General features: G+C 37.8%; 2 protein-coding genes across 2 annotated transcripts; one reads left to right on the top strand and one right to left on the bottom strand.

The window, feature by feature from the left end:
* Positions 1 to 42,278: 42,278 nt before the first annotated feature.
* Positions 42,279 to 60,100, top strand: LOC132300659 (coatomer subunit gamma-2-like). Its single transcript, XM_059797841.1, has 18 exons — positions 42,279 to 42,444; positions 42,882 to 42,979; positions 43,078 to 43,128; positions 43,330 to 43,443; positions 43,531 to 43,731; positions 43,816 to 43,917; positions 46,815 to 46,922; positions 47,021 to 47,254; positions 48,437 to 48,687; positions 48,844 to 49,015; positions 49,144 to 49,299; positions 49,389 to 49,439; positions 50,220 to 50,360; positions 50,440 to 50,643; positions 50,747 to 50,878; positions 50,964 to 51,137; positions 58,518 to 58,757; positions 59,651 to 60,100. Exons 1-18 carry the CDS (start codon positions 42,399 to 42,401, stop codon positions 59,843 to 59,845), a joined length of 2,670 nt encoding a protein of 889 aa, XP_059653824.1. The 5' UTR covers positions 42,279 to 42,398; the 3' UTR covers positions 59,846 to 60,100.
* Positions 60,101 to 60,558: 458 nt separating this feature from the next.
* On the bottom strand, positions 60,559 to 61,519 carry LOC132300660 (transcription termination factor MTEF1, chloroplastic). The gene has a single exon (XM_059797842.1). It carries the CDS (start codon positions 61,426 to 61,428, stop codon positions 60,571 to 60,573), a length of 858 nt encoding a protein of 285 aa, XP_059653825.1. The 5' UTR covers positions 61,429 to 61,519; the 3' UTR covers positions 60,559 to 60,570.
* Positions 61,520 to 72,089: the final 10,570 nt, after the last annotated feature.

The following is a 72,089-nucleotide window of genomic DNA, read 5'->3' as shown; positions in this document are numbered from 1 at the left end:
AAAGTTGGTTGCTTGCATGTGGTTCATGGATGGGTTGGTTGGAGGGTACCGAGAGAAAGGTGGTATGATGGTGGGAGGGTGTGGTGCATATTTTTGGGTTGAGAGGGAGATGGAGTGGGGAGGTTGGTTGGTTGGTTTGGGGAAGGTGATGAGCCGAGAGAGAGAGAGAGCTGGTTTGGAGTGGGGATGGGTTTGTGGGTTTAAAAGAAAGAGAGGGAGGAGATTCGAGTGAGAGAGGGGGTTTTAAAAGAGAGAGGAAGTGGGTGTTTGGTCGAGTGCTCGAAGCTGCACTTCGAGCACTCGAAGTGGAGGCAGTAGGCTCGGGTGGTTTGGGCTGAAGGTGGAATGCAGTTGCGAGCACCCAAAGCTTGGCTTCGAGTGCTCGAAAAATAAACAAAGAGGTGGGTATGAGTGTGGGATGAGAGAGAGAGAAGGAAGGGTTGGGGTTGCATGGGGTGTGCATGGGTTTACATGGTTTGTTTGTGGGTTGAGGAGAGAGATAGGAGTTGAGGTTTGAGTTGATGCATGCATAGTTACATAGTTCTGTGTGTGCGAGGTGGTGAGGATGGAAGGATGGTGTGGGGAAGCCAAGAGGAGGGTTGGATAGGGTTGTGAGAGGTGAAGAGGAGGTGAAGTTGGTGAGATGGAGAGAGGGAAGCTTTGTGAGTGAAGTTGGTTTGGGGAGAAGCCGAGAATGAAGGTGGCTTGGTGGAGTTGGGGTGATAAAAGAGAAAATAGCTGGGTTGCATGCATGGGTTGAGGTTGGGTGTTTTGTGTAGTGGTGTGTTTGGTTGGTTAATGTTGGGTTAAGTTGGTGGGTGATGGTTAAGGCTGCGGGAGAGAGGGATGGGTGCTGTGGGTTGATGATGATGCAGGGGGTTGGCTCGATGGTTGGAAGGAAGTTGGTGGGTTTGGAGGTGAGAGATGAGCTCGGTTGGATTGCATGGTTGGTGGCATAGAAGTGGGTTGATGAGGTTGAAGCCAAGATAGAGAAGGTGAGGCTTGTGGGTGGGATGTAGGCAAGGCTGCATGGTGTGTGGGTGGGTTGTGGGTGCATGTCGAGAGTTTGGTGGTTTGTGAAGTGGGTGTGTGTTGGAGTTAGCTTGCATGGTGGCATGGTTGAGAGTGAGGTTGTGTTGATGTGGTGTATGATGGTGTGTTGAGATCATGGGTGCATGCATGGTGGCTGTATGGGAAGCCGAGAGAGAGATGGTTGGGAGAGATGAGGGTTACGAGGGCTCGGGATGTGTGGTTTGAGGTGTTCGAGCACTCGCTAGGGGGAGCTCGAGTGCTCGAAATGGAGCCAGTAGGTTCGGTATGTTGGGGTTGGCTATTGAGAGAGAAGGAAGGTGGAGTTCGAGCACTCCAAATAGGCTTGGCGAGTGCTCGAACTGAGAGCAGTGAGTTGGGTGGGTTGGTGCATCAAATTCGAGCACTCAAACTAGAATTTAGAGTGCTCGAAAATGGCTCAGTAGGCTAGGGGGTGAGCTCGGCTGTGAGGACTGAAGCAAGGAGTGAGAGAGATAAAGGCATTTGATGGATTGGCATGGCTGGTGCAATGCCTGTGAGTTGCAGCCAATTTGAATGCTAGGAGCTTGCATGAGGATTCAAGCAACATTGACTGAGCTTGTGCACTCCAAAAATGAGGATTTAAGCAACATGGACACCTATGCATGCAATGCAGCAAGTTGTGAAGGCATGCAAGGATGATGCTGGATTGTGCCACGGTTTCAAAATGTTTCTATGCATGCAAATGTAGTGCCATACAATATTGAAGTTGGATCACGTGATGAAAGTTGAATGCATTAACTCATGAAAGAATGCATGAATGCAATGCAGGCATGCATGCATGCAACATTGTAACCTATAGATTGATCATTCTTATGCATACATGATAAAATAAATAATAATAATAATAATAATTAATTAAATAAATTAAATTAAATAAAAATAAAAATAAAAATAATAACAAAATAAAGTAAGATAAAATTAAATTAAATTAAATATTTCAATGAATGAAATTCCCCCTTTTTTTTTTTTTTACTTTTCAAACTTTGCAATTTCTAATGCATGGAAAAATTGCCAAGCTTCAGAACATCACACAAAGCATGGGTGGATGTAAGAAAATTTTCAAACCTTTGCAACATCACACAATGCATGAATGAAATTTCTGGAGAAAATTTTAAACTTGCAAATTCATTCCATTCCAATGCATGGGAAATTTTGAAAGTTTTATTTTGAAACCTTGCAATTTTTCAACTTTTTAAACATCTCAAATACATGAAGAATTTTGAGAAATTTTTTAAACTTTTCATTAAAAATGAGAAAATATGCACATGAGTCGCATTTGAAAAATCTAATGAAATTGCTAGAAAGCGATGGAGACTTCCGGGAATGAAAATTAGAGTTGAAAAGGTCTAAGAAAAATCAAATTTTTGGCTTTTCTAAACCGTTTCCGAGAAAATTTGCAAGGCACGAGCAATTTCAAAGAGAAAGAAGCTTGGAAATTGAAAGAATTGCTTCCCTTGAGTTGCTAAATTTAATGTCGATAGCTAGACAAAGCTAGGATAGGCACTAATCCTCATAAATTGGATCCGTCAAGAGGACTTCCTCAACTTTTCGGGTTAGGATTGTGCCATCAATGCAAGGCTTAAGCCGTTGGCCATTTACCTTGAAGAGTGATCCACTTGCAGGATCATGAAGTTCGATTGCTCCATGAGGAAAGACGGTAGTGACAATGTATGGACCATCCCATCTTGACCAGAGTTTACCGGGAAAGATTTTCAAGCGGGAATTGAAAAGCCAAACCTTTTGTCCGGGGGCAAAAGACTTCTTGATGATGTGTTTATTATGAAAAGCTTTAGTCTTTGCCTTGTAGATTTTTGCACTTTCATACGCGTCATTATCAAATTCCTCAAGTTCATTTAATTGCAACGCACGATTAGAGCCGGCTTGTTTGAGATCAAAATTGAACCTTTTTATGGCCCAATAAGCACGGTGCTCTAATTCTACCGGGAGATGACATGCTTTGCCAAAGACAAGTCGATATGGTGACATGCCAATGGGTGTCTTATAAGCTGTCCGGTAAGCCCAAAGCGCATCGTTTAGCCTTAATGACCAATCTTTGCGGTCTAGTCTAACCGTTTTTTCCAAAATGTGCTTAATCTCCCGGTTAGAAATCTTTACTTGACCACTCGTTTGAGGGTGGTAAGGTGTAGCAACCTTATGAATGACTGAATACTTAGCAAGGACGGATTTGAGATAACGATTTCGGAAATGAGATCCGCCATCACTAATGATTGCTCGGGGCGTACCAAAACGACTAAAGATGTGAGACTGAATGAAATGGATCACGACTTTATGATCATCGGTTTTGGTAGCCTCGGCTTCAACCCATTTAGACACATAATCCACCGCTACAAGGATGTACTCATAGCCATAAGAAGATGGAAATGGTCCCATGAAGTCAATCCCCCACACATCAAAAATTTCAACAACTAAAATGTTGGTGAGGGGTATCATGTCTCTTCGGGACATGGATCCAAGTTTTTGACATCGTTCACACGATTTGCAAAAATTGTATGCATCCCGAAACAAGGTAGGCCAAAAGAATCCGCTTTGAAGAACTTTGTTAGCGGTCTTTTTGGCATTGAAATGGCCTCCACAAGCAAGAGTATGGCAAAAATTTAGAATGCTTGTGGCCTCGGTTTCAGGAATGCATCGCTGGATGATTTGGTCCAGGCAATACTTGAATAGTTCCGGATCTTCCCAAAAGAAATGCTTGACTTGGGAGAAAAACCGGTCCCTCTCTTGTTTGGACCAATGAGCTGGAATTTTGCCAACCGCAAGATAATTGACAATATCCGCAAACCATGGAAGAGTAAAATGTAAAACTTGAAGAAGTTGCTCATCCGAAAAGGAATCACAGATGGCTGCTAATTCTGAAGATTTCTCAATAAGTAAGCGAGAGAGATGATCGGCGACAACATTGTCGATCCCTTTTTTGTCCCGGATTTCAATGTCAAACTCTTGAAGTAAGAGGATCCATCGAATTAAACGGGGTTTTGTCTCTTTTTTCGCTAACAAATGCCTAAGAGCGGCATGATCCGAAAAGACGATGACTTTGGAGCCAAGAAGACAAGAGCGAAATTTATCCAAGGCGTACACCACAGCTAGCAATTCTTTTTCAGTGGTGGTGTAGTTCAATTGGGCATCGCAGAGAGTTTTGCTAGCATAATAAATGACATGTGGAAGTTTCTCCACACGTTGGCCCAAAACCGCCCCTAATGCATAGTCGGATGCATCACACATGATCTCAAAGGGAAGAGACCAATTAGGGGGTTTCATGATTGGGGCGGATGAGAGGAGAGTACGAAGTTTGATGAAAGCTTCCATGCAAGCGTCATCAAAATTGAACAGAACATCCTTGGCTAAGAGATTACACAAAGGCTGTGAGATTTTGCTAAAATCTTTGATGAAGCGACGATAGAATCCAGCATGGCCAAGAAAAGAACGAATTTGACGGACGGAATTCGGAGGAGGAAGATTAGAGATTAACTCAACTTTTGCCTTATCTACCTCGATTCCCCGCTTAGAAATGACATGTCCTAAAACAATGCCTTCTTGGACCATGAAGTGGCTTTTCTCCCAACTTAGAATGAGATTCGTCTCTTTGCATCTTTGGAGCACAAGAGATAAATTTTTGAGACACGAGTCAAAGGAGGAGCCAAATACGGAAAAATCGTCCATGAAAACTTCCAAGAACTTTTCAACCATATCGGAGAATATGGACATCATGCACCTTTGGAACGTTGCCGGCGCATTGCATAGACCAAAAGGCATGCGTCGATAGGCAAAAGTACCAAAGGGACATGTGAATGTTGTTTTCTCTTGATCTTGGGGGGTGATTGCCACTTGGTTATAGTCGGAATAACTATCAAGAAAATAATAGAAGCTTTGGCCGGCTAACCTTTCTAGGATTTGATCTATGAATGGAAGTGGAAAATGATCCTTCCTAGTTGACGAATTGAGTTTCTGGTAATCAATGCACACACGCCACCCGGTGGTAGTCCGTTGTGGCACTAGCTCACCTGCTGAATTTTCAACAATGGTGAGACCGGATTTCTTGGGCACAACTTGTGTGGGGCTCACCCACTTGCTATTAGAGATAGGGTAGATGATTCCCACATCTAGCAATTTGATCACCTCTTTCATGACCACTTCATTCATATTTGGATTTAACCGGCGCTGGACCTCTCTAGTAGGCTTTGCGTCATCCTCCATATGAATGCGGTGCATACAAATGGAGGGGTCAATTCCTTTCAAATCTGCCACTGTCCAACCAATAGCTTCTTTATGCTCTTGGAGCACCGCTAAAAGGTTGGTCTCTTGGTCTTTTTGAAGGTCCGAGGCAATGATGACCGGAAGGGTTTGCTTTGGACCAAGGAACACATACTTAAGATGGGCCGGGAGCGGCTTAAGCTCAAGTTGTAGCGGAGATAACAATGATGGGACCGGAGGAGTGGTGGAAAGTTGGGGAAGTGGTTCTTTTGGAATTTTCCAAGGAGGTACATCCATGATAGCATTAATATCAAGCAAGGAATTGACTTCTTGAATGGCTTGATCAACATCAAAGTTTGAGAAGTCAAAATGGGACATGCAAGTTTCAAGAGAATCTTTGCTTAGAATGAAGGGGAGAGATTCTTCGACCACTTCATCAATGGCATCCACAAGAAAACAATCATCCTCATTGGAGGGATGTTGAGTTGCATGAAAGATATGGAGTTTGACTTGCATGTTTCCAAAAGCAATGTCCATCACCCCGGTTCGGCAATTAATTAATGCATTAGCCATGGCTAAAAATGGCCTACCAAGGATCACGGGAATGTGCTTTTTTGGGTCATGGACCGGTTCCGTATCAAGAACCACAAAGTCTACTGGGAAGTAGAATTTGTCCACTTTGATGATAACATCCTCAAGGATGCCTCGTGGATGCTTGACCGATCTATCGGCAAGTTGCAAAACCACGGAAGTCGGCTTAAGATCTCCCAAACCAAGTTGTAGGTAGACTGAATATGGAATTAAATTCACACTAGCTCCTAAGTCAAGGAGGGCCCTCTCGATTTTGCTGTCACCAATGACGCAAGAGATTGTGGGGGCACCCGGATCCTTATACTTCGGAGGAGTGCTGTGCTGAATGATAGCACTAACATTTTCAGTCAACCTCACTTTTTTTGGCAAATGATTTTTAGAAGTGCGCTTTTGAGTGCACAAATCTTTGAGAAATTTTGCATAGGGAGGGATTTTCTTGATAGCATCCAAGAGGGGCAAGTTAATCTTCACTTGCTTGAAAACTTCCCACGTGTCTTGAATTTTACAATTCTTGTTCCCAAAATGTGTCGACTCTTGAAGACGTTGAGGAAACGGAGCTTTTGGCTCATAAGTAGTTTCCACATTTGGGGTGACATGTGTGGGATTTCCGTGAATGGTATTTGGACAAGAATTTGGATTAGAAGAGCTTGGATTTGGATTTTTCAAAGGAGAAACTTCCTCACTTTTGTCTCCATCGACCTTGTTGTCAACCACTCTACCACTCCGAAGGGTGGTGATAGCTTAAACTTGTTCATGAGTTGGCCCACTCGGAGGAGGGGTTTCGTCAATCACATGCATTCCTCTAGGATTTTCAAAAGGTTGAGAGGGAAGGTTGCCCTTGTCCTTTTAGAGCAATTGATTCACCGAGTTAGCTATTTGGCCCACTTGATTTTCGAGATTAGCTATAGATTGAGTATGAGAGTGAACCATTTGGAGAGTAGGCTACAAGGATGTCAAGAGTTGCTTGTTGGCATCCATTATTTGCTTATTTAATGATTCCATCATTTGCTTGTTTGCAGCTACTGTCTCGTCAGTTGGACACACAGGAGGTTGATTGGAGACATTTGGATTGTAAGGAGGACGGTAGCTTGAAGAGGCTTGGAAAGGTCTACCTTGATATTGAGAAAAGGGCTGATTTTGCCGCCCTTGGTTTTGGAATTAGGAATTTTGTGGGGCTTGTTGCCGCCACGAGAAATTCGGATGATCTCGCCAACCCGGATTGTAGGTGTTGGAATATGGATTGTTCCCGGGCCGCGAGAACATGGCATTAGCTTGCTCTTGGTTGGGATTGGGAAATTACTCCGGTGTGGGGCAATCTTCCGAGAGATGGAATGGACTAGTACATGAAGCACAAACTGAACTTGCCGAATTTTGAGACAATGAAGGAGGAAGATGTGGTGCCATCAATTGGTAGAATTTATGAGCGATGGCATCCACTTGAGATGATTCCTCCCTTATTGATTTTAGTTGACAAGGGTTGGTGTTCTTTGCAATGGTTGAGGTCGGAGCCCTACGAGAATTATGTTGAAGTGAATTTTCGCTTAAATTCTCAAGTAGGGTCCAAGCCTCATCCGCATTCTTGGACATGAACATCCCACCACAAGAAGAATCAACCATGAATCTATGGGTTTCGGTCAAGCCGGCATAGAAAGCTTGCACTAATTGCCATTTTGGGATCAAATGATGAGGACATTTCCGAAGAAGATCTTGTAGCCTTTCCCAAGTCTCATGGAGTTGTTCTCCATCAACTTGAGAAAAGCTTAGAATGGAACGCCTCATTTGGTTGGTTTTACTCACCGGATAATACTTCTTAAGGAATTCTTATTGCAATTGAGCCCAAGAAGTAATGGAATTGGGAGCGAGGGAGTTCAACCAATATTTTGCCCTATCCTTTAGGGAGAATGGGAAAAGATAGAGATGGAGTGCATTGTCCGGAAAACCTCTCAACCGGATGGTCGAACAAATTTCAAGGAACTCATCAAGATGCTTATATGGATCTTCATTATCAAAGCCATAAAATGATGGAAGCATTTGGATGGTGCTTGATTTGATCTCATATTGAGCTGCATCAATGTTTGGCATTACTATGCAAGAAGGAGAAGCATAGGTGGTAGGGATGAAATGATCTCTAAGAGTCATTGGTTCTACATTAGGAATTTCAGCCCTTTCATTCCCCGGATTTCCTACGTTATCTCCCATTGTATTAAATTCAGTTTCAAGATCCCTTGTAAGAGTGGGTTCCCTAAGGTTCCATCTGAGAGTTCTTTCAAGTAAATTTATATCAATAGGCGAGTCAAGTGTGGGTAGAAAGAGTGACCTACGGCCAAACATCAACAACAAAGCATATATTCAACAACAGAATTCATCCTCAATACTCCACATACGATGTTCCCTTTCTCCTCAATTATCAAGACAAAAATAAATGGCCACGACAAGGACCGATGCTCGGAATTGAAAATACACAATTGAAATAGCCTCGATAAGGGCTTGCAATTTAACTACTTCTAAGCTTAACACATGCACAATACCCACAATTCGAAACTAGAAGTCACGAAACTTACCTGGGGTCCTCTAGACTCACAATTTGCTAGCATTCCCACGGCGAGCTTCGAGTCCCTAGGATCTCACTTACAACACAAAAATGGTTAAAACACACAAGAAATATTCACAAAACACAATATTCACAATCAAACTAAAATTAACCCTAGAACCTTGGTCACTAAACCGTATGCAAGTCCCTGACAACGGCGCCAAAAATTGATCGACGGTTGAAATCAATTATAAATCAACCCTCTTCGCAATGGCACGAATCATTGTAAAATAGGGCTATTGGTCGGGTAAGTCGAACCACTGGGACTGCGCTAATCTATGGCAACCTAAGTGTCTAGAGTCATTTTAGAGTGATAAGGGGTGTTCATAGAGGGTTTGTTTTGTTTGTCACTAAACTACAAATTCAGAATGCATAAAACAATAATTTGCAAGGAATTTAGGATGAAAAGATTAAGAAGAGGAGACTAAGGAAGTGAATCCGCCTCCATCCCTATACATATGCTAGATTAGACCTAAATTGGGGAAAAAACAACATATAATGGTCAAGACTTACATAGCAACACATGGTTGCCATGTAAGTAATCAAGAGGTACATTAGGTCTCAAACAAGTATAATCCATCAAAAGACAAACATGCTTAGACTACCTAATTAAGGTGTAGCTTATACACATTTACTTAAATGAAAGACTATCAAGTTCTTGACAAAATGATAAAGCACATGGAGTTAGAGATTAAGCATACACCATCAAAGGATTTCCTAAGCAATAGTCTATCAAAGTCACCTATCAACATGCCATGAAACCATTTCATAACCTTGCTTCCACTCTCACCATGAAAACTCAAGCAATATGATTACTCTAAGACATCATCTAAAACAAGATAATCAACTTAAAGGAATCATCCATACATGTATCAACATTCATTACAACAAATGAGGTGCTCTTGGTTATGAAAAGACCATAAAATATACATGGCAAATCCCCAAAATAGACTATCCTAGGACATGCTTACAAGGGAGGGACTTCATCACCTTCCTAGAGAAAGAGTTAGTTACCCATTGCTAAGCTAGAAGAAGGAAGAAGCTCCATCCAAGACTCCATTTTCATGCTCCTACTGTAGTACTCAAGAACACCCTCTTCCTTGCTCTCTTCTCTCTCCTCTATCTTGCTAGAATATAGGATAATGTAAAATGTGTGGCTGATAAGTGCCGAATATTATATATTCAAGCGCCCTAAATTGCATTAGTTAAGTCCGCTGTTTGTTTAATTAAGTAGATTATCTTCATTTGTGTGTATGTATATATTTTCAGGTCCATTTGCCAAAAAATGAGCAAAATCAAGGCTTTGTGGAGTTTTGGCCATCAAAAGGCACAAGGCTGAATTTCTGGCAGCAGTGGATCCTGAACTTTGCTCGCCATTTTGACCTTCCTAACTCAAGAACTGGACTTCCCTCATAACATCAAAGATTTAGAGCTCTGAATCAGCTTTCCAAATCTTCAAACGGTTTGTCATTCGGAGCTCGGAGCAGAGAGTTATGGCCTTGTTACCAGAGGCGCGCAGAACTGCCTGGCAGCAATGAAAATCTGCCTTGATCTTCATTTTCGACCAACTATCCTTGAGAATTGGATCTCCACCAAAACATAAAATATTTAGAGCTCTGAATCAGCTTTCTAAATCTTCAAACGGTTCATCATTCGGAGTTTGGAGTCCAAAGTTATGGCTGTTTAACCAAAGTAGGTCTGGGCGGAGCAAGTGAAGCATGGGCATTTTTACACTAAATTCGAGTGCTCGAGGCCTTGCTTAGAGTGCTCGAATTTTGGGCAGAATGCCCTTCGGAAATGGCTCATTTCAGCCCACTTGCACCTTGGTTTCTTCACTTTGCTTTCCTCTTTAATGAAGTGGTTGGAGATGTTGGTTGGTGACCTTTTGGTGGTAGATAAGGCAAGGAAGGCCACACATATCATTATCATATATTCTAGCAAGATAGAGGAGAGAAAAGAGAGCAATGAGGAGGGTGTTCTTGAGTGCTACAGTATGAGCACGAAAATGGAGTCTTGGATGGAGCTTCTTCCTTCTTCTAGCTTAGCAATGGGTAACTAACTCTTTCTCTAGGGAGGTGATGAAGTCCCTCCCTTGTAAGCATGTCCTAGGATAGTCTATTTTAGGGATTTGCCATGTATATTTTATGGTCTTTTCATAACCAAGAGCACCTCATTTGTTGTAATGAATGTTGATACATGTATGGATGATTTCTTTAAGTTGATTATCTTGTCTTAGATGATGTCTTAGAGTAATCATATTGCTTGAGTTTTTCATGGTGAGAGTGGAAGCAAGATTATGAAATGGTTTCATGGCATGTTGATAGGTGACTTTGATAGACCATTGCTTAGGAAATCCTTTGATGGTGTATGCTTAATCTCTAACTCCATGTGCTTTATCATTTTGTCAAGAACTTGATAGTCTCTCATTTAAGTAAATGTGTATAAGCTACACCTTAGTTAGGTAGTCTAAGCATGTTTATCTTTTGATGGATTATACTTGTTTGAGACCTAATGTACCTCTTGATTACTTATATGGCAACCATGTGTTGCTATGTAAGTCTTGACCATCATATGTTGTTTTTCCCCCAATTTAGGTCTAATCTAGCATATGTATAGGGATGGAGGCGGATTCACTTCCCTAGTCTCCTCTTCTTAATCTTTTCATCCTAAATTCCTTGCAAATTAGTGTTTTATGCACTTTGAATTCCTAATTTAAGTGACAACAAACAAAACCTCTATGAACACCCCTTCATCATCCTAAGAATGACTCTAAATACTTAGGTTGCCTTAGACTGGCGTAGTCCCAGTGGTTCGACTTACCCGACCAATAGCCCTATTTTACAATGATTCGTGCTATTGCGAAGGTTGATGTTAATTGACCAACCGATCAATTTTTGGCGCCGTTGCCGGGGACTGCAAACGGTTTAGCAACCAAAGTTTAAGGTTAAATTTAGTTTGATTGTGAATACTGTGTTTTGTGAATATTTCTTGTGTGGTTTAACCATTTTTGTGTTGTAAGTGAGATTCTAGGAACTCGAAGCTCGCCGTGGGAATGCTAGCAAATTGTAAGTGTAGAGGACCCCAGGTAAGTCTCGTGACTTCTAGTTTCAAATTGTGAATATCGTGCATGTGTTAAGCTTAGAAGTAGATAAATTGCAAGCCCTTGTCGAGGCTTTTTCAATTGTGTATTTTCAATTCCAAGCATCGGTCCTTGTCGTGGCCATTTATTTTCTGTCTTGATAATTGAGGAGAAAGGGAACATCGTATGTGGAGTTGTGGATAATGAATTGCTTTGTTGATTATATGCTGTGCTGTTGATGTTCGGTCGTAGGTCACTCTCTCTACCCACAATCGATTCGCCCATTGATATCAATTCTCTTGAAAGAACTCTTAGACGGAACCTTAGGGAACCCACTCTTACAAGGGACCTTGAAACTGAATTCAATATAATGGGGGATAACGTAGGAAATCCGGGGAATGAAAGGGCTGAAATTCCTAATGTAGAACCAATGACTCTTAGAGATCATTTCATTCCTACCACCTATGCTTCTCCTTCTTGTATAGTGATGCCAAACATCGATGCAGCTCAATATGAGATCAAATCAAGCACCATCCAAATGCTTCCATCATTTCATGGCTTTGATAATGAAGATCCATATAAGCATCTTGATGAGTTCCTTGAAATCTGTTCGACTATCCGGTTGAGAGGTTTTCCGGACAATGCACTTCATCTCCATCTTTTCCCATTCTCCCTAAAGGATAGGGCAAAATATTGGTTGAACTCCCTTGCTCCCAATTCCATTACTTCTTGGGCTCAATTGCAACAAGAATTCCTTAAGAAGTATTATCCGGTGAGTAAAACCAACCAAATGAGGCGTTCCATTCTAAGCTTTTCTCAAATTGATGGAGAACAACTCTATGAGACTTGGGAAAGGCTACAAGATCTTCTTCGGAAATGTCCTCATCATTTGATCCCAAAATGGCAATTAGTGCAAGCTTTCTATGCCGGTTTGACCGACACCCATAGATTTATGGTTGACTCTTCTTGTGGTGGGATGTTCATGTCCAAGAATGCGGATGAGGCTTGGACCTTACTTGAGAATTTGAGTGAAAATTCACTTCAACACAATTCTCGTAGGGCTCCGACCTCAACCACTCCAAAGAACACCAATCCTTGTCAACAAAAATCAATAAGGGAGGAATCATCTCAAGTGGATGCCATAGCTTATAAATTCTACCAATTGATGGCACCACATCTTCCTCCTTCAGTGTCTCAAAATTCGGCAAGTTCGGTTTGTGCCTCATGTAATAGTCCATTTCATCTCTTGGAAGATTGCCCCACACCGGAGCAATTTCCCAATCCCAACCAAGAGCAAGCTAATGCCATGTTCTCACGGCCCGGGAACAATCCATATTCCAACACCTACAATCCGGGTTGGCGAGACCATCCGAATTTTTCGTGGAGGCAACAAGCCCCACAAAATTCCCAACTTCAAAATCAAGGGCCTCAAAATCAGCCCTCTTCTCAATATCAAGGTAGGCCTTTCCAAGCCTCTTCAAGCTACCAACCTCCATACAATCCAAATGTCTCCACTCAACCTCCTGTGAATCCAATTGATGAGATAGTGGCTGCAAACAAGCAAATGATGGAATCATTAAATGTGCAAATGATGGAATCATTAAACAAGCAAATCATAGATTCCAACAAGCATCTCTTGACATCCTTGCAACCTACTCTCCAAATGGTTCACTCCCATACTTAATCCATAGCTAGGCTCGAAAATCAAATGGGACAAATAGCTAACCAAGTGAACCAACTTCTTCAAAAAGACAAGGGTAAGCTTCCCGCTCAACCATTTGAAAATCCTAGAGGAATGCATGTGATTGATGAAACCCCTCCTCTGAGTGGGCCGACTCATGAACAAGTTCAAGCTATCACCACCCTTCGGAGTGGTAGAGTGGTTGACAACAAGGTTGATGGAGACACAAGTGAGAAAAACCCTCCGTTGAAAAATCCAAATTCAAGCTCTTCAAGTCCAAATCCAAGTTCTTCTTGTCCAAATACCATTCACGGAAGTCCCACGCATGTCACCCCAAATGTGGAAACTACTTATGAGCCAAAAGCTCCGTTCCCTCAACGTCTTCAAGAGTCGACACATTTTGGGAATAAGAATTGCAAAATTCAAGACATGTGGGAGGTCTTTAGGCAAGTAAAGATCAATCTTCCTCTCTTGGATGCTATCAAGCAAATTCCTCCCTATGCAAAATTCCTTAAGGATTTGTGCACTCAAAAGCGCACTTCCAGAAGTCATTTACCAAAGAAAGTGAGGTTAACCGAAAATGTTATTGCGATCATTCAGCACAGCACTCCTCCGAAGTATAAGGATCCGGGTGCCCCCACAATCTCTTGTGTCATTGGTGACAACAAAATCGAGAGGGCCCTCCTTGACTTAGGAGCTAGTGTGAATTTGATTCCATATTCGGTTTACCTACAACTTGGTTTGGGAGATCTAAAGCCAACTCCGATAGTGTTGCAATTTGCTGATCGATCTATTAAGCAACCACGGGGAATTATTGAAGATGTGACCATAAAAGTGGACAAATTCTACTTCCCGGTAGACTTCGTGGTTCTTGATACGGAACCAGTCCATGATCCAAGAAAACACATTCCCATAATTCTCGGACGTCCTTTTCTAGCTACAGCTAATGCTTCCATTAACTGTAGATCCGGATTGATGGATATCTCTTTTGGGAATATGAATGTTAAGCTCAATATCTTCAATGCTGTGCAACTTCCTTCAGATGACAATGAGTGTTTTGAAATCACTATTGCTGATGAACACATTCAAAATCCAATCCCACCTCCTTCAACGGAGGATCCCCTACATGCTTGCTTGGTCCCTTTTGATTTTGAGGATTTTGGTGTGGACAAATCCATTCGGGAAGTCAACTCCTTGCTTGATATTCCATCACCATTTTCCTCTCCTTTATGGGAAGCACCAAATCCATCTCTATCGTGGGATTGTCCATCTCCTTCCATTTCTTCACCGGAGTTACCTCAACATTTTGAGGGTGAACCACCGGACAAAGGTAAGGAGAATGTTGACAAGTTGCTGAAAATTCTTCCAATCATTCCAGCCCAATCTAGAATCATTGTCCATGATACTCAACCTGTGAACAAACCATTTGAGTACAATGAGGTATATGACTTGGAGATTGCAAATATGGAAGGTCATGATCCTACCATTGTTAGTCAAAACAATGACATTCAACGAGCCTCCATAATCTCGAACAAGCAACACCTTTGCTTAAATCTGAAAATAAAAGAAGTGAGATTAAAAGCGATGCTCAAATCCTCTAAGGCCAAACTTGTTTCTCTTCGGAAGGATCAATATCCCTCACCATTCATTGATCTAAGTTTGAGACCATATGAAGGAGGCAAGTTGCATACGGAGTGTTAAGGATCCATCTCTCCAATGGATCCTGATCCTGGTTCGTCTAGCTATCGACATTAAATTCAGCAAAGCAAGGGAAGAAATTCTTTCAATGTTGCAAGCTTCCCTACCTTCTCAAATTGCTCGTGCCTTGAAATTTTCTGGGAAATGGTTTAGAAAAGCCAAAAATTTGATTTTTCTGAAATGATCTTCAGTTGCGTTCCGCAATTTTAGACTGGCCTCTTAGACCTTCTCAGCTCTAATTTTCATTCCCGGAAATTTCCATCGCTTTCGAGCAAGTTCATAGGATCTTTGGCATGCAACTCATGTGCACAACCTCTCATTTTCAACGCATTGTTGGATCATGGTTCCCCAAAATTTTCCATGCATTGGAGATGAAATGCAAAGTTTGAAAATTTTTCATCTAGGCATTAGAAATGTTGAGCAATTCGACAATTTTTCCAAAAATTTTCCATCCATGCAGTGGAATGGACTGAATTTGCAAATTTTAAAATTTTTTCCATGCTTTAGAGATAAAGTGCTAAGTTTCAAAAATTTTCCATCCATGCATTGGATTGGAATTCTCTTGCAAGGCTTCAAAAATTTTCCCTACATTAAAATTCATTGCATGCATTCTTTCATTGCATGCATTCATTGCATGCATTCTTTCATCTCCAAGCCACTGACTTTCTATGCATGGACTCCATTTTGAACAGCTTCCATTTCCATGTTGCTCACATTACACATTCCATTGCAATGAATTCATTTTCAAGCCTACTGATCCAATTTCGAGCAATCTACCGTCCCTGTCGAGTGCTCGCTGATGCCTCCAATCTTGCATGCACCACTGTCCTAATTTCGAGCATTCAAAATCCAAGTTCGAGTGCTCGCTGATGCCCTCCAATTTTAGCCCTTCATTTGCAGCCACTGCCTCATTTTCGAGCCCTCTCAAGTTCCTTTGGAGTGCTCGCAGCCACATCCCAGCAAACCCGAACTCTCTGGCTTCATTTCGAGCAATCTAAACTCCAATTTGGAGTGCTCGACCTTGCTTGAATTTTAAACCCCAAAGCTGCTGAGGCTACTGGTCCCAATTCGAGCACTCTACTTCCATGCTTAGAGTGCTCGACCACTTCTCAACCAAGAAACCCCCTTCCCACAACCAATTTCGAAATCCCACCAGCAAACCCACAAACCAAGCCTCTCTCACTCACCCCTCCCGGCTCCCACACACCCATCTCACAACCTTCCCTTATCTTCTTCATCCCACCATCAACCCACTCTCAATACAACCCACAACCTTGCAACCCATAAGCCCATAAACCCATGCACATCCATGCAACCACAACCCCCATGCATGCCCCTCTCGGCATCCTTTTTTTTTCCCAACCATCCAACCAACCTCACCAAACTTCCTCACCTCACCCCACCATACATGCCACCATCTCTCTATCGGCACCTTCACTCCCTAACCACCCACCACCCTTCGCACTCAATCAACCCCATCCTCAATTCCTCCACAACACCCTCATGCATGCCATTCAAAAAAAAATGGCACACTTTTGGCATTCTTTTGCTATCCATTTTACACTTGTGGCTAATGTCTGCATTTGTGTTTTGTTTGGATTTTTATCTTGCACTACAATTCAGGTTAGTGTTTTTAATTCTGTTTTGATTTTCCTTAAGAGCCTATGCTTTTACATTTGTATATTAGTTGTGTTTTGCTAGGTCTTCATGTCCAAGTTTGGGGGAAGCACTTGCACATTCACATAGATGGAAACCTTTGCCTTCCTCACTCCGCTTGGTATTATTGTTCTTTAACCCTCTCTGTTCTTATTTTCATTTACTTGTCTTCTCACATTGAGGACAATGTGACATCAAGTTTGGGGGTGCATTTATGCATTTTTGGTTTTGCATTTTTGCTAAGCAATGATATTGTAATTTGAAACCTGTTGGAGATGAAGCATATGTTTAATACCTTGTGTATAGAAGCAATTGTGACATTTTTGAAAATAAAGAAAAATTTGAGTTGAAATGATCATGTAGATTCAAATTAGTCTGTATAAATGTCTCAATTAGATTCTCGCCGGATTTGACACTCTTTTAAGCTTCACAATGCACAGATGCACATTGGAAACTTAACTGTGAGGCATGCAACTTGATTGACCTTGATCTTGGCCTAGTTAATCTGATTTGATGAACCTAATGGATGAATACTTTTAGCATGAATCTAACAAAAAAAAAAAAAAAAAAAACTGAGAAGGAAAGAAAATAATGACCAGTTGACGTTCGTAGCCTTTCCAACTCGAGCTATTAAGCCCTAGGAGTGTCTCTACACTTAGCACCCTAAAGCCGTCTGGTTTGGGAGTTGTTGGCCTAATGCTTGCTACAAGGGTTGGTTAGAAAGCTTAAGGGACTTAAACATTGCACGGTCATTCAAAAAATAAACTGGTAATAAACATGGTTTGCTAGAGTTCGTAGCCTTTCCAACTTGAGCTATTAAGCCCTTTGGAGTGTCTCTACACTTAACACCCTAAAGCCATCTGGTTTGGGAGTTGTTGGCCTAACGCTTGCTACATAAGTTGGTTAGAAAGCTTAAGGGACTTCAGCATTGCACAACCATTCTATGTTTCGCTTATGAGTTACAATAAATTGTCAACAAGCAATAAAAGTTCTCTTGTAAATAAAATCATGCCTTAGGGACCTCATTTAAAGGGGAATTCAATGATTTGAAAACTTGTGCTTTGGAATTGGAAAAGAAAGTAAAAGCCGCATGTTGAGAATCCAATTCACTTTCACTGAAGCTAGAGTTGATTTCCATTCAAGAGATGATAATTGAGTTATTTATATAGACTTTGATGTTGATGCATGTATGTGGAAATGTATTTAGCCAATTTTTGTATCAATGCTTCATATATGCAAGGTAGTTTTCCCAATGACCCCATCTCCAGTTTTTGTCTGTTTCAAGTTGTATTTGAGCTATGTATCTATATCATTTTACCATGGATGATATTTTTGTACTAGCATGCCCATGGTTGTCTTTTCATTGAAGTATTCATTGTAGTTTTGCTAAGGGACTAGCAAAATGTTAGTTTGGGGGTGTGATAAGTGCCGAATATTATATATTCAAGCGCCCTAAATTGCATTAGTTAAGTCCGCTGTTTGTTTAATTAAGTAGATTATCTTCATTTGTGTGTATGTATATATTTTCAGGTCCATTTGCCAAAAAAGGAGCAAAATCAAGGCTTTGTGGAGTTTTGGCCATCAAAAGGCACAAGGCTGAATTTCTGGCAGCAGTGGATCCTGAACTTTGCTCGCCATTTTGACCTTCCTAACTCAAGAACTGGACTTCCCTCATAACATCAAAGATTTAGAGCTCTGAATCAGCTTTCCAAATCTTCAAACGGTTTGTCATTCGGAGCTCGGAGCAGAGAGTTATGGCCTTGTTACCAGAGGCGCGCAGAACTGCCTGGCAGCAATGAAAATCTGCCTTGATCTTCATTTTCGACCAACTATCCTTGAGAATTGGATCTCCACCAAAACATAAAATATTTAGAGCTCTGAATCAGCTTTCTAAATCTTCAAACGGTTCATCATTCGGAGTTCGGAGTGCAAAGTTATGGCTGTTTAACCAAAGTAGGTCTGGGCGGAGCAAGTGAAGCATGGGCATTTTTACACTAAATTCGAGTGCTCGAGGCCTTGCTTAGAGTGCTCGAATTTTGGGCAGAATGCCCTTCGGAAATGGCTCATTTCAGCCCACTTGCACCTTGGTTTCTTCACTTTGCTTTCCTCTTTAATGAAGTGGTTGGAGATGTTGGTTGGTGACCTTTTGGTGGTAGATAAGGCAAGGAAGGCCACACATATCATTATCATATATTCTAGCAAGATAGAGGAGAGAGAAGAGAGCAATGAGGAGGGTGTTCTTGAGTGCTATAGTATGAGCACGAAAATGGAGTCTTGGATGGAGCTTCTTCCTTCTTCTAGCTTAGCAATGGGTAACTAACTCTTTCTCTAGGGAGGTGATGAAGTCCCTCCCTTGTAAGCATGTCCTAGGATAGTCTATTTTAGGGATTTGCCATGTATATTTTATGGTCTTTTCATAACCAAGAGCACCTCATTTGTTGTAATGAATGTTGATACATGTATGGATGATTTCTTTAAGTTGATTATCTTGTCTTAGATGATGTCTTAGAGTAATCATATTGCTTGAGTTTTTCATGGTGAGAGTGGAAGCAAGGTTATGAAATGGTTTCATGGCATGTTGATAGGTGACTTTGATAGACCATTGCTTAGGAAATCCTTTGATGGTGTATGCTTAATCTCTAACTCCATGTGCTTTATCATTTTGTCAAGAGCTTGATAGTCTCTCATTTAAGTAAATGTGTATAAGCTACACCTTAGTTAGGTAGTCTAAGCATGTTTATCTTTTGATGGATTATACTTGTTTGAGACCTAATGTACCTCTTGATTACTTATATGGCAACCATGTGTTGCTATGTAAGTCTTGACCATCATATGTTGTTTTTCCCCCAATTTAGGTCTAATCTAGCATATGTATAGGGATGGAGGCGGATTCACTTCCCTAGTCTCCTCTTCTTAATCTTTTCATCCTAAATTCCTTGCAAATTAGTGTTTTATGCACTTTGAATTCCTAATTTAAGTGACAACAAACAAAACCTCTATGAACACCCCTTCATCATCCTAAGAATGACTCTAAACACTTAGGTTGCCTTAGACTGGCGTAGTCCCAGTGGTTCGACTTACCCGACCAATAGCCCTATTTTACAATGATTCGTGCTATTGCGAAGGTTGATGTTAATTGACCAACCGATCAGTGGCCTCCCTCTCTCTTATCAAGCTCAAGTCAAGGCTCTCTCTCCTCCAAGGAACACCTCCAACCACTTCATAAAGAAGGAAGATGGCATTGAGGAAACCAATGTGCAAGTGGCTGAAATTGAGCCATTTCCGAGTGCAATCTGCCAGAATTTCGAGCACTCGAAGGGTGGTCTCGAGCACTCGAAGGGTGGTCTCGAGCACTCTAAATTAGTGTAATGTGCAACATGCTCTTCTTGCTCAGCACTGACCTACTTTGGTAAAATGGCTATAACTTTGTACCCCGAACTCCGAATGATGATCTGTTTGAAGATTTGGAGATCAGATTCAGTGCTTTAAAAACTTCATGTTTTGATCAAGACCTAATTCTCAAGTCTGGTTGGTCGAAAATGGGGAGAAAGGCAGTACTTCAGTGCTGCCAGGCAGTTCTGCGCACCTCTATTAGGAAGATCATAACTCTCTGTTCCGAACTCCGAATGACAAACCGCTTGAAGATTTGGAAAGTTGATTCAGATCTCTAAATCTTTCATGTTAAGATGGAAGTCCAGTTCTTGAGTTTTCTAGGTTGAAAATGGCGACAAAAGTCAGGTTCTACTGCTGCCAGAAATTCAGAATTGGCACCCTTTTTGTTCAAAATTCCACAAGGCATCATTTTTGCTTCCTTTTTGCACTTTAACCTAAAAATGTACAAAAACATGCAAATGGAGTTAATCTACATAAAATAATCAATTAATGGACTTTGTTAATGTAATTTAGGGCGCTTGAATATACAGTATTCAGCGCTTATCACACATGCTTGAGACCAATTCCAGTAGCCTTTTTGTAAAAAAATGTCATTTCAACCGGCTGATAATTGGGGTTCAGTCGGCTGATGATGGAGTTTTGGCTGGCTGGTCCTTGCCGTCGGTCAGCTGATCCTCCCTGGAGCTTCTTCTTTTCAATTTTCCTTAGACAGCTTTCTTGCACCGACTTTAGAGGGTTATAACTCTTTCATTCCTAATCCAAATCAGGTCGTTCTTAAGTCTAAATTTAAGAGCCTGAAGTTAGATTTCCAATAGTACCAACCACATATCAAAACGCCAATAGTAGTGCGAGTTATTATAGTTTTAGTGAGATAGTTTCGTGGTATCTCTTAAACGGAGAATGCCACTTTGTCCTATTTGCATATCTTTTCCATCCGGACTCTGAATCAGGTGATTCTTGAGTCTAACTTCATTCATTCTTTTTTGTCCTTCCAATGGTATACACGGTGACATCCATTTCAATTTAAAATGACCATTTTACCTTTGGTACATTTCTTATCGAGTTTGAAATCTTTGTTTCAGTACATGGCTCATTTGAGTTCCGTGGCTTCATGGTGAGTCATTTTAGCGCCTTAGGGATGACATGCATCTCTAGAGACCATTTTTCACCTTTTACTTCCGCATTTTGGATCCATTATCAGGTCATCATTTGGTCATTACTGACTTACCGAGTTTACAAAAACTTGGGCCGTCACAAGTGGTATCAGAGCTCCTAGGTTTGAATACCTTAGGACGACGGGTTTTGGGTGTATATCATGTTTTTATTGATCTACTTTGATATTTTCACATGCCTTTGATAGTATATTTTGGCATTATAACATGTTTATGTGTTTCTTGATAACACGTTTGGTATTATAACATGTCTCTATGCTTATATGCTTATATGATTAAAAGCATCTTCATTTGACATGTATGCTTAATTGTTTAAGTGCTTAACTATTTTAAGGGTTTTCTTTGATTGCTTTAGCATGACCGTATGTTGCATACTTTGTCTTACTTTGTGTTTTGTGCATTCATAGTATGAGTTGCATTCGGTCATAATAACTTGTGTTATTGTTGATCTCTTTCCTTTTATACATCTAGTGTCATGGTTGTCACGCGTGGAGAGTCTTCACGATAGGGCATTGAGGAACAGGTGGCTGACACCGAGTTCACGAGGGGTCCAGGAAGGCCTAGGATTCTAAATCATGGCGTGGATCTTAATCCACCGTGGGCACCGACTTACGATGAGCGGGTGGCTCAATGAATCAATCAGGGGATCACTGAATCTCTACAGGAGTTGATACGCAGGCAGGTGACAAGGATATAGATTCCAGCACCGGCACCGATAGTCAATAAGGCAATGGAGTACTTCATGCGACTACAGAGGGTTAAGATTGATCTATTTGCAAGGAGTACAGATCCGCTAGTCTCAGAAGCTTGGTTGGACCTTATGGTTCACAAGTTAGACAGCATAGCGGTACCCACGGACAGGTTAAGGATTTCTTTGACTACTTCTATGTTCATGAGAGATGCAGATATCCGGTGGAGGTCTATGAACAATGTGTACAATGTTGAGTTAATGACTTGGAATGAGTTCAGAGACTTGTTCTTTGAGCGCTTCTTTCCTAAGGCTATAAGGCGAGAGATGAGGATATAGTTCACAGGTATTTATCAAGGCACCATGAGTGTCATTGAGTATGAGACACGATTTACTTCTTTCTCTCATTATGCCGAGGATATAGTGGTGACAAATGAGGCCAGGGCAATGAAGTTTCAGGATGGGCTACATCTTGACATCAGGCCACGGGTCTCAATTCTTGATTTGAGGACTTACAGAGAGGTGGCCCAGAGGGCTATGCTAGCTAAGGCAGAGGAACGAGATCAGTTACGGATTAGGGGTTCACATAAATAGCCTCGCGGCTACACTCCATCATATTCCAGGAGTCAGTGGAAGAAGGCTAAGGCAGGGAACAGTATACACTCACAGGGGGCACCACAGCAGATTCGTTCTGCACCCATAATCTCAGTATCTTTGGGATCAGCTCGGGGTGTGATTTATCACGATTGTTAGCAGCCGGGGCACATCAAGCCTCACTGCCCATAGCTTCGACCACAGGCCAGTCAGACATTAATTTCTACGAGAATAGGGCAAAGAGCTTGTTTCTATTGCAGGTAACCAGGCCATCTCAAGAAGGATTGTCCAAAGTTGTTAAATAAGTCACGTAGTGGCACATATTCACAAGTGGTACCGATACAGTCTACAGGGATCAGTCTGGTTTCAGAATTTCTCAGGGACCACAGCCAGTGGCACCAGTTGGCACTTATCCAACCAAGGGTTCTACACCTACTGCTTATACACATCAGTCAGACTATTATGGCAGTTCACAGCAGGGCTCAGGGGCTCACGGATGAGCCTACGCTCTTCCACAGGTGGATGCTTCGGCAGGGACCTCTTCAGTTCGAGGTATCTTTCCAGTTTTTAGTTCTTAGGCACGGGTTCTTGTTGACACGGGTGCATCACATTCTTTCATTTCTGCATCATTTGTATATTCATTGGGTCTAGAGGTCACGCTTCGGGATAGTCTTCTCTGTGTTGACACACCAGTTGGGGGTCCAGTGTTTTTAAATCGTTTTTGCCGGGGTTGTGCTATTGAGATAGCTGGGCGGACCTTAGGGTTCGATTTCGTTGTTCTTGATGTGACGGGCTTTGACGTCATTCTCAGGATGGATTGGTTATCATTCTTTCGAGCTACGATTGATTACTTCCGTGGGAGGGTGTCCGTTTGCACTCCCAAGGGAGATTGTTTTCATTTTATGGGAAATCGGAGTGATTCCCACTCGGTGATGATTTTCAGCATTGGTGACTAGAGTCGCCACATATTCTACTTGGCTAGTTTGTTAGTGAACGAGGATAACAGTTTGGACCGTGTTCTTTCGACAGTTGTTGAGGATTTTGTTGATGTATTTCCTGAGGAACTGACCGAGTTACCTCCTTTAAGGGAAGTTATTTTTGCCATTGATGTCATTCCTGGTACAGCACCCATCTCTATGGCACCATACCGTATGGCACCGGCAGAGCTTGATGAGCTGAAAGATTAGTTGGATGATTTGAAAGTTAAGGGCTTTATTCGTCCTAATGCTTCACCATGGGGAGTACCGGTTCTTTTTACGAAGAAGAAGGATGGGTCTTTGAGACTTTGCATCGATTATCGCAAGTTGAATCATGCTATGATCAAGAACAGGTATCATTTGCCTATAATTGATGACTTATTTGACCAATTGAAGGGAGCGACATGCTTTTCAAAGATTGATTTGAGATCGGGTTACTATTAGTTGAGAGTTAAGGATGAGGATATATCCAAGACCACTTTTCGCACACGGTATGGCAATTATGAGTTTCTGGTGATGCCATTTGGTTTGACCAATGCTCTAGCGGCTTTTATGGATTTGATGAACCGTGTATTCAGTGACTATCTTGACAGATTTGTGGTAGTGTTCGTTAACGACATTCTTGTATACTCAGCTTCGGTAGAGGAGCATGAATATCATTTGAGGACAGTGTTACAAATATTTAGGGATAACCGATTGTATGCCAAGTTCAAGAAATACGAATTTTGGCTACCTGAAGTGAAGTTCCTTGGATATGTCGCGTCAAGGGGCGGTGTTGCAGTGGATCCATTGAAGATTGAGTCTGTGATGGATTGGGAGCGTCCGAAAACAGTGTTTGAGATTCAGAGCGTTCTTGGCCTAGCCGGCTACTACAGGAGATTTGTTCAAGATTTCTCTCGTCTAGCGGCACCTAGACTAGACTTACTCGCAAGGGGGTCAAGTTCATATGGAATAAGTCTTGTAATTTTGCTTTTAAGGAGTTGAAGGTTAGGTTGACATCAGCTCCAGTTTTGATCATACCTGAACGCGGTTTGGGTTACGTGGTCTATTGTGATGCTTCGCGAGAAGGTTTAGGGTGTGTTCTGATGTAGACAGAACGAGTGGTAGCTTATGGGTTTCGACAGTTAAAGACTCATGAGTTGAACTATCCGACACATAATTTGGAGTTGGCAACAGTTATCTTTGCCCTGAAAGGGTGGAGCCATTATTTGTACGGGGAGAAGTTTGAGATTTTCTCTGATCACAAGAGTCTCAAATATCTCTTTTCATAGAAGGATTTAAATTTGAGACAGCGCAGATGGGTCGAGTTCATAAAGGACTACGACTTTGAGTTATAGTATCATCTGGGAAAGGAATATGGTGGCTGATGAATTGAGTAGGAAGTTACGGGGTACTCTTGCTAGCATTTCCGTCCACAGATGGAAGATGTTAAAAGAGCTTGCAGATCTTGGTTTACAGTCATATGAGGATATTTCACCGGCTATCTTATTTAGCCTTGTGGCTCAACCGGCTCTTATTAGCAGAGTTATTGAGAAATAGCAAAAGGATGGGGAGATGAAGTTCATCTACGATAGGATTTTAGGCAGCGAGGATGTAGAGGGTTGGACCTTACATTTAGACAGTGGTCTCAGAAACAGAGGAAAGATGTTTGTTCCTTTGTCTTGTCGTAACGTTGTTCTTCAGGATTTTCACCATTCTCGACTCGCAGTTCATCCTAGTGGTACGAAGATGTATCACAATTTGCGGAGATAGTTTTGATGGAAAGGTATGAAAGGGGATGTTTCTCAGTTCGTGGCTAAATGCCTTACTTGTCAGCAAGTGAAGGCAGAGCATCAGAGAACGGTAGGATTGTTTCAACCACAACCAGTGGCAGAGTGGAAGTGAGAGCACATCACTATAGATTTTGTGACGGGACTTCCGAGATCCAAGGCAGGGAATGATGTCGTTTGGGTCATTGTTGACAGATTGACTAAGATGGCTCACTTTTTGCCTATGGCAGTGACAAATGACGCAGAGAGACTTAGTGGATTATATGTAGGGTAGATTGTCAGGCTTTGCAGGGTTCCAGTATCCATTGTTTCGGATAGGGATCCCAGATTCACGTCTCACTTTTGGCAGAGTTTTCAGAAGGCTCTTGACACGGGGCTTCATTTTAGCACGGCATTTCATCCTCAGACTGATGGTCAGTCAGAGCGTACCATTCAGATATTGGAAGATATGCTAAGGGTTTGCATTTTGGATTTTGGGGGTAGTTGGGAGGACTACTTACCCTTGGTTGAGTTTGCCTATAACAATAGTTACCAGACTAGTATTGGCATGGCACCTTTTGAGGCGTTGTATAGCAGACCTTATAGATCTCTAGTTTGTTGGACCGATGTAGGTGATACAATCGCCTTGGGTCCTGACATTGTCATTGAGACTACAGAGAAGATTAAGTTGATTCAGCAGTGGTTGGCTACAACTCAGAGTAGGCAGAAGAGTTATGCTAATAAGAGGAGGAGATCCTTGTCTTTTGAGGTAGGGGACCACTTTTTTCTCAAGATTTCTCCACAGAAGGGACTTCTGAGATTTCGGCAGACGGGTAAGTTGTCTCCTCGGTTCATTGGACCATTTCAGATTTTGGAGCGCGTTGGTGAAGTCGCTTATCATTTGGCATTGCTGCCAGACCTGGATAGGGTTCACGACATCTTTCATGTCTCTATATTGAGGAAGTACGAACAGGATCCATCGCATGTTTTACGGTAAACAGATGTTATTGTTGATGAGGATGTGACCTACGAGGAGGGTCCAGTCCAGATTCTTGATTCACAGGAGCAGGTCTTGCAGACTAAAACCATTCTATTGGTTAAGGTCTTGTGGAGACATAATGGCGTTGAGGAAGCTACCTGGGAGCTCGAACAGGAGGTTCGCTCTTGGTATCCCAATTTATTCTCACTTTTAGTTACGATTCGATTTCAGGGACGAAATCCTTTTAAGGAGGATAGATTGTAATGACCCGGTCATTTTTCTTCCTTTCTTTTTTTCGGTAATTTCTTTTTTCGTCTTTTTCCCTATTTTGTCTTTTTCCCTTTTATCATTTTTCTTTGCATAACCTCACTTTTTGTGCTCGAATTTGATTCCGGCTTTGCATGCATCCATAATATTTGATTTCCAAGGTAATTGTATTTTTACTTTCGTAGAAAAGCATGCTAGTTGCTTTTTTTTTCGTAAAGGGCATCGATGTATACTTTCTTGGAAACATTCTTGATTTTTGGGGTTTTAGTGTAATTATGTAAAGTAATTATTTTTTAACTTAGGGACTATCTTGCGATTTAATTTGGAAGATATTTTGGAAAACGACCTTTTTACAATTTTTAAAAAAGTGTGACAAGTGTGACATTCTCATGGAACCACTGGTTGGCATTAGGGTGGAGAGACTTGGATGCATCATCTTGTGACATTTGGATGGTGGAGATTCACCCACTTGTTGACCTAGGATAGGTGCACTTGTTGGCTTGGATGGTTGACAAGTGTGGACTTAAGATTAAGCCTAGGAAGGAGCTATGGATTGGTGACAAGTGTAGGCACCAAATTAAGTCTTGCATTGTGTGTGTGAGAGAGGTAGTGTAAGAACACCTAGTGAGTGAAGGAATATTAGATTCTCCACTCACCACATTTCACTTTATCTCTTTCATTTCCTTTATTCTCAAAAACCCTAAGCTAGCTACCATTGAAGAAAAGCTTGGTTTAGAGCTTTATTGTTTCATTATGGCCTCCTTCCACTCACCTTACACCTTTAACCTTGGAAAGTAAAAGTTTCCTCTCACTCTCCTCTACAAAACCCTAGTTTTGTTTTCCATTTTAAGTTTGGTTACTTTGGATTATAGAGATTTAATTCTCTATTGAGATAGAGGTGGTATTATGTTTATGCTTTAAGTGTTTTATTGTCCTTTGGGATTTAATATATATTGTGTACATTCTTTTAATATTATAGTCTTGCATATTATTATAAATCCTCACATTTAACTTAGGGTTTGTTGATTAAAGCATGTATGATATATATTTCTCTTATATAGAATTATTAATGGTATATACAATTCTTATTGACTTGAATTGCTATGCTTATTGTGATGATAATTCTATATCCTTGTTGATTACTATTTGTGATTATTTTAGAAACTTATTACTAAAATGTTAAGGTTTAGTGTAAATAAAGCTTATTGATAAAGTATGATTTAAATTGATAAGTTGGTGGTGTTGTATTGTACATTATATCATGATGAGGACTTGTCATTTATTATGCCATTCTAGACTTGGAACCTGTAATACCCCTAATTTCAAAAGGATAGTCCTGGTATTTAATTTGTTGTTTAAATTAGATTTTTTTTATTTATTATTTGATTATTTGATTTTTTTCATTGATTGTTTGCTTGAAATTTGACTTATTTGCATAAATTGTTGTTAATTTCCTTATTTGACTATTTGTTTGAAATTATTTGATTATTTATTTTATTTGAATTAATTGTTTAAGTTAATTGTTAATTATTAAATTATTTTATTTTATTCAATCTCATTATTTGTTTTGCCGTAACGTGACTGTAGGGTTAGTTGCATACATATAGTACACAGTTCATAGCCGACATAGTTTATAACCTAGTTTTCTATGGGCCGAGTGGATTATGTTTAGGGTTTAATTGAACCTAGGGTTAGTGGCCTATAAATATTCAGGTAGTATTCTGACTAAGGTTTTAGAAAAAAAACTATTACGATATAGTAAGGGCTGAGGGAATTAGAGATGGCTGGGAAGGAAAACAGTGAGCCAACAGAGAGAGTTTCGCCAGAAAACTTAGACGAACGTCGATGTAAGGCAAGTTTTGTTCCTAACTCTCTCCCTTTGACTTGTGTTCTTTGCATCTCTATCACAATTCCAGGAGTAAATAACTGTTAAATTAATCTGGTTAGAATTTAACTATGTAAGCATGCTAAAACTTGAATTATAGTAGATTATGTATATATGTATACGTCGGTTTAACTTCGAATTTCTTGTATGATTCTTGATTATAATTTGTTTAAATTATGCATAAGAGGTTTACATAATGTTTAGGGTTGTTCTAGACTTAAAACAGTAGCCTTAGTACTTTAACGGAAAAAGACGTAGTCGCCGGAGCCGTGGAAGACGAACTGTCACAGTTTGGTCGACCGGTTTAGTGCACACGTCGACCGGTTGGCATGAACCGGTCGACACCTTGGTATTTCGGTTGACTGGTTGGTTGCAACCAGTTAACACCTTGTTAAAAACATCAAATGGTTATTATATCAGTCAACATCTATGATAAAACAGTTGACACCTTATGGATTTAGTGGACTTTTGCAAACCAGTTGACATCTAGGATTTTACATCAACCGGTTTAGGCAAACCAGTCAACACCTAGGATTTTACATCAACCGGTTTAGGCAAACCAGTCAACACCTAGGATTTTACATCAACCAGTTTAGGCGAACCAGTCAACACCTAGAATTTTACATCAACCGGTTTAGGCATACCGGTCAACACTTGGGATTTTACATCAACTGGTTCCTGTAACTCTCATATGGGTTGTCTAGTGTTGGATTTTGGCATAGGAGTTGGTATTTAAGGATGGTTGGGACTAGTTAAATAATTTTTAGTGAACTTCTGGGACCTGATATTTAACTGGAATGCATAATATGAAATAATATGCTAGGTTTAGGATAAAATTAACATAATGGTTAATTTTTAGTGAACTTCTGGGACTCGATAATTAACTGGAATGCATAATATAAATGATATGCTAGGTTTGGAATAAAATTAATGTAATGGTTAATTTATGGATTTAAACTGTTTTAAATCAATCAACTGAATTGAAATAGTTTAATTATGTTGGGGATGTTATATAGTCAATTGGAGATGCCTGATAATTTGTATAAAATAAATTATATGCATGCTATTTAGATTATTATTGCTAAATAATATGCAAAGATTGTACCCATGTTTTATATCATGGCTATATGAAATCAATAGATGTATTTATAATTGTGTGCAGACATTTATTTATGTCCTCTCAATTATACGGATCTTGGGAATAAATTGATATTTACATATATTGTTGTATGGTTAATTGTTGGATTTTTGGTTGTGTTGTTTAAATCAGCATATTAAAATACATAACTTTAGGTATGCTTATTATGGAACAATTGATGTTTAAATTTAATGTTTTTATTCTCAATTGTTGGATGTATGGATTTAGTTGATATTTACATGCATGGTATGTATTATCAACTACTGGATGGATGGATTGTATGCACCGGTATAGGACAGTGACATACTAGGGGGATTAGCTCAAAAAACGCTAAGTCCTACCTACTCTGGAATTAAGGAATGGATTAATTAGAAGTTAAATCCTATTGATATGTAGTGTCAAGGCAACGCATAGTTGAGCGGCACTGCTATGGATTCTGGATGGATTGTAAATATATTTTTATGGTACCTCGATATGAGCTTGAGTCTCAGAATCGACGGTTAGGGAGCGTATGTGCATTGGGATGCATAGCTGGCTATGATGGTTGGAGGTGTACCCTGTTAGGCTTAGGTACGCATGCCCACTTTGTGTGCGTTTTGCATGTTGCCTCTATTCAGGTTGAGACCGGCCTGTAGTCCAGTGAGAGTCCTTTAGTGTGATTATATATATATACATACGGACTATTAGCTATTGTTGAGTTGGTTAGAATGTATATGCGTATCGAGTCTCTACTTGGATTGTAGTAGGATAGAACTTGTTCGTGAGCCTGACCCACTCCTATTTTTCAGGTGTAGGTCCGTTCCAGGCTTGAGCTTGTTCGTGCTGAGTAGAGACGATTTTCCATTTACCGACGATGTAGGACTTCCTTTCAGATATTGGGTTTGGATTTTTATCTTCAGTTTTATTTTCATCTAGTTTGGGATTTTTAAATAGGGGTCCACTAGAGATGGATTCCCGAGTTGTAATCATGGAGGTTTGGAAATTGGATTTTGTTAAGTGTTATCAGTTGAGGATTTTATATTAGTATTCTTTTAAGCTTATAATATTTATTCTTATTCAATTTTGTATTATGTGTTCGTTATAACATATTAATTGTTAGATATTCCCTCGGGTTCGGGCCTGGGCCTGATCAACCCGTGTCTCGGATCCGAGAGGTATCACAGAACCTAATACATGGTTTGTGTGGTTTCAAAAATACTTGTGCATGGAAGGTGGTTTATATTCCTTAATTATAGTATATAAGTTTTGAACTTGATAATGATTTTGGATTCTCTTGGGACATTGTTACAAGTGACATGGTTAGAGTTTGGCTCTAGTGCGGGAGGTATGAGTTTTCCCCATTTATAGTGCGCACTAGGGTGGTATTCCCAGCGGGTTAGTGCTCGAAATAATCGTTTAGGTCTTGACTTTATCCGAGATTTGATGTCCAATTTTTCCACTAATTGATATCGTATTCAATTCCAAGTTGACAACCAATGTTCAATTGTAACTTGTAATTTTTGTTATTGACGGATTGATATTGTTAAGTATATTGATGTTGATATTGTGTTGTTAAAGAATCATTTAAGTTAGCTTAAGATGATCCCTTATAACACCTTGAACATAGAAGTTAAGTGGAATGATCCCCTGTATTCGTCTATATTAATCTTGTAATGATGTTAAAACTTTAGGGTATACGCATATGCTTCTTTCTACGAGTATCTTGATTACTCACCTTAGTTGTTTGGGTTATTTTACCTGTAAGGAGACTATGTTCTCAGATGCTCGTCATCCACAGTAGCTTATGAGCAATTTGGAACATTTTTGTATATTAACATGCACTTGTTTAGCATGCTTTACTTTTGGATGATATATTTTGTATATCATGGATGTATTGTATTTTAAAAGCTAAGATGGCTTCCTTGATGTGTAATGTGTATCTAAGTACACTTTTTGATGCATATTTTGTATGTATAACATGAGACCAAGGGCTATTAAACTTAAAGTTCTCAAGTATGTTTTTAAAACTCAAGTTTGGCCATAATAGCCTATTTTGTGGAAATTGGAGGTTTGGTATATCAAAATCTGCAAATGGATTGTAATGAGGCCATAAGCCATTATAGCACGTCTACAATATCATTTTATGTTTGCGGGCATATTCACATCTCATAAAACTCTTAAGTTTCGACTTTTGAACTATTTTTTGGATGATTTATGGATTTTTATGTAAAATTCATGCATGGGAGTAAGTTTCAAGTTTCTCTTTGGTTTAGCATGTTGTTTATGCTTGAATGAGGTTAGGAAATGTGTTTTAACTTGTTTCGAATCATTTAGAATGCATGCATAGCTTTAAGGTTGGACCAAACATCATTCCTATGCATTGCAGCAGCAGCTTTTGTTGCTGTCTGCTACGTCGGTCGACTAGTGAGAGCCATCAGCCGGCTGACACATGCTCGAGACCAATTCCAGTAGCCTTTCTGTAAAAAAATTCAGTCGGCTGATGATTAGGGTTTGATTTGCTGATGATGGAGTTTTAGCTGGCTGGTCCTTGCCGTCGGTCGGCTGATCCTCCCTGGAGCTTCCTCTTTTTAATTTTCCTTGGACAGTTTTCTTGCACCGACTTCAGAGGGTTATAACTCTTTCATTCCTAATCCAAATCAGGTCGTTCTTGAGTCTAAATTTAAGAGCTTGAAGTTAGCTTTCCAATGGTAGCAACCACACATCAAAACTCCAACCTTAGTGAGAGTTATTATAGTTTTAGTAAGATAGGTTCGTGGTATCTCTTGAACGAAGAATGTCACTTTATCCTATTTGCATATCTTTTCCGTTCGGACTCCAAATCAGGTAATTCTTGAGTTTAACTTCATTTATTTTTCATTGTCCTTTTAATGGTATGCACGGTGGCATCCATTTTAGTTTGAAATGACCATTTTACCCTTTGTTCATTTCTTATAGAGTTTGAAATCTTTGTTTCAGTACTTGGCTCATTTAAGTTCCGTGGCTTCATGGGGAGTCATTTTAGTGCCTTAGGGATGACATAAATCTCTAGAGACCATTTTTTACCTTTTGCTTCTGCATTTCGGATCCATTATCGGGTCATTATTTGGTTATCACTGACGCACCGGGTTTATAAAAAATTGGGCCGTCACAGCTTCTGTCCATAATCTCAACCTATAGTTGTCTAGTGTTTACATATGCTTGTATTGAAAATGGGCATTTTCATTAGTCTAGGTTGCTATTTATTTATAGTTTTGTAACTTTTCATATCTCAGGATATGTCCTCTGTGCTCATGTACTTTATGGTTATATCTATATTACAACATCATTTATGAAAAAAAAAAAAAGTATAATATAATCTTAGGCTAATAATTTATAGGGTTAATTTCTAAAAACCCCCACTACTTTCAAAAAATGATCATTAAATCCCCACCAGTTTTTAAAATCCCAACAATATAACAACGCTATAATTTTACCCCAATTCTATCAATTGGGGCCGTTAACCCAGCGCGTGGTTAACAATTACTTTGCCAAATTGACTTTTGTGATGAAAATACCCCTGGTGTCACATGTGCCAAACAAGTGATATGTATTTAAATGTGTTATTCTGAAAATACCCCCAAGCTTACAATAGTAAAAACCTACAAAAGTCACTTTACGTTTTACTCATCTTCTCTCCCTCCTCCATGTGCGTTTCAGGAAGCCCTAGAAGCCGCCCGAGTCGCCGTATTTCCTCCATTATAGGAAGCAGTGGAAGTGATTTTGAAGCCTAAAGGTTAATTGTTACTCTAATTTAAGGAATTTGCTACCCTAATTTAATCTAATAAGTAGCCCTACCCAAGCCTTAATTGATACTAATTTATTTGAGGATTTCTAAAAAATGTAATTGTTTTGAGGTTTAAAACCATTTTGTGAATTTTGTTTTCAAAATCATACATACAATACAATCCCTACCTTAGTGTCCAACTATAACCACCATTGAAATTAGATGTTGTTTTAAGTTGATTTTTAGTATTTTTATTAAAATTAGATGTTGATTTGAGTTGATTTTTAGTGTTTTTATGAAAATTAAATGTTGTTTTGATTTGTAGATTCGAATCACAGAATGTCTTCTTCAAGCATACAGTATGGGAGTTTTGATTTGAGGTATACTGATGTTTAATGTAATTGTGGCAAAACTGCTTTAATTCTGGTAACAGGGTTTGATGAGTATAACAATTTGGGAAAGCTATACTAAAGATGTCCAAAATGAAGATGTGGATTTTGGGAATAGTGTGAACCAATTTCAACAAGAATTTCAAATGAAAATGGGAAGAAGATTAAGGTTGGTCAACGTGTTGATAGAAAAGATATTGCAGACTTGAAGACTAAGTTGTATGCCATCGAAGAAAAGCTTCAGTTGGTGAAGAAACTTGTTGTAGCATGTATCATCATTTCTATTGCTGCTTTTGTGAGAACTGTGGGAGGGAAGTAAACTGCTTGTTGGTGACTATTTATGGTTTTGTGTTTAAGTCAACTTTAGGAGGGAATTGAAGTAGGTGCAAGTTAGTTTTTTTGGTATTTAACTTGTTTAGGAGTTGAAGGTTTTTGTCTTTTATTTAAGGATGATGTACAACATTCACAATATTAAACTTGTTGCAGCATTTATAATCTTAAAGTAATCTGTTTATCTTAAATATACATGTTCACAATATTGATACCAAATTGGCAAATGTAACATTCATACCATAACCTATCCAGAAATGCAAAAAGTAGTATAACATGTTCATACCAGAACATGTCCATATAACTTGTTCATGCAATAAAGTAATACAACCTATATTTAAGAAATGAAATCCATTCACATGCAACATGTTCACAAAACCATACCATAACCTATCCATAAAACAAAATGATACCCTAATACAACATAGAGACCATAAAATAATAGTTATGCATTAAGTGATCAAGTTTGGTTGTGATTATAAAACTCATAGAACTGTCATCCACCATTAAGGGTTACAAAATAAATAGTGAAGTCTCATACATTTTCATAGCACTGTCATCCACCATGAAGGGTTACAAAAAAGTAAAAGCATTGTCATAGCACTTGTCCAACACAAGCTTTACAACAAGAAATGTCACCAAAAATCAATGCATTATCATGGTGCTGTCAATGCATTATCCATCAAATGTCCCAAAAATCAATGCAATATACTGTCACCAATCATCCATCAACCAACCTGCAAAAATAATAAAAACATTTCATGAATTTATATTTCATGTTAATGAAATCATAAATTAGTCTTTGGCATAGAACCTACTTAAATCACAAAAATTAGTAAGAGGTTCTTCAATCTTGTGTGCCTTGTGTGGATGGATAATCCATATAAAACACTTGATGTTGGTTGGATGATGATGCCTAAAGAAACATATAAGATATTAATGTTAGTGCATTTATAACAAGAAAATGAATTTATTCCAATAAAATGCATTTATACCTATGAATGACCTACGACATCTTTTACACCAACACCATGACCTCTATTAGCACCCCTATCTCCATCCCAAAACACTTGATGTTGGTTCAATGATGATGCCTAAACAAACATATAAAATATTAATGTCAGTGCATTTATATAAAGAAAATGAATCTATAACAATAAACAAGCATTTATATCAAGAAATGTCAGTGCATTTATATCCAAAAAAAAAAAATAGTATTTATACTTGTAAATGACCTACACCAACACTTGCATACCTAACTTCACCCCTTACAACACCTACAGCCCTAGCAGCAGCAACAACAGGTCTTCCACCACCTCTTTCACCCCTAGCAGCAACAATATTACCACCTGTAGGTCTTCCACACCTCTTCCACCCCTAGCAGCAACAACATTACCACCTGCAGGTCTTCTACCACCTCTGCCACCCCTACTAGTAACACCACCACCACCTGCAGGTCTTCCACCACCCCTACCAGTAACATTCTCATCCTTGCCACCACCTACTCCACCTGTATCCCTCTGAAGTGGTGGTCTTTCAACTTTACCTTTAGGTGGTTTTGTAGCAGGTTGAGCTTTCTTGCATATTCTAACATTGTGGCCCTTTTGAAGACATTTTTTATACCTCAATTTCATCTTCTTCTTAGGCACAGCAGTAGTTGAAGGGCCCTCATCTGGACATCTCTTCCTAATTTTTTTAAGCCTTCCTAGTTGAGGCCTATGAGGTGGTGGCAAAATAAGAATAGTGCCACCTTTTCTTCTCAAATTTTTCAATGAAATTGGAGTTATCACATAGGCATAACACCTGGAAAAAGTGTCCCTGTAGTACCAAGGACTCACATATGTTTCTGTATCCTCCCTTCTGAACACTGCCATAGCAAATACATGCTTACATGGTATTCCACTTATGTCTCAATACTTACATGAACAGGTTCTCTCTACCACATTCACATAATCACTAACTCCTGCTTCTTAGCTGTATTCCACCTATTTTTTTCAAACCTAATCATTAGCTGTTTTCTGATGCTCTCAAACATATACACTAAAGGTTTTTCCCTTATCTTCCCAATGAAATTGTTGAAAGACTCACACATGTTGTTAACACATATGCTACTCTTACTTTTGCCACTATATGATGACCTTGCCCACACCTTCCTAGGAATCTTCATTAACCACTCATATGCATTTTTGTCTACATTTCTCATTTCTTGCATATAAAGCTCAGATGTAGTATATGCAGTGGCTGCATCCCAATATAAGTTCTTTAGTCTTGTACCTTTGTATTTTAGCTTGAAATTGTCATATAAGTGCTTCAGGCAGAATCTTATGTCTGCTCTAGGATACATGTTTTCAAATGTCTCAACTAGGCCCTGCAAATTATATATAAGTGCAAATTAATGTAAATAATTGGATAAAGCTTTAAAATTTGTGATAAATAGAAACTTTTAAAAGTTTTATACCTCCTGTCTATCTGAGATAAATGTCAAGTCACTAAAGTTGCCAACCAATCCCATCAATTTATTTAAGAACCATTCCCAAGAGTCCCTACATTCTAACTCAATACAAGCAATTGCAATAGGAAATAAGCCATTGTTAGCATCCCTACCAACTGTAGCCAACATTTGGCCCCCATAGGGTCTCTTGAGGAATCTTCCATCTAGACCAATAAATGGTCTACATCATTCTTTGAATCCTCTCCACATTGCCTCTAAGGAAAAAAAAAAACATCATGTAGAATGCACGACCTTCATCACTATATGTCATTGTACTTACATGAGCAACACTTCCAGGACTAGATTCAAGAATCAACTGACAATAATCTCTTGCTCTTCCAAATTGTTGTTCATGATTACCCTCGATAATTTTTAGAGCCAAACTCTTTGCCCTTCTAACCTTTTACTTATTCACAATAACATAAAGTTCTTTCTAAACTGTATCTGCCATTCCAGCCACTTTGCAAGCAAGATCAGCCCTAACTGTCCCAATATAATGCTTAGCAATATAGCTATATGTCACCTGTCCATTCACCCTTACTCCTGTACAATTATGTTTATCATTGAATTCTCTTATTTCAAATGAGTCATCATTAGTGTTGGAAGATCCATAAATCTTCCATCCAGATTCTTTTTTACATATGATAGTCACTCTATCTCCATCATTCCTTACGCAAGTGAGGTCAAACTTCTCTTTGATTGCTGTATCCTTTATAGCTTCTCTAAATTCAGTTGCTGAAGAAAACTTCTACCCAACTTGTAGTTTCTTGATTCCCAAGTCCCTCCTCACATTAAAGTTAAAGTTTGTAGAAGTTACACAATTGTCATCATCATCATCACTTTCATTAGCTAAACTTATCAACTCCTCACTTAGATCATACTCAGTATCTCTGTCAACTTCATCATTTTCATCTTCAAGACCTGCATATTCAGGTGCATCATCAGCACATGCATGTTCATTCTCAACATTAGCATCTCCATTCAATTCAGCTCATAGTCAGTATGATCACCACATGCATCTCCATTCAACTCCTTACTTGGCTCATACATAGTATCTTTATCAACTTCATCATTTTCATATTCAAGACCTGCATATTCAGGTGCATCATCATCACATGTAAGTTCATTCTCAACATTAGCATCTCCATTCAATTCAACTACATCTTCAACATCATCACGTACATCTGCATCATCAAAATTAAAGTCTTCATCATTATCAATTGCATATGTTGCATCTTCATCATCATTTTCATCATTTGGTTCATCCTCAATTTAAAAACTGTCATCACTCAAGTCCATGAAAACTTCAGCTGTAGTATTAGGTTGTCCTCCATTAACATTCCCATTAGCAGGTTCTACTCTATTAGCATTCTTTTCACTAGTGTTTATTATACACCCCTCAACTCTAGTCCCATGTACTGGAATTACATCAACTGTCCCATTATCATTTTCATTCCCATCTTCTCCAGTTGGTGGCACCACAAAAATTCTCATGAATGAGAACTTTTTATGCTTACCAACCATCTCAATATAATCCTTGTCAATAACCAATTTTGATATACTTCCATCAATCAGATCTCTGTAGTACAAAACACTATTTGTAGGACAACCAACTATTTGTGAAATGCATTTGAAATCTATTGATGAGAGCTGCAAAGTGCGCATTTTAAACCCCTTAAGCAAGGATATTTTAGTCCATTCATCTATCTTTTTTTACCCATTTTAGTACTTATCTGTGTTTTTGTCTATTTTAGGTTAATAATGTTAAAACGAGCTAAAAATAGTTTCTTAAGGCCTTTTTGGAGTCAAACTAAGTCTTAGTGAGAATTTGGAGCAAAAGGAGGATGATTTGGAGCAAAAAGAGGCTGATGCTGAAAATCTGCCAAGTGAGATAGATCTGAGAAGTCTGATAGATCTGAGAAAAGTGAGATCGATCTGAGAAAAGTGAGATCGATCGAAGAAAAGTAAGATCGATCGAACTGTTCGTGAAAGTTATTAAAAAGCGGATCTAAATCTCATTTCGAATCAACTCGGGCAGAGCTTGTAAGGGAAGATTCTAGGGCCGAGTTCTCACATATTTAGGCTCCCAAAGCCTTGTATATAAGGGGGATTCAACCATTTTTATAGAGAGATTCATATTTTAGATTTTAATTTCTATATTCTCTTTAGTTTCTCTCTCTAGAAAGTTAGAGATTAGGGTTAGAAGAAAAGAGGGGAGTGGAGGCACATCTCAAGAACCCATCTCTAGATCCACACTCTCAATCTCCAGAGCTTCAAAGAAGAAGAAAAAGAAGAGGAAGAAGAAGATGGAGCCATGTTTGGAGCTTACCCTTGAGGGTTTCATGACCACATCTACCTCCTCCATGATTGGCTAGATCTACACTTAGGGCTTGGATAAGCCCTAAGTTTTATGTAATCTAAACCCTTATATTTCTGTTTTTGGGGATTTATATATATTGTTGTGACTAGTGTTCTAGCCTTGTGAATTTAATGAATCTTGGTATATTTCTATGATTTCTATGGTTTAATTCTTCCTATTAATTCTCTAGTTTATTTATATGTCTATGTGTGATTAAATTAGGAATTATTTCTTACATGATTCATATGGATTAATTCTTTCTATTGATTCTTTATTTGATTACATGTTGCCTTATGTGTGATTATTTGGGAATTGATCTCTACACTAGATTTTCTATATTAGTTGAATGTCTATGTGTGATTAATTAAGGATTTAGTAATGGCTAAGCATGGGTTTTCATTGAATGGGTTTGTCAATTAATTTGATGGAATATACTTATACTTGATGGGTTGTTCTACAATTTAATTTATGTTTGTAAGTAGGTAGACAATCTATTCTTGATTTGATATTCCATGGCTTATTATTGCAAATTTCATGATTCTCTAGATTGATGTATGCTACAATTGTGACTAGTTTGATGGGTCATGCTTAGATTTGATGGGTTATTCTACACTTAGTTTATTTGTTGGTTAGGTAGACAATTCATGCATGAATTTGATGGTCCATACTTAAAATTGCAATTAGTAGTCGCATTTTGTTCACAACAATGTATTCCCCATTAATGAAAAGCAAGTGGTTAATTACATGAGTTTAGTGGTGATTCTAACACCCTAAGACCTCTTTTCATATCTCTTAAATCCCTATCTCAACTTAATTTTATTTTAATTGCATTTTCATTAATTGGAGTAGTTTAATCATCTCATCAAATCTCTTTGCAATCGTGTGATACATTAGAGTCAAAGTTAAATTTCAACACGTATAATCCCTTGGGACGATCCCTACTCACTCTTGCTATGTTAGTGGTAGTGGTGGTAGTGGTTTTTATAAATTTAAACTTGACCTAAAATGCCTTTGTTGAACCACACATTCACTACATTATTTTGGTGTATAGGAATGGCTGTCGTCATCTATCATTGATATATGGTCAATATCTACTCCATCAATCTCAGTAACAGATCTACTAATATATTCCATTTGGTCCATCTTACCAAATCCACCACCATGATGGACTCGAAAACAGTATAATTTGTTGAAAATAGGTGTATAACCTATCAAAACAGAAATTGTAATAAACACAAATTCATGTTTGCAACTAATTAATTATAATGGTAAAAACCAAACACAAAACCGTACGTACAAATTAACCCTAACCCTAATATAGAATACAACATATAAAATTAAAAACACTAATTTAATTAATGGGAAACACAATCCTAATATAAAATTACATTAACCCTAATATAAAGTTGCAATAACCCTAATTTAATCAATGGTCCCAACCTGTTGGAAACATACCCAACACGACAAAGACCCACAGGGAAAAAGTTGTCCAACTAAAAGTCATAAACTATCAAACAAAAACATACCTATCGACATATTGTCGAACAAAGTTGAAGATAACAGCCTTGAATAGACCACTCTTTAGCTTCTTCACTGACCCACAGATGAGTCCCATAGATGAAAAGCAGAGCACAGATTCTTCTACAACGCACCCAAGAGTTTGAACAATGAAACGCCTCAACACAGATCCTAGCCATCTAAGTGTATTAAGTGTTTTAGGGTTCTAAGCAAAAAGATTCTTCTGCAACGCACCCAAGAGTTTGAACAATGAAACGCCTCAACAGAGATCCTAGTCATCTGAGTGTATTAGGGTTCTAAGGAAAAATATACAAGTTCAAGAATATATATACGACTGGTGCTATGAATCAAACGACAGCGTTTTAAGTCCAATACAACTACTGCCTTGAATAAAACGATGGGGTTTTGATGTCCAACTATGTTGGAACTAAACACGGTTGTTTTGTGCTAAAGGATAATATTGTAATTTTAAATATATAATTTTTTAATTTTTTTAAATAAAAGGGAATATAATAAGGGTAATTTAGTCATTTCACATACCCTTAACGGCCAATTAACAGAATTGGGGTAAAATGATAACGTTGTCATATTGTTGGAGGTTTTTAAAACTTATGGGGGTTTAATGATCATTTTTTAAAAGTAGCGAGGGTTTTTAGAAATTAACCCTAATTGATAGGTAGTAATAAAAATATATCAACCATTCCATGTTTTATAACATGTTTCAAAATCTTAAATTCTTTATTATTTTGTTTCTTTAATTAAATTTCAATATTTATAATTTTTTACTTTAAGATTTTAATAAAGTAATCAAGTCAAAATTTGGTTAGGAGGAAAAAATAAATGCTTTTACCGTTTGGCTAATCAAGATGTTTTTGGATATTTTTTGAAGTTTGAATTTACATAAAATTAAGACGACTTAATCATGAAGTTGGTTACAAAGATGATCATCCCATCCAAATGGTTGTTAGAAGAGATAAATAAAATTTTAAAAGTTTTTCGGATTCACAACCAACCACATGAGGATTACAATATATATGGGGTTGGCCAGTAAATGAGGTTTGTGAAAAATATCATTCTAATTAAATATAAAATTTTAAAATTTCCTCGTATCACTGACTTAATTGTTGGAGTGTCCTCAGCCAGCACTACACTGATGCCAATCAAAGGGACATCATCCTTTGTCGTATTGCAAGAAAATAGTGCCGTTTCGGATCACATGGATTTTTCACTCAACATGCACATATGATCCTATAAATTATCTAATTTTACATAAATAACACATAACAGTATAGAAAGTATAAAATTCTCTATTTTGGATTCCTCGTAATGTTCGGCTTAGTAAAACCTTTTTCAAATCCAGTCCAAAATAAATTCGGACTTTCCAACTTAAACTCATTTTCATAATCTTAAATACCTTATTTACACGGTAAAATTTTCAAGTGGGACTTGAATTGCTCAGTTTAGGCCCTTTCAAGTCCCGTCCCTTGTTTCAAATCTAAAAGGTAGAGAGAATGGGTTACTTTGGGTAAAAAATTACTCATATAAAATCAATAGTATGCTCCTCTATTCCCAAAACAAAAATGTTTCTTTTCGGGAATATAACTTTTTAAGAGTGATTTTTTATTTATTTATTACAATGGTAGGAAATGAATTTTCAAATATACCTTTGTATGGTGGGTCTATAATTTTACATACTTTTAAAACTTTAAGACAATAATAGTAAATTAAGAATTAAGAATATTAAAAAACATAATATACTAAATTTTGAATTGAGATAATTATTTTGGGGATGTCCAAAAAAAAAAAAAATTTGATACTTTTTGTGGGATGGATGGAATGTTTACAAGTAGGATTAGTGTCACCCACTCATTCAGGAGGATCCCGTTTTCGGGGCGGATCCCGTTACAGTAAAGGATCTACTCGGCCCTATTAAGGAGGGCCTTTGGGCGGAAATGGGAGCGGTGGGCCCGGTCCAAATCCGGACGGTTGCTATTCCAAATCTTGCCCGCCTTTCTATTTATTCATCTTCCAACGCTCAGAAACTCAACTTCACGTATAAGCAGCTAAATTACACACAAACACGTAATAGATTACATATATGATTATATCTCCATTCAAACCTCACATATCGTTGGATTCGCTGCGATCTCTCAATGGCACATACGTTCGTGAAGAAGGACGACGATCGAGACGATGAAGGTACGTCTTGAAAATTGGGCCTATTTTTCTTCAACAATTGCAGTTACAGTCCAATCCTCTAATTCAATAATCACAACGCATTCGGTTAATTTCACCGGTCTATTCAAATCGAAGTTTCAGCTCAGATCTACATTTGTTTTTGTGATTTTTTTTTGTTTAAGAATGTTAAATTTATATTCAGTCCCTTTGATTTAGAATATTGGTATTTCTAGTTGATCCATTGCTTTTGAAGTCGTTAGTTCTGTCAAATTTGGTTCTGGACATTCGTATTGCGGGTACATTGTTCTGATGATCAATGTGTTGTAGGGGAAATGTATACGTTGAAATTCTTAGATCAACCAAAATTTCTGAGATTCTCACACTTGATTGAATTTTGTTCCCATTAGTGTCCGTTTCATATTCATTCTGATTTTTTTTATTATTTAATTATTGTGCAGAGGGGTACTCTCCATTTCTTGGGATCGAGAAGAGTGCACTTCTTCAGGAAGCTAGGGTTTTCAACGACCCTCAGCTGGACTCGAGGAGATGTTCACAGGTGCTTTTCTGTACCACCTAATTCCATGGTTGGAATTTTGATTGTATTCTTTATTGTTAACAAATTGGATTTTTATGGCTTTTGTTTTATCCTCCCAGGTCATTACAAAACTTCTGTATCTTCTGAACCAGGGGGAAACATTTACAAAGGTTCAGTTTCTATGCTAGATGTTTGCTATCAAAACACAAGTTTGAATCAAATTGGGTTTATTTATTTATTTATTATTATTTTTGTTGAATCAAATTTACTTTTACATGCAGAATTATAGTGGCAGAGAGTTGATTACTTCTTTTTCCTTTTTCCCTTTTCCCTTTGGTTTTGAAATGATTTGTTTTCGCTTTAAATTTTAGGCTGAAGCAACAGGAGTATTCTTTGCTGTCACAAAGCTTTTTCAGTATAGAGATATTGGTTTGAGGCGAATGGTGTATTTGATGATAAAGGAGATCTCTCCCTCTGCAGATGAGGTTATATAAACATTGATATATTTCATTTTATTTATTCAACCTTGCTTTGTGGACAAGTAGACAATGACTTTTTACATTTCATAATAGGTCATTATTGTCACCAGCTCCCTTATGAAGGACATGAATAGCAACACTGATATGTACAGAGCAAATGCGATTCGTGTCCTCTGTCGGATCACGGATGGAACACTTCTAACACAAATTGAGAGATACTTGAAGCAAGCTATTGTTGACAGAAACCCTGTGATTGCAAGTGCGGCCCTTGTTAGTGGAATCCATTTACTCCAGGTACTATTATATTTTGATGAATAACTGTTTCTGTTTGCAATTTGCTTGAAAACTTTCACTTATTAATTGTTTTTTATTTAACAGACCAACCCGGAGATTGTGAAAAGGTGGAGTAATGAGGTGCAGGAAGCTGTTCAATCAAGGGTAGCACTTGTACAATTCCATGCACTTGCTCTACTCCACAAGGTACATAAAAACTTGTGAATTGATATTGAGGGTTTTATGAAAAACACTATTAATTGTTGGTTTTAAAAATTATATATGAAATTGTATTCAATTTTTTTGAAAGGAATAGTTGTCCACATTCAGGGGAAAAAAAAAATGAATAGTTGTACGTGATGTACTCATGAAGTTGTGACTTGATTGTGCATGTGTGGGGAACTTTATGTAAGTGGAGAATTGGATAGGCAAAATTACTGTTGGTTATGTATGCTTGTGTCTTTTGAGTACAGTGTGATCAATCAATATTGCACTACTGTGATTATTTCTTCTATATATGGATTTAAGCATGAGTTTGGAAGCAAATCTTAGGAAGAATGATATCTGATTACCTTTAGAATATATTATATATGCTATTCGGCTTTTCTTTTTTTCTTTTTTCTCTCTTCAGCCCAATTGTTATTCCCTTCATCTCCTATTATGCAATAACTTAAGAGTCACCCAACAATCTTCATGGAAATTTACTTCTGATTTGTCTTTTTGTCACCATATACACTATACTCGACTTAACTCAACAATTCATTTTCCCTATTATCTGGGATCATTATATGAATCATGCTTTGTCGTTATGCTTTATACAATAACTTAAAGAGTTTCTTAAGTTTTTTTTTCATGGAAATTTACTTTCGAGTACTACTTTCCATTATCGTTTTACATTATCTAGTCAAATCCTTTTTCTTAAGAGTCACTCTGCTCATTGTATTAGCTTAAACACCCACAACTCAATCCCAAAGAAAGAGAGAGGTAAAAAGGCCGCTAAAGCAGACTGATTATATTGATAATACATCAAAAGCTGCTGATTTCAAGTTGGAACAACCCTTTTATAAGACACAAAGGATGCCCTAGCAAAGATATAATCCTAGCCCTTCAAATAAATGTAATCTAAAGGCTAGTATTCTCTCCAGCAGAATAAAAAGCTAAAAAATGACAAAACGGCCCTTAAATGGTCACATGACTCACATTAAAAGGCACTTGACTTATAAAATAATACCAAAATGACAATAATACCCTAACTAGAGCTTAAGGCAAACATTAAACATAAAATAAAAACAGATTTACGACCCATAAACAATGCTGCCCCTATTAATGCAGTTTCAATCTCATCTTCTTAGGATCTTCTACTGTTTGAAGAAAATCCTCTTGCATTTGCACTGCATCAGGTGATCAGTTTATTCACCTTCAGCAAAAATCTGGTGGAGGTGTAAAAAATATACTCCTCTGCCAATTAAATTTGTAAACCCTGCCTAGATCTCGGCGGAGGAATTTTCAACTATTTTCCCTGTAATTTACGAGATTCACATTCACCTATTGGAGCCCCCCCCCCCCCCCCCCCCCCCCCCCCCCCCCCCCAACACACACACACAAAAACAACCACCCCCACCCCCACCCTTAATATTTTTTTTTTTTTATGATTTGGACATCGTCATCCCACCAACAATATTAATTCCTTAGACAATGGCTCTTTTCATTTTCATTTTGATTTTCCAAATCACTTCAAACATTCTTATAATACTTTTGCTCATCCTATTCCACATAATATTAATTTCATCTTCTGATTTCAAATTCCTTTCTTTTAACATTGTATCCTTATCATTGTTTTGTCTCCTTCTAAAATTCCACCACCTAGTTCTCAAGTTTGTAAATTTCTGCTCTTTTTTTTCTTTTTCTTTTTCTTTTTCTTTTTCCCTTTTCTTTTTTTGGTAAGTGTCTGTTCTTTGTCTTGATTGCCCTCTATCAGCTTATGATGCAATGTCTAAAAGTATCAACCATATTACACAATCTTTTTAGAAAAAATCAAATAAATAAAGAAAAAGTTCAGATGTAGACTTTGCATATTAATTGCGGTGAATATTTCTCTGCCAGTGTTATCAATTGTTTTTCTTTTTAACTTCTCAATCAAAGCAAGTGGTTCCTATCTTCTAGTCTAAAAGCCTTGCCGTGGTGGTTTCCTGCATCTTGAGTAGCAAAGTCTGAAACCACTTGGGATAACTCCTATCCATATCCTAGCAAACTGCAAGAGTAAACTCTTAGAGCCATTATAATTCTATTGGGGACTGAAATTCTCGATTATTAGTTCTCTTTTTTGTTGGGTCATGGGGAGATATTGTAATTCTTTAGAGGTGCTAGTTGATTTTTTTTGGCTTCGTTGGGTTCTTAGGGCCCCATTTGGCCCCTGCGTAGTTTTTCCTTGGGATGCGTTCCCCTTTTGAACACTTTCTAATACATTCTTACTTATCAAAAAAAAAAAATGTTCGATCTTATGCATCCTTGTTTGATTGAAGTCAATTAATATTTTATATGCATCTGTCCCCTCTCCACATAAAAATAATCTCTCTCTCTACACACACATAGAGTAAAGGCATAATGACTCTGTTGTCCCTTTTCACATAAAATTAACATTCTAAATGCATGTCATAGATAAGGGAATATATTGTCATGTATGCTGGTAAATTATTCAATATGATATAAAATGCATTCGTTTATTTCTAAATTCCAACTTGCTTTGCCTTTAGAATGTTAATTTTGGAGTATGAATCAACTGCAGATTACTACTTGGTTTTTAATATATATATTGTTTTCCTTCAGTGATATGATGGCCCTTATTCGTTAATTGTATTCTCCTTTCTCCTGTAGAGTATGACATGTTGCTGTGAAATAAAGGAGAATAAGTGTCAATTTGTTTGGTTGTAGGTGTTTGTACAATTGGTATAGCCAATTGTAATCTTTGTCTTAAGCAGAACAAAATAATTTACGGTTGTTATGTTATTGTTTGAGCTATGTAGGGAATCTTCTTGTTTCTCCTGAACGGTACCATCTAGGACTAAAAACCATGTTTCTAACATATTTGATTGCCAAACTTGCAGATACGGCAAAATGATCGATTAGCTGTTAGCAAGTTAGTTAATAGCTTGACTAGAGGGAATGTTCGTTCACCTTTGGCTCAGTGCCTCTTGATTCGTTATACTAGTCAGGTGCACTTCTTCTTCCAGAACAGTGTCTGTTGATCAGATGATGATGATCTTTATGTTGTTATTGTTGATTAAGAATTGCATGACAAATATGTTTTCAGGTTATCAGAGAATCAAGTGTGAACAACCATACTGGAGACCGCCCATTATATGATTATCTTGAGAGTTGTCTCTGCCACAGAGCAGACATGGTTATTTTTGAAGCAGCTAGGACGATTACAGAGTTGAGTGGTGTGACAAGTCGAGAACTGACTCCAGCAATTAATGTTCTTCAACTTTTCTTAAATTCTTCGAAGCCAGTGCTCCGATTTGCTGCCATCCGCACTTTGAACAAGGTTACTCTTACAAAAGTACTATTATATTTATATAAAAAAAAAGGGTTCTCTTGTACTTATTTGTTGATCTTTGCAGTGTGTTGCATGAATAATTTTTTATTGCATTTGTTGACCTTTTTCCTTCACTACTTGATCTCTACCTTCGTCATGGGGCCAGAAGCTTTGTATTTTTTACCGTACTCTTCTCTTCTCTTTCCTTTATTTGATTTATATATTTTTGGGTAAGGTATTTGATTCTTACATTGATTCTTTCTTACTCAATAAAATGAAATTGGAAGGCATAAACTTCCTATTGAAGAGTGTTGAAATTAGAAAACTGGTTTGACAAGAAGCTAAGAGGTGTTGTGAACATTTTAGACATCCTCTTGTTATTTAAATTAATTTCATATGTTATGTACTCGACTTGTAGAGCTGAACAAGGAACTGAAAGTAAGAGCATAAATTCAAAAAGAGCAAAAGAAAAACAATTGACGTGGGTACTGAGAATTACTTGACAGGAAGCACATTTCTTAGAATACCGCATTTTCTGCAAAAGATTTTGACTCGGGATTCTTTTAAAGTTAAGTCGGGGGAAGATTGAAAAGTCATAGTAAAGTTCCATTTAAACTTCATTTGTTGCTAAAATATATCTTTGCTACCACAACATCACAGATGTTGCACAATTATAAGACAATGTGGAGCATGAGTTAATAAGTTTGTTACCTGCCCGTAAGTTTATCTAAGATTGTCATCATCTCTTTTATGGTTTAAGATTACTATAGCGCACCAAAATGGTACAAGTTGTGTACACATGCTGCACACAAAGAAACAATACAAAAATTATACCCTCATATCTACAAAAGAATCACCACAACTGTATCTCACTGAAATACAAAATATACAGAGAACTTAAAATGATGAACTTCAAATTTGCTTCAGAAACTACCATACTCTCAAAGAATGTGTATACCTTTCCTCGCAAACAACACCAGCAATGACAAAGATGTTGCCTGGCATACCAATTGCACTCTCCTGTTCAGTCTTGCTCCCTTCCAACTGGACAACTCCACTGTTGATCTAGGGAAGACCACACGATATGATTAGGGTTTCTTGTGATTCTAATCCTTTCTAGTCATTTTATTCGCTTCTACAGTGGTGAAGATTTTTCTTTCTAGTTTGATTATATATTTGAATTATTTGCAGGTAGCAATGTCACACCCAATGGCTGTAACAAACTGCAATATAGATATGGAGAGCTTAATTTCTGACCAAAATAGGAGCATTGCCACTCTAGCTATCACCACACTGCTAAAAACTGGCAATGAGTCAAGTGTCGATCGATTGATGAAACAAATAATCAGTTTCATGTCTGACATTGCTGATGAATTCAAGATAGTTGTTGTAGAAGCCATTAGATCATTGTGTTTAAAGTTCCCTCTCAAGTTCAGATCACTGTAAGTGAGCTTACTCTATGTCTAGAAATTTGTGGTTTAGGCATGACATGTGTCTTAAGTTACCATTTTAATAATGTTATCCTTCTTTTCTGGGACTAATATTTCTTTATTACTTTTACCAATAATTTAATATCTTTGCTCTTTCTTTTTTCCAAGGATGAATTTCCTAAGCAATATTTTGAGGGAAGAAGGTGGATTTGAGTACAAAAAGGCAATTGTTGATTCAATCATGATCCTTATAAGAGACATCCCAGATGCAAAAGAAAGTGGGTTGCTTCACTTGTGTGAATTTATTGAGGATTGTGAATTCACATATTTATCTACACAGGTGGACATCTCCATCTTATCACCGTGCAAAATTTATTTGGTTCATGGTGTTTTGTTCTTATTGCAAACAGTTTTGTTTTATCATCTCTTTGGGTGGTTTAAGAATTTATTTAATCCAAACATGATTAGATACTTCATTTTCTCGGAATCGAGGGGCCTAAGACATCAGATCCTGGCAAATATATACGGTATATATACAATCGAGTAATACTTGAGAATGCAACTGTTCGATCAAGTGCTGTGAGCACGTTAGCGAAGTTTGGTGCTGTGGTTGACTCGTTGAAGGTAGATTTCCTACTTTTGTTCTATTGACCAATTCTAGGAAAATTTTATGTTACTAACATATTATAGCGTTCTTTTAAATAATGTTGCAGCCTCGTATATTCGTTTTGTTAAGACGGTGTATATTCGATGGAGACGATGAGGTATTATTATATGTTGTTTTTTATGCTTGATAACATAGATCAAGTTCATCTTTGAAATTTTATCATACAGCCACCTGTTTGCTAATACAATCTAATCCTTTTTGAATTGAACTGCAGAAAATGTCATGAGAAAGTTTGTTCTTAGAATTTTGCCCTTTTAGTTTCCGGCCCAAGCTTTTGTTCATCTGAATTTTCCAAATGATTAATGAGCTTAAATCGAAATATTAATTGTCTGACTCCTTTGTCCTTAAAACTGAAAGAAAGGAAGCTGCTTTACTCTCTCTGTCTCACTCTGTCTCTCATATACCTAGTATAAATTGTTTTTGTTTCTTGGAATTATTTTCATTTTATCATATTGTTTTCATTTTATCAAATGATTAATAAGCTTAAATTTAAATATTTAATTGTCTTACACCTTTGTCCTGAAAATTGAAAGAAAGGAAGCTGCTTTACTCTCTCTCTCTCTCTCTCTCTCTCTCTCTCTCTCACACACACACACACATGCCTAGTATTGGTTGTTCTTGTTTCCTGGAATTATTTTCATTTTATCATACTGTTTTGCATATTGGGATGATTCTTTGACTCCAACTGAATCTGCCAAATTGGCTGTTCTCTGATTTGAACATGTGTCTTCAAGCTTAGAAGTCTGAGCTTTTACCATTCCCCGATAACCATCTTCACCCTATAATACAATCTAATTATATTTATCTCACACTTCTCTGTTACTATGCCATTCGTTCTAGTTTCTGAGAAGCCTTCTGCATGCCAATCTGTTTTCAGGTCCGTGATAGGGCTACATTATATCTGAATACTCTTAGAGGTGACGGCTCAATTGTTGAAACTGATAAAGATGTAAAGGACTTTCTCTTTGGCTCGTTGAATGTCCCACTGGTCAACCTGGAGACAAGTCTGAAAAACTATGTGAGCATTCTCTCAGAGTTGCTGTCTCTGTGCATTATGTGCTGTTGAAATCATCAATTCCTGTCTTTGTTTTATATAGATGCAGGAACCCTCAGAAGAACCTTTTAACATTGATTCAGTACCTAAGGAGGTGAAATCTCAACAACTTGGTGAGAAGAAAGCCCCTGGTAAAAAGCCCACTCACTTGGATGCTACTCCAACTGGTCCCACATCAGCTGCCGAAGCTTATGAAAGGCTGCTTTCCTCTATCCCAGAGTTTTCAAACTTTGGGAAGGTTTTCAAGGTTCTTTGACTGTATCCACCTTCCAGATATGCATGTCTGTTTTATGTTTAGTATTGATAGTTTGCTGACATAGAAATTAATCATTCTTATTTCTTATTAACAGTCCTCGGCACCTGTGGAGCTTACAGAACCTGAAACGGAATATTCAGTTAATGTTGTGAAGCACATTTTTGATAAGCAAGTTGTATTCCAGTACAACTGCACCAATACAATTTCTGAGCAATTACTGGAAAATGTAATGACCATTTTTAGAAGTAGAAACCTGTATTTCCTGACCTTACTTTGGGACCTCTTCTCATTTCTTGTGTGCATCCTGCCAGGTCACTGTTATTGTGGATACTTCAGAATGTGAGGAATTCTCTGAAGTAGCGTCCAAGCCTTTGAGGTCCCTTCCATATGATTCTCCTGGACAAATATTTGTGGCATTTGAGAAACCAGATGGAGTTCCAGCTGTTGGAAAATTTTCAAACATGTTGAAGTTCTTTGTTAAAGAGGTACTGTCTTTCCCTTGTCTGACTCAAGAAGTCTGGCATCATCTCTATCTGTCACTTTTTTTTTTCCTTCCTAGTATCACTTTTTTTGTTTCAATATTGCTAAAAATCCAAGTAGTCTGGACACACTTCCAACTACCAGAAAAAATAAATAAAATAAAAAACTTACCCAAAAAGGGAAAAAAAAAAACTTGGACACTTGTAAAGGGGGACTGTGTTTTGAGTTAGTTATCATTTTGAGCATGAAAAGAAATGAGAATTGTAAATTCATTTCTTGGACATGTCTGTTATGCCTTAAATTTGTCCCACATCACATGGTAAAATTTTGGAATTGTATACCTGCCTTCATGGTTGACATGGGTCAAACATTGATCATTATCATCATTCTTGCTTTAATTTCATATGAAGATTGGCCCCATGAATTTTAATTTTTCCATTCTTTTCTATTACAAGCTATCTCTCCTTCAATATATAACTTTTTAAAATAATTTCTAATAACTTCATCGCATGTTAATTTTGGTCCTCCTGTCTGTCTCCTACCTTCGAAGTAAATTAGTTGCCCTCTTCTAACCGATGCATGAAATGGTCTTCTTTGTATATTTCTATATACCCAAGGTGTTGTTTGATCAAACTGAAAATTAAGTATTGAAAATTTTAAGTACTGATTTTTAAGCGCTGAAATTTTAAGTGCTAAATGTGTTAATTTGAATGATACCATCTTAATTTTAAGCGTTAAATTCATTTGGATTGTTTGCTAAGTACAAATGTTGAAATCTGAAAGCTGTGCGGATTACTTTTTTGCCCTGAATATCTTGTACTCAACATTTTTGTATAAGATACTATAAATACAATATAAAAGCATTTATAAAAAAATAATTTCACTCAAAGAAATATATTAATTTAGCAATGGATATTAAAGACAAAACTGACCATAGAAAATATTGATTCAAACATTCTTTAAGCATTATTCATTAACATAATTTCAAAAGCAAATGTCTCAAATTGTTAAATTAAGCTAAACATATTGAACATATCTGTTAGGAATTGTGTCTCAAATTCTATTGTAATTAGATATTTAGATTTCTATTTTAGGTTCTTTTTATTAGGTAATTTCTTGTTAGACATGCCATGGGTTCTCAAGGAATTGTAATCCTTGTCCAACAAGAAATTGGGTTTTTGGCTATATAAATAGGTACCTTGGTTATGGGTTGAGACTTATGAGAGTGAAAGAGATGTAGTCTCACGAGGGAATTGATGGGTAGAGATACCTAGGTTATGTGTTGAGACTTACTTATCAAAAAAAAGGTTTTGTGTTGAGACTTATGAGAGTGGGAGAGATGTAATCTCGTGAGGGAGTTGATGGATAGAGATAGTTTATGTGTTAGTAGAGTTGGAAAAACATTGGTAACACTGTTAGTGAGGAGACAGGCTCGTGGAGGTGTACATGGTGAAAAGGCTTGTACATGGTGTTGGTATTCTACCATTGTAATCTCTCTACGAGAATCATAGTGGAATCTTTTCTCATTCATGCATGTAGGCTGGTTTTGGCTGAACCACGTTATATCTTATGTTTGTGTGTGATTGCTTTGTTTGCTTGCATTGGATCTTTGTATTTGTGCATTTTCACAGTCCCAACAAATTGGTATCAAAGCCGAAGATGAAGGAGATCCAACTACAAGGAGTCTTCATAAGTGATGCGATGGGTTTCAGTTGCGAGTGGAGTCAATCAACTTGGTTGGTCACTATGGTCAAAAAGTCGTGATGGGTTACATGGCATGGGGCTCGAGTAGTCAAGGTGGAGCCTTGGTGGTTTTTTTGATCGAGCAAAATACAATGGGGACAATCAAAGTTGTGTAGGATTGAAGCCGTGTGAGTTGTCGTACTCAATTGTTATGGAAAGCGATAATTGACTCAATGGAATTTGAGCCAAGGTGGAGATTGTTAGGAATTGTGTCTCAAATTCTATTCTAATTAGGTTTTTATTTTAGAGTTGTATTTTATTAGGTAATTTCTTGTTAGAAACGTCTTGGGTTCTAAGGAATTGTAATAATTGTTCAGCAAGGAATTGTGATTTTGCTCCATAAATAGGTACCTACGTTATGCGTTGAAACTTGTGAGATTGAGATAGATGTAGTCTCATGAGGGAGTTGATGGTTAGAAATAGTTTATGGATGGCAAAATATGTAAAACATGTAACGACCCAAATTCGGTGGATCCAAGTCATTAACGAATGCGGTTACAAGTTCGACTTCCTACCTAAGTGCTTAAACTAAACCAAGGGTAAAAAGGTCATTCAACAAGTGTAATGGTTTTCCGTAGGTTCATTGTAGGTTTAACATGTACTATGGTGCTAAAATGGGACATATAATTATCATGGAGTGGTTAAGAGAGGCTTTCCCATAATTAGGTAGTCCCAATGTAGGGGTTTTCATGACCCTACCTTAATAAAAAAGGCATGACTCCTAGCATGATTGGAATTTGGAAATGATATTGATATCATTGGAAAGAAGACTTCAACGCGGTTTGTTTGGACATAAATTTGACCCCATTCGGATGTAAAATGAAAACGTTACGGCTGTTTGAAGTTGGGGGCCCAAAGCTGGGATTTGCCCAAAAAGTCAACCGGTTCAGAGACACTTGAATCGGTTCAACTTGGGTAGTAGCCTATTTCCAAAACCCAAATTTACATTTCAACCGGTTCAGAGGGGTTGAATCGGTTCAACTTGGCCAGAATGCACAAGAATGACCTAGAAAAGCCTATTTTGAGTACTAAAGGCCATGGAAGGTCATTGAAATGTTTTCCAACCTGTTTCAAACATGTTATATAAGACATCCAAGGTTCCCTTTACATCCGTAAACATGAACATACCGAATGATTCAATTACAAACATAGTCCATTTGAATTATATAGCCAAAATAATTTACATAAGAACATAGTTCCCAAGTTCAATTTAGCATTACAAACATGGAATTAAAGTCAACATACATGCCCAAATTACATTCCAAGACGATCATATTCATTCAAAATAATATGTTTACAACTTTGAGACCACATTACAACAATCACAAGTTTATACATCAAAATCTCAAAATGTACAACTTTAAGGGGTCTATTCTTCACATTATGCTAAGATCTTCACAAAATGTAGTTGAAAGGGTCACTAGTCCTCATATAAGCTTGTGGAGGTGCATCCTCCACTTTCTCCTTTCCGTGTCCTGAAAATGATAAATATAGGGGTGAGCACGACTGCTCAGTACAGAATGCCTAAATGGCGTCTCCTCAAGTCGAGTAAGGCACATTACACATGATGAGAAATGAAAGTAAGGAACAGGATTATGCTAAGGAGTACACGAATACCATTTAATTCATCCAAAGGACATCATCATTTTATAGGAATGAAATGCATTATGAAATCCACATGCCACACACCCCCACATTTCCACACACCCACGCCAAAAACGTGTTAACTAGCCGCACTTTGGTACCTCCCTCCATCCCTAGGGGGAATTTGCTATCGTCCCTAGCAAAGGGTACCTCCCAACTACCATTTGGGGCCCAAGTTGCTAAATTACTCACGGGTACCTCCCATGCCCCTATTAACCAACTAACACCTCCGAATAAAGGGGTACCTCCCCAATACCGGGTTTGAGAAAACCTTTTCTCTACACACTTCTCAAATTCAATTTCCACAATCCCACACACATCTCTACACACCCACACCATGATATGTAAGATGCCATGAGGGTGAAGTACACCATCTTATATGAGGCAATAAACATGCTTAAGTATACAATTAACAAGCGGAGGTTCTCATAGGCAATTAAACAAACACGTGGCATGCTAGACATGTCTTATTTCAATTTCATAGCAAGATAGCATCAATTAGTCCCATTGTTCATGAAATTCAATCAGTAGCAAAATGGATAACTTGGTCTTCATTAATTATCAACAAGGAGAGCATGGCATCACATGTAATCCAACACTTAGGCAAGACACAAACCCTCGAAACCAAACTACACAACCATCATCAAATTAACATGCTTACAAAGGGGAAAAACATGAAATTACTTACAATAACTTAGGAATACACTAGTTAGACAATCCTACCTCAAAGAAATCCAAACCCTAGCCCCTCCAAATTCGGATTTTCTCCAATCCCTACAGTTCTTGGACCAAATGAAAGCTCTTGCCTTGGCCAACAACTTTGTCAACATGCACTTCCTCCAATTCCTACTCTAAATAGATGAAACCAAGTGAAATTTTTGGTGGGTTTGTGTAAAAGAAAAGGAAGAAGAAAAGATAGAGAGAGAGAAATTCCATAAGAGAGAGAGAATGAGGTGAAAATGAGACCCCCAATTTCAGATTTTGGTCTCCTATCACACACATAGTCAATGGTGGGGGGTCTACTCCACTCACCAAAACTACCGAAGTACCCTCCTCATGCTATCCTATCTAAATCCATGCAAGGGCGGAGCCAGCATATGCCTAGGGGGGGCACGTGCCCCCCTGGCCTGCCCTTCCTTACATAATATATATGAAATTCTAAACCCCCCCTACCCCCCCCCCCCCCAAAACAAAAAAAAATTAACTTCCCAAAATTCTCTTTAACTTTTTCTTTTTTTCCCTCATTTACTCTTTAAATTTCTTTAATTTCCTTTAAAAAAAAAGTCAATTTTTTCCTTATTCAATCATACTATAATTCGTTTCTTTCAAAATTCTGTCATTTTTCTTTTCCTTTTACTTTTTGTTGCCCCCACCCCGGCGCGAATTTAAATCATGCCTCCACCCCTTCATCCATGCCATCCTCATAATTTTATACATATATGTCACATATACACATAAATAGACATACCAATAATAAAGTTATGAAATGCAAGTAAACTTGGAAAAATTCCCGAGCACGAAAACTTGACCTTGGGCCCACATGGGACCTCCCGGGGCCGAAAACCCAAAAATGGCAAAATGCCCTGTAATGCATTTCTAAGAATTCCAAACTCAAAGAAATGTCCTAAATGACCCTTAAAACCCTCGTACCACTCAAAACAATGCTCGGGAAAAAATAAATCTAAAAATAAGGAAAAATGCCGAAAAATTCGGGACACTACAAAACACTGGTGGCATTGTTAGCGAGGAGAGAGGCTTATGGAGGGGCACATGGTGTTGGTATTCCACCGTTGTAGCATCTCTACGGGAATCATAATGGAATCTCTTCTCATTTGTGGATGTAGGCTTGTTTGGGTCGAACCTTGTTATATCTTGTGTTTGTGTGTGATTGCTTTGTTGGTTTTCAGTGGATCTTTGTATTTGTGCGTTTCCGCAACCCCAACAATATCATTTGGGAAAAAGGTAAGGATGATGATGATGATGATGATGACGGTGATATAGAAAATATTAAGGACTACTAAAATCTAGATAGATTTTCTTTAAACAAATGACATTTGAAAAATATGTGTACAAATATCTAAAAAGAAGGAAATACTAGAAATCGTAACTCTAGAATAATCTAGAGAAACTAAGGACGTGGAAGTGTGCTATAAATGTTCCAAGAGGTTACCAAGCTAGCTAGCTAGCTCTGCCTTCCAACTCCAAAGACTTGTGAATGAGATATGCAAGTATATCTTGATTTGGTAGTTAACTAAATTGTTATCCTCTTTATTACATCACACGCCAGCAACCAAGAATAAATCACGATAGAAAAGTAAATACACCATACAAAGAACACAGATTTACATGGTTCAGTACAAGTTGTACCTACATTCACGATGAAGATCCAGTGAAAGATTTCACAATGCGAAAATCAAGTGATTTACAAGTTTCAGCCCCCACTCGCTCTCAACCCTTTTTTTTTTAATGATTTTCAATGTCTCTCATTATCTCACTCCAAACCCTAAATGCCCTTTATATACCGGACTACAAGAGAGTCCTAAATAGGGTCCAAGACCTATAGGCGAAAAAGCGGGTCAAAGCTTACTTTTCAGGTCAACCGGGTTGTGTTGCAACCTGGTCCCAGTCTGAAACAAAATTCGGGCCACAACATCACACTATTTGTACACGACTCATGTAGAAAAAGTATGTTTACCCAACACCCATGAAAGACTAGAAGACACAACACTCATCTTCAAACCCCTATAAAGGGAAATGAACTCAAGCGCAAAAAAAAACATCAATTTTGCTTAAATTAAAACCACGAGATTCGTAAGTTAAAAAATATATATTTCAATAATAAATTGAAACAGAAAAACCTAAAAGAAATTGAATGCAAAATCCAAAAAATAATGGACCACCACTACTTTGTGACATTTAAGAATTTTAAGGAATAAGAGTGTGGCATGTTTCACTTAAAATTTTAGCCTATTTTAAGCGGTGCTTACTTATTTAAGTGGTACCCTAAATTGTTACCAAACACGCGTATTTTTAAAACAACTCTTAATTTCTCCCTTACGTTTTGATTAGGACCTTTCTCTTTTAGTCACTCCTAACATCATGTACCATGGAATCTCGTTGGAATTCTTCTATTATTTCATCTAATATTATTGTGAATAGATATGGGCTTAGCACCGATCCTTGGTGTAATCCTATGTTTATGGAAATTCACTTGTGTCACCACACATGGTACGAACTTTAGTTTTCATATTCATATACATATCTTGGATAGTTTTTATGATTTGTAAGGGAATTTGTGTGCGTCTATATATAATAGTACAATTATCTATTGATGTGCCCCTGCTTCGTCCGCATCCTTCATTAAGAATTTGATTAGTCTAGTTTTCTCTTTGTTAACATAGCTGAAAGTTGGATGTGAGGGTAGTTCTTTTTTCCTTGTAATTGTTCAGTTTCACTGCTCCTCGGTTATCAGGTTGGCATCTTGGTCTCTTCATGACTGATTTCCCTCAATAAAGCTTTGTTCTCACTACTAAAGCTGCAGGAACTGCAAGTTGCTTTGTAATGTTAAATTATGCGAATGCTTTCTGTCCACTTGTGATTGCTAGTCGATAAATTGACATGTAATTGTGTTTATATTTTGATCATACATGTGTATGGATGTGCATATGTCTGGTCTCCAATTCATTATGGAATTCTTATTGCATATCTTAATCTTGTTTTTACAATTCTGTCTTGCTGTGTTTGATAAATGATATTCTTATTATTAAAGCTCACATGGATGCAGTTAAGAACATTTAATCAAAACCGAAGCTATCACGTTTCTTCTATTCAATCAACCCATTTAGACCCATAATATATATTTTTTCAAGGCCACTTTTACACTATTTTATTAGAATAGCTTGTTATTATAATATGAGAGCTAACTTACCTAAGAACCTATAGCCAACAAAATAGTAATATATTGTCTTCCTTGCTTGTCTATTGGCTGGTATTACCAGGTCGATCCAACAACTGGTGAGGCTGAAGAAGACGGTGTGGAAGATGAATACCAATTGGAGGACCTTGAAGTTGTTGCTGCAGATTACATGTTAAATGTTGGGGCTTCTAATTTCAGGAATGCTTGGGAAATCATGGGCCCAGACTCTGAGCGGGTAGATGAGTATGGTCTTGGCCAAAGGGAAAGCCTGGCAGAAGCTGTGGGTGCGGTCATCAATCTTCTTGGCATGCAACCCTGTGAGGTATGGTTATAATATGAAAAAAAAAAAAAAAAAAAAAAAATTTCACTTGAAAAACAACCTTTGGATAATTGGCAAGTTTAAAGACAAGACTAGGGCCTATGATTCCAAACAAAAAATCCTTGATGGGCGAGTGTTACTTAAAAAAATTTGATGGATATGGACTCGGTGGAGGGTAGAAACTTTTCTTTTTATAATGTTTCCTCTGATGATATGGATTTCAATAGGGTAGCTAATGGGGTTAGACAATAGTTCATTCACATTTTGGTGTTGCTACTTGACATTTCTCTAGAATAAGAAGATATAACAACGAAGATATAGGGCCTGCTTGGTTTGTAACTCTGAAAACAGTTCTTAAGAATTCAAAAAACATAATACTGTTTTCAGAGAATTATAAAAGACAGTTTTCTGAAAACAAACCTTTTATAACTGAGTTTTCAGAAAAGAGGTTTTTTAAAATTTTCTGATTTTTTGTTCTGTGAAAAAATAAATAAATAAAACCGTTTTTAGAGTTACAAACTAAGTAGCGCACAATGTTGATCCTATTTCTTGAAGTAGAACTTTGATTAGTGCCTTCACAGTTTTTCAAAATAGTTCCAGACAGGATGTTTTGGGAGTTTTCAGAAAAGAGGTTTTTTAAAATTTTCTGATTTTTTGTTCCGTGAAAAAATAAATAAATAAAACCGTTTTTAGAGTTACAAACTAAGTAGCTCACAATGTTGATCCTGTTTCTTGAAGTAGAACTTTGATTAGTGCCTTCACAGTTTTTCAAAATAGTTCCAGACAGGATGTTTTGGGTGCACATTGCAGACGTGGGCAATTGTAATTTATTGCATTTATTTCTGGTAGCTGAAAAAAATAAAAATTGATTTTGTTTATTTTCTGGTGCTTTTCAGGGCACAGAGGTCGTCCAAAGCAATTCGAGATCACACACGTGTTTATTATCCGGTGTGTTCATAGGCAATGTAAAGGTGCTTGTTCGCTTGTCATTTGGAATTGATGGGCCGAAGGAGGTTGCAATGAAACTCGCTGTTAGGTCTGAGGATGAATCAGTCAGTGATGCTATTCACCAAATTGTAGCGAACGGCTAGTTGAATATGTCGGAAAATGATCCACTCGACTCCATTCACGTAAGTAGCGAGCCGTTTGTTGGAACTGCTAGCAATGTCATAAAACTACCTGCTATTCTAGCTGACAGTTTGGCATGCTTAAGTAATTCGTTAACCATTTTTTTTCCCTCGAAAAGAATAAGTGTAGCTTCCTTCAAGCTTGCTTGATATATTTCTAATCACATATGCAAATCTAATTCCGAAGGTAATGAAAATAGGTGAATCCAATTTCAAGCATTTTATATAGACAACTTGATGAAAATTATCACCATACTCCTTTGGACTTGTAAACTGGACCAATTGGCACGTAGCCTAATGATATAACCTCTTCATCCTCAAAGAGGAGGGGAGGCGTTCGAGTTCAGGTGTAAGCAAAAAGTGTGTGAGTGTATTTCTTGTTAATTACTAGGTTCTGATGTAATAAATGATTAATGATGACGATATGCATAACAACATAGAGGAAGACTAGCTTTGATCTTGCACAATAAATTTTAATAATAAATAATGTTTGGAAAATACATTTCACCTACTTCTAAACCAATAATGTTTCTCATACTTTATCTTTCAAGCATTTTTCGTCTTGAAAAACCCAATTATGCTAATACGCATATGTATATACACACATGTACGTATCCAAGTAAAGAAAAAGAAAAAAATAATAGTAATAAAAGAGGAAAATTATTGACAAAACTCAATAATAAAAAAAGTCACTTCCATTTAGCATAAAATTTTTGATCACTCCACAACAACATTCTCTTCAACGGAACCTCAACATTCCTCTGCTTTAAATGCAAATGCCTTGGCGCTATCCGCCTCTCCAGGCTGTAAGCAAAGTACTGCGGAAACTCCTTCACCTCCTCAACACTCCTCTTCATTTCCCTCACCAAATACACAATCTTCTGCCTCAAATTATTCTCCAAACTGTATCCGAATATCGCCGGCAAACGCGCACAAACCCTAGCTGAGTCCTCGTACGACAGCCCAACGCCCTGCAAAAACCTCACCTTCTCTTCAAGTTTGTGAACGCGAGTGTTCAAGAGATGAGCATTTAGGTTAGTGGGTGTGTTCAGCTTTTCCAGTCCCAACTCTCTGAGGTAGACAAGCGTTGGCCGGAGACAAAACTCGACGTTGGAAAGGAGAATCCGGGGACACCGGAGAATCAGACCGCAAGATTCTTGATCGGAGGCAGCTAAGTCAATGGATAAGAAGTCCAAAACGGGTTCAACGTCGGTGGGGTCAAACACCGGCGAGAAGAGTTCCGGGCAAAGGAAGGCGAGTCTGGGGAAGTCGGCATCCCTAAAGCCCTTGGATTTGAAGAAGTTTACGGTGGAAAGGATTTGATGGAGGGTTTCAGGAGATGAGTTTTTGTGAGATTTGGTTTCCGGGTTGATGATGCCGAGGGTTGTCAGGTACCGGAGATTGTGGCGGTGAGATGTACGGAACTTGAGGAGGAAGAGAGGAGGGTGTGGAGAAGAGGAAGAGAGAGGGATGGAATGTTGAGGGTTTTTGAAAGGGGAGGGAGAGGAAGCAACAGTTGGGGTCGAGAGAGAGGAGTGGAGAAGCATTGTTTTGTTTTAGCGGGAAAAATAACTAACGGAAAAAGTGGGAAAGTTTTGTGGTCTGCAACGAAGAAGATGAGAAGGAAGATAATGCAGAAATGATTAGATTGGAGGGTGGATAGATGTGTTATGGTGCAGCTAACACACATCATCTATGATGGTGTGCATGATTCTCAGCCATTGGATTCATTTTATATGGAAACTGATTTTGATCACCAAAATATCTAATAAGCATTGTCCTCCCTGAAAAGAGGAGGTGATGCAGCCGCACCTTTCACTAGGGCTAGCTTGTTACGATTTCACTCTAGTCAACTAGCTTCACCTTTAACATTCCCGTCCTAGCGATTTCGGACATGATCAACTTTCATAGTGTGACAGGCGGCATGTACAAGGTCCGGAAATAAATTCACCGCATAGATCCGAATATGATCTCGATCAAGAACACATCATAAATCAGATGCAATTTTCCAAAGGGCAAAACTTCTTAATTCTCTGCTTAATACATTTTAGTAATTATTATTATCATTATTGTAATTATGGACATAAATTTTGAAATTCATAGGACATAGATGTTGAAATTTTTGAAGATCCAATCTCCCTAAAATGCATATCTAATGATGCAAAGATAAATCCTAGCAAGATTAGGGTTTTTTTATTTTTTTTTTTATTTTCAGCAAACACGCGTTTTGGTTGAAAACGCGATTAGATCATTAAAACATTGTTTGTATCTTAATGGACTTGAAACTATAATTGGAACCGAACCATGGTTTAACGAGTCCAACGATTTTTTTTGGCACCTCTACTAGTTTTTTAAAGTTATTTTGTTTCATGGATGTAAAATTTATGGAAGAACATTTATTGATACGAGAAAATGTCTATTGATCCTTATAAATAATAGAAGAATTTCATAGGGTATTATTAATGTTAGATTTAGTTTGGCATATATATTTTTTCAAAAAAAAAAAAAAAAAGGTAAAAAAAAAAAAAAAAACATCTTTCAACATGAAAAGTATATTGTAGATGTCTCGATAGCCAATTAACTTAGTGTATTTGAAAATTTTTGAAGTGTCAGACTTCAACTCTATGCATCTATTAATCTAAAAATTTATTCGGAATTGTATCAATCTATGTTTTATGAATGTCCAAGATTTGAATAGCTTGGACAAACCATATATGCCATCTATAGGCCTCATTCCTCAGAAAGCCAAACAGGGCGCCCTTTACACGCATAGCTGCAACTGTGATATCTTGGACAAACCCATGCGCCAACTTATGTGGGCCCCTAGTCTTCGTGAAACATCCAGAGATCTTGATAAAGCTGTGATTTCGTTTTGGGCTGCAAAAAGCAATTAGCCCAGAATATTTTTGGCAAAAAAATTCCCCTCAATTATTTTAAGGGGTATTTTTAATTTATGTCGGTTTAAGTAATTATTTGAGAAAAAATTTCGGACAAAATTGCCCCTTAATAGATTATTTTTCAGAGAAATTTTTTTTCTTTCTCTCTCTCTTTGTCAAGCAAAGTATGTGAAGCAGCAAAGAAAAATTTCCAAAAAAATAAAAAATAAAATGAAATTGATAAAATAATTAATAAAATAAAATTGAGTATAATCGCATATGAGAGAGAAAATCTACCATGGCATTGGAATAAAAGATGGAAAAATTAAGCAGTTCAAGAACTCTTTAATGCACTTGACCTTATATTTCCTTAGTCCAATTTTTTTCTTTTCCTTAATTTAATTATGCTACTGCAAGTTAAGTGGACTAAAATTGGCAATTAAAAAACAACATAATTTCTTTTTCAAATATGATTTTTTTTAAAAAAAAAATTTACTTACTTCGAGAACACGAAATACTCTAAATAACTTTTTGAGACGAAATTGTTGTAATTGATATACTCAAGTTAAAGACCTAAAAATATAATCGCTTTTAATGTGAAATGATATCGTTGCCCACTATTCAATTCACAAGAATCTAATTAAAAAGGACATTTAAGTTATTTAATTTGAGAGAAATGCATTTATCATCTCATCATAATAGTTTTGATTCCACCGCCTAATACTCGAAAATTACATACCATATGGACGAAGTACATGGGGCACTCTTATTATTTAGATGATTTTTCTTTTTTTAAATTCTTATTATTAAGATGGTAAGAAACCAAAGGAAACATAACACTTTTTACATGCAAATGATTTGTTCAATTACATAGATGAAATTATGACCAAAAAAAAAAAACCAATAATAAAAGTAAATAAATAAAAATAAGTCATAGATTAAGTGAATATAGTTGAGTATTCTTGGGGCCTCAACTATTATTTACATGTGTTATATCATTTTTTTTTTCCTAGTTGGTACTCACACACACGTCTCTTTTGAGGCTTGAACCCCTGACCTCCCTTTGAGAGGTAAGAGACTGATACCGCTAGGCTACTGACTCGTTGGTTATATCATGTTGTACAAGCAGTATCGAAAGATAAATTTTCAACAATTGGGTTTCTCGATCTACTGTTAGCTTTGTGTTTAAAGGAATGAGAAGGTTTGCTTAACGCGGAGAGAGAAGAGAGAAAAAATAAATAAATTGTCTGAAAAATAATCTGTTAAGGGGTAATTTGGTCCAAAAATTCTCTCAGACAACCACTTAAACAGACATTAGTTAAAAACACCTCCTTGTGATAGTTAAGGGGATAGTTGAGGTGGATTTTTTGCCAAAAATATTCATAAGAAGGTTTTTCGTAATTGAGTAATAGTAAAAGGGAATTTTTTTTTTTTTGGCAATTCACCCTTTAATTTTTATGAAAATGACAAGTTTTGAATGTTATGTTGTCATTTCTATCAAACCAAAACACGCTTGGTAAGTTAAATTTTTAAAAAAAGAAAAAATATATATGATTGGTAAATTTATTTTTTAATTTAAAATTGACTCTTTTATTTACTATTAGAGTATAACTGAAAAATAATATTTTATTAACTATTCATGTATAATTGAAAAATAATAAAATTGACTCTTTTATTTACTATTAGAGTATAACTAAAAATAATAAAATAATATTTTATTTACTATTCAAGTATAATTGAAAATTAATAAAATTGACTCTTTTATTTACTATAGTGCATAACTGAAAACATTCCTGAATATGATGTCTAAAATATTTTGAAATTCTGCCACTCTTGACTGTGGAGGACACTTTAGTGCCAAAAAAGACTTCATCTAAAGTCATTCAAAGTGGATTTTATTGGGCTTCATTATTCAGGGACGCTTACAATTTTTGCAAGTCTTGTAAGCGATGCCAAAAGCTGGGGGCCATATCTAAAAGGGACATGATGCCATTAAACTCAATTCTAATTGTCGAAATTTTTGATGTATGGGGAATAATAGATTTTATGGGACCATTTTCATCTTCTTATGGTTATGTTTACATTCTCCTAGTGGTGGATTATGTATCTAAATGGATAGAGGCTGAGACAACCATAACCAATGACCACATTGCAGTGGTCTAGTTCATTCAAACGAACATATTCAGTCGGTTTGGTACACCTAGAGCACTCTTAAGTGATGGAGGATCTCATTTCTGTAATCGCTATCTTCGATTCGTCCTCCTTAAGTACTCTGTCACTCACAAGGTTGCCACGCCTTACCATCCTCAATCAAGTGGTCAAGTGGAAGTCTCAAATTGGGAAATCAAGAATATCCTTGAAAAGACCGTTAGACCGGACCGCAAAGATTGGTCATTACGACTGAACAATGCACTTTGGGCTTACCGAACTACGTTTAAGACGCCAATTGGCGTGTCACCATACTGGCTCATCTACAGTAAAACATGTCACCTTCTGGTTGAATTAGAGCATCGTGCCTTTTGGGCCATGAAAAGGTTCAATTTCAATCTTGATCAGGCCGGCTCTAATTGAAAATTGCAGCTCAATGAGCTAGAAGAAATCCGAAATGAGGCTTATGAAAGTGCTAAAATTTACAAAGCAAAGACTAAAGCATTCCATGACAAGCATATTGTCAAGAAGTCTTTTGCTTCGGGTTAAAAAGTTTGGCTTGTCAATTTCAAGTTGCAACTCTTTCCTGGGAAATTTCATTCACGATGGGAAGGTCCTTTCCTTATCATTTCTGTATTCCCTCATGGTGCAGTGGAGTTGCAAGAACCAAAGAATGGGAATCTTTTTAAAGTCAATAGTTAGCGGTTTAAGCTTTACATTGACAACCTAGTCCCGGTCGGATATGTGGATTCCATCATCTTAATGGATCCAATTTATGAGGACTAGTTAGATTCCCATATCGTCTAGCTATCGACATTAAATTTAGCACTTCAAGGAAGCGAATTCTTTCCATTCCAAGCTTCCTTATTTCTTTGTTACTCTAAACCAAAAACTCTCTAAAAATGCCTAAGTAGAAACTCCACCTTGCATTCTTCAAGAATCATCTAGATTTCCTTTCCAGTGGTCATCGTGGGTTTCTATAGTTATATTAAGGTTTTGGTAACATTTTCAGGAGTTTTCAAGCTCATATCCATAACAAGAACTGGTCACATTTGCGTCCAGATGCCAAATTTTGCGTTTGGACGCCAACCCCTGAAGCATCCCGTATCCGGATGCCACTTCTCGCGTCCAAACGCTAACACCTGCTCCCCTCGCGTCTGGACACCAACCACTGGTACCTTCCACGTCCGGACGCCATGCCATATATATAACACCACAACGCATACCACCTCATAGCGCGCGCACCACTCCAGTTCGCGTCCTGACGCTAGCTCTTGCATCCGGACGCAGAGGCCCATCAAGCAAAACCCGAGCCCAGCTAGGGCTTTATAACTTGTTCCCCTTTTTTATATCTTTTCACTATCTACCTTCCATCTTTTTACTTTACGTCTCCCACCTCCTAACCCTACCTTCCCCATCTTCTCAAACTTGTCTTTCACCCTCTCCATCTCCATTATTCACCAAACCTTCATCTTCCATCATCATCATCATTCCATCATAGGGGTAAGGTTTAGCTCTCCAAATTGAGGTAAGTTATTTTCTCTTCCATCTTTCAATTCTTGAATATTTCATGGAGATTAAGACTTGATTTTGTGGAGGATTGATATATTATTTGGGAAATTTTTGTGTTTCCATTCTAGATTCATGCTTTTTGATTTAACCTCATTCTCATCTTCACAAGTGTTCTTTACTTTTCAGTCTTGCACACCACATGTTCGACAAAAGTCCTGAACCAAAATCCTTCACTCAAATGGCTTCTACTTCTACTTCCAAGTGCCCTCGCACTTCCAAGGGGTCTTATGAGGAGGCTCCTACTCCGGATTGGTCTGACTGGCCCATTGAATATAAGTCTGAATTCAACATTGAGCATGAATTTCAAGACCACCCGAAAATGGTTTAGTCAGTTTTGGAGTTGAATAATCGTGGCCTCGAAACTTTATTTAAGCCATGTACTCATGTTTTCCTTCTCGGATCATCCGGCAATTTTATGCCAACATGTCACACTCTTGCGCCGAGCCAAATGTGATACGGATAACAATTGATGGCACGCCTTTTGCGTTCACCATCAATAACATTGCCACAGCTTGGGATTATCCTATGACTTCCCCTTTGAATGATGAGAATGAGCCTATCTATGGCGTTTTCCTGGACACAATTACCTTACCGGACATTGTGCGTGAAATTTGTCACAACAACTTCACACATCATCGCACAACTAGCACTAACTAGTCCTACATTCCATGCTGAATTTGGTTTTTGGACTCTATCCTTACTTAGAACGTTTTTTCGGTTGCTAGGCATTCAGAATGGAAGGGTGCTTTTCTGAATACCCTCTATGCCGCAGAAAGAAGTTAATGGTTTTATGTACCACAGCTCATTTGGGATCTGATAAGCGCCGAATATTGCATATACAAGTGCCCTTATTTGCATTAGTTAAGTCCATTAGTGGAGTATTCTGAATATATTAGTCTTTATTACATTCTTTTGTCTACTCTTAGGTTAGTTCCCCAAAAATAGTTAAAAGTGCGGTTTTGAGGAATTCTTGAAGAATCAAAGCACGCCGTTGCTGGGAACCGTCATTTTGGCCAAGCCAAGTGTTTCAGTGAGCTCGTGAGTTTTGCTGCATCGCGCCTAGGATGAAGACCGTGTCAATGGACCGATCCAAAGCAGTTCAAGTAAAAGGGGTGAAAGTAGTGAAGCCAGCAGATGCGGGTGCCTGTATGGAATCTGCAGGCGCCCGCCAAAGTCTCCAGAGGCACCGTGCTCCTGCGGGCGCCCGCGTTAGATCCGCGGGCGCCCGCCAAATCATCCAGTAGCCATCCTCGAAATGCAGGCGTCCGCGAGCGCCCGCCTCTTTTGCAGACAGGCCAACATGGTCTCCTTTTCTCTTCACCAAATGTTATCCCTTAATTTAAGGGATTGCTCTGAATGGTCTTGGGGTTGTAGAACCACATATTTAGGGTAGATAAATGGCTAAGAGGATATATTAGAGGGGGGTTACATTGTAAAAGATATATCTCATATTTTGGCAAAGTTTAGAGAGAGAAATATTGGGTTCAAGTGGGTTTGTGTGTTAAGGAGCCCCTAGGTGCAAAAATAGAGGGTGAGGCCTATTCTTCTCCTTCATTCCTTGCATCCATGGGTAACTAACTCCCTATCTAGGGAGGTGATGAAACCCTTCATTGTAAGCATATCCTAGTTTTGATTCTATTGTGGGGAAAATGATGTATTTTTGTGGTTGTTCCATAATCTAGAGCTTGCACTTGATGTAATGAACTGAAATTGGTATAAATGATCATGTTGAATCTACTATCTTGTCTTAGAATGTATGTTCTCGTGGTTATATGGCTTGCTTTTTCATGGTGACAATGAAGATGAGATTGTGGAATGGTTTTAATGGCATGTTGTTGAGAAATTTGATAGGCCATAGCTTAGGTTTTCCCTTTGATGGTTTATTCTTGATTTTTGGCTACATGTGCTCTTATCATGTGATTGAAGGCTTGATAATCTCTAGCTTGGTGAGCATGTATAAGACTACACCCTAGTTTAGGTAGTTTAAGCATGTAAATCTTTGGTAGATTATTCTTGGCCATTGATTTCATGAATTTCTTGAAGATAATATAGCAACCATGTGTAACTACATATCATGGCCACTTATTTATGTTGTTTTTCCCAAATGAATCATATTCTAGCATATTTATATGGTAGGTGGTGGATTCACTTCTCTAGTCCTCTCTTTACTATTTTCATCTTTTCAATTCCTTATAATTATTGTGTTTAAGCAATTTCAATTCTTAGTTTCTAAGTGACAAATCAAACACAACTCTTATACCCCCTTTCATCAAACTAAAAGTGATTTTACAACCTTGGTTGCCATAAACTAGTAATCCCAGTGGTTCGACTTACCCGTTCAATAGCCCTATTTTACAATGATTTGTGCTATTGTAAAGGGTTGATTTATTATAGATCGAATTTTAACTGATCAGGATTAGATTCTGAAACTCTATCTCGAACTCATTGTGAAGCAAACGGATAATGCTTTGACATAGGCGTTTCCTTTTCCCTATTTGGTCACGAAGATGTTAAAGAAAAAGGGGCTCAAGGTACGCCGGAATGAGGAGAAGAAGGAGGATTTGTATCAGTAGAACCTCATTGAATGGAAGAAAAGCCGATCTCAATTGAAAAAAGCTAGACAGCTACGCATTGGTGATCAGTTCAATTAGGGTGATGTGGATATTCCTTTGGAGGTTGAGCATGATGACCCTGCACCTGTTGGTCCATAGCCACCTGTTATGACTAGAGTAGAGTATGACTCTCTCAGCACCCGGCTTAACACTCTTCAGCTATAGGTTGGTACCATGGAGGGCACCCTTATGGACTTTTGTAAGGAAACTAAAGAGGGACAGTAGCTTTTATAGGCAATAGTGCTGTGATACCCCTCGGATTCGAGACACGAGTTGATCAGGCCCAGGCCCAAACCCGAGGGATATCAAACAATTAATATGTTATAACGAACACAGAATACAAAAATATGAATTTAAGAATAAAAGTTTAAAGCTGAAAAGAAAACTAAAAGATAAACCTTAAATAATTAAATACTTAAATCTGATAAACCAAAAATCCATAATTTGAACAACTCGGGAATCCATCTCTAGTGGACCCCTAATAAAAATCTCACACTGAATGAAAGTAAAATGGAAGATAAAATCCAAATCCAAGATCTGGAAAGAAATCCTACATCATCGGTAGAATGGAAGATCGTCTCTGCTCAGCACGAACAAGCTCAAGCCTGGAACTGACGTACACCTGAAAAATAGGAGTGGGTCAGGCCCACGAACAAGTTCTATCCTACTACAATCCAAGCAGAGACTCGATACGCATGTACATACTAAATAGTTCAACAATAACTAATAATCCGTACATAAATATATCCACACTACTGGACTCTCGCTAGGCTATGAAAGGGGTCTCAACCTGGATAGAAGGCATCACACAATACGCACCTGAGTGGGCATGAGTACCTAAACCTAAACAGGGTATACCTCAACCTTCACAGTCAGCTACACATCCAACTGCATATACGCACCCCAATCGTCAACACTGAGACTCAAGCTCACGACACGGTAACATAAAAATATATCTAAACTCCGTTTCTAACCATCCACAAGAAATCCAGTAAGTCACTCGGCGTATTCAACCGTACCGACTTATATATATAAGGAGGATTGTATTTTATAACCTGTGCCCTTACTCCAAAATAGGTAGGACTTAGCAATTTGAGCTAATCCAAACCTAGTATGACACCGTCCCATACCGGTGCATACAATCTCATCCATCCAATAGTTGACAAAGTATTTACAGTAACAATATCAACATTTCCATATTAAGCATAATAAAGTAATTTATCAAACATGCTTAATTAAACCAACCGTGGATAAAATACTGTCCACAAAAGTGTCAATACCAAGATTTCCAAACTAGCATGTTAGAGCAGATTAACAATCATACTTAATCAAACTAATACAGAATGTCATAACTTGATCACACATAACTGTATCCGTATTAAACTCCATGTTCAGTTTCCATATAATTAACAAACCTGAAGTAGCAGTACGTCATCAATTAATTTTATGGTGGGCATAAACACTATAAGCCATTAACATATTTTAAAAATCCCAGTCCAACCATCAATGCACTACCTGCTAGAATCTAATGATCAACTAGTCTCTAAACAACCTTAGCACGACATAGATTTTTCTCATGCTTATTCAGCACCACCATACAAAATTAGCAGTGATTAAATCCCTCCCATAGAATTTTCTAACTTATAAATGAAAATTAATAAGCTACATCCTCACAGTATGGAAGTTCATTAAAATTTTGCATACAGACTTACATAATTGACAACTAAGAGTTTGTTCATAAATTAACTATCCTTTAGAGTTTAAAATTTATTCTGGACAACCCTTTAAGCATCCATTACAGCACCTTTTCTCCTTTGAAACTTCATACAACCCAACAACCATGGCTTCCTTACTGAAAATTGAGAAACAAAACCACAGAACGGAAAAACCCTGAAAAGCAAAAGATGGAGCAGGCTCCAAAAATACTTGGAAATTTAATCCCAACCCTAGACCACTATTAAACCATCCATTACAGTATTTAGTTTCTATTAGAAGACTTAGAAATTCCATACACAAGAATCTCTCACTGAAAACCAACAGAAAACAAATAAAACGTAAAACTGGAAAACAAAAGATGGAGCAGGTTCAAAAAAACTTGGAGCCGCCTCCAAGTGCCTTGGAGCCACCTCCAAAGGCTTTGGAGCCGCCTCAAGTCAAAAAGAGCTGGCTCCAACCAAAAAAAGAGCCGGCTCTCTCCCTCCTCTTCTCCGTGTTCTCTTCTCCGGCTTCGTCTACTCCTCCGACGCTTCACTGTTTAGGTTATTAGAAACTGTAACTAGATCCCAGTAGGTTCCAAACCTTGTTTAAGTCCTTATTATACTTACTAACATGGATTCAAACATAAAACAATGCAGGAAAAGTTTCAAGTTTTAAACAGTTTATCAAATAGAACTTACGACCAACAGTTTAAAATCATGGAAACAGATATCCTATATTTCTTCGTTAAAACATGTAATTCATCCTGGAACTATATAAGCATGCAAAGAACACGAAGCCTAAGGGAGAGAGTTAAGACAAAACTTGCCTTTGAGACTTTTGTTCAAAGTCTCTACGTCGGCTTCTAAGGTTCCGGCGAAACTCTGTTTCTTCACTTGGCTAATTACCCAGACGTCACCAAAACTTCTCACCACTTTACTGTGTCGTAATGATATTCTAAAACCCTAGGCAGACCTCTTAGATGAGTATTTATAGAACATACTAACCCTAGACTTAGTTAAACCCTAATCAGATTACTCGACCCATAACACAATCTAAGTGAAAAGCATGACGGCTACTTATGTGTTTACCTAATGGACTATATAAAAGTCAAGTAAAAACTATTAAATAAATGCATACCATTTAAAGCAATAATTTAAACAACTAATTACAACAACCAATTAAATAAGTTAAAACAATTAATTTCAAATAAAACAAATAATCAAATAAATTCAAAACAAATAACCAAATAATGAAATTAAAAACCATTTATGCAAATAATCAATTAAACAAAACAATTAGTCA

The sequence above is a fragment of the Cornus florida genome, unplaced genomic scaffold (assembly GCF_030987335.1).
Source record: "Cornus florida cultivar Cherokee Brave unplaced genomic scaffold, ASM3098733v1 CherokeeBrave_3.0.0_Hap2_Chr03, whole genome shotgun sequence".
Lineage (NCBI taxonomy): Eukaryota > Viridiplantae > Streptophyta > Magnoliopsida > Cornales > Cornaceae > Cornus > Cornus florida.
Note: the sequence above shows the minus strand (reverse complement) of the source record. Positions and strands in the feature narration are given on the sequence as shown.

Excerpts from the sequence above, each read along its gene's own strand:
- LOC132300660 (XM_059797842.1), bottom strand. The coding sequence starts at position 61,428 with ATGCTTCTCCACTCCTCTCTCTCGACCCCAACTGTTGCTTCCTCTCCC.
- LOC132300659 (XM_059797841.1), top strand. The coding sequence starts at position 42,399 with ATGGCACATACGTTCGTGAAGAAGGACGACGATCGAGACGATGAAG. Across the intron at positions 43,918-46,814 it reads CACTTGCTCTACTCCACAAG|ATACGGCAAAATGATCGATT; the intron begins GTACATAAAAAC and ends CCAAACTTGCAG. Across the intron at positions 50,879-50,963 it reads CTGAGCAATTACTGGAAAAT|GTCACTGTTATTGTGGATAC; the intron begins GTAATGACCATT and ends GCATCCTGCCAG.